The sequence below is a fragment of the Lepidochelys kempii genome, chromosome 2 (assembly GCF_965140265.1).
Source record: "Lepidochelys kempii isolate rLepKem1 chromosome 2, rLepKem1.hap2, whole genome shotgun sequence".
Taxonomy (NCBI): domain Eukaryota; kingdom Metazoa; phylum Chordata; order Testudines; family Cheloniidae; genus Lepidochelys; species Lepidochelys kempii.
In genome coordinates this window covers 53,749,075-53,810,022 of record NC_133257.1, presented here as the reverse complement: position 1 = coordinate 53,810,022, position 60,948 = coordinate 53,749,075, and the positions used below count along the sequence as shown (strand labels likewise).

At 43.6% G+C, this 60,948-nt stretch overlaps 1 protein-coding gene and 1 long non-coding RNA gene across 3 annotated transcripts; one reads left to right on the top strand and one right to left on the bottom strand.

Annotated features, from left to right (window-relative positions):
- Positions 1-2,887: 2,887 nt before the first annotated feature.
- On the bottom strand, positions 2,888-26,285 carry IL7 (interleukin 7). 2 transcript variants are annotated; one of them, XM_073330760.1, is made up of 5 exons: positions 25,664-26,279; positions 20,443-20,582; positions 17,792-17,878; positions 10,644-10,799; positions 2,888-8,212 (listed from the first exon to the last, which is right to left on the bottom strand). In XM_073330760.1, exons 1-5 carry the CDS (start codon positions 25,671-25,673, stop codon positions 8,063-8,065), a joined length of 543 nt encoding a protein of 180 aa, XP_073186861.1. In that variant the 5' UTR covers positions 25,674-26,279; the 3' UTR covers positions 2,888-8,062. The 2 variants fall into 2 exon arrangements, with proteins under 2 accessions (XP_073186861.1, XP_073186862.1); XM_073330761.1 differs by lacking the exon at positions 17,792-17,878 and having other exon boundaries at positions 25,664-26,285.
- Positions 25,244-41,761, top strand: LOC140906588 (uncharacterized). The gene is made up of 3 exons (XR_012157160.1): positions 25,244-25,522; positions 39,750-39,800; positions 41,516-41,761. It is a non-coding gene; the product is annotated as an uncharacterized lncRNA (long non-coding RNA).
- Positions 41,762-60,948: the final 19,187 nt, after the last annotated feature.

Below are 60,948 nucleotides of genomic sequence, written 5' to 3'. Positions count from 1 at the left end.
GGGAGGGGGGGAGGGGGGTCTGTGGCACTGCTCTAACCCAGAGCAGGGACAACTTGTGACAGACATTACAGGGGGCACTGAGAGAGACCCCGGTTGGACTTGTACCCTGGAAGGAGTTTTGCTTTGCTTTCCTTTCATCACACAGACAGACTGTGTGTGACTCGGCCAGAGGGCTGAGTCACCAAAGGCAGACCACAGATGGCAGGGGGGACACTCGCAAGAGGTGAATGCGCCCCATTACAGTCTGCCTCCTAGCAGAGGAGCAACGATATCATCAGCACCAGGCCTACTTACAGACACGACAGGAAAAAACCCTTCAAACCTTGTAAGAGGACAAAGAATCCCTCAGCCACCCATAGTTTGCCACAACTTGGACCTCAGATTTGACTAGTTAGTTAGGAGCTTTGAATCGGTCCTAGCAAACCAGTTTGGAGACACTGTGCAGATTTTATAATAGATGAACAGCTTTCACCTTGGTTCTAGGTTTTGGATATAATAAGAATTCTATACCGCCCAGTTCAGATAATTTCCCCCGTACACCCCCACACACACATCACTCCCTCACTCTTTGGGGACCACTCTCATGAGAGACTGTTAGGAACAGAGGTACAAGCATTTCTGAACATGGGAGCTATAGAACAAGTTCCCATGACAGCCAGAAACAGAGGCCCTAAAAGCATTTCTTCCATAGATATGCAATTCAGTTATCCAAGCGGCCATAGAAAACATGACTGCAGTTTATTATATATGAACAAACAAATGGGACTCATTTGATTCACCTATGCAGTGAAGTGATAGAGATATGGGATTTGGTGCATACATTACAACATTTACCTGATAGCTTTACACACTTCAGGAGAACACAACAAATTGGCGGATCGTCTCGGCAGACAATCATCAGATGCATGATTGGTCTCTAAAAACCATGGAAATTCAGGTATCTTCAAACATTGGGGGTTCCCTACTCTAGATCTGTTTGCCACCAGTCTAAATACAAAATGCCCTTCCTTTTGCTCATGAGCAGGAGCAGACAGTCAATCTTTGACAGATGCTTTTCTCCTAAACTGTGGAATGGCTCTAAAGTATGCATTTCCCCCATTCACTTTGATTTCCAAAATTTTAAACAAAGTAAAGCAAGATTCAATCAGGATGATCTTAGTTGCTACAGAATGGACAAGACAACAGTGGAACACCAACCTACTCCACCTACCCAAGGGCAACCACTGGACTCTACCATGATTGACTGATCCTTTAAGACAGTACCAGGGGAAAGTGCTCCACCCACACCTCAAATCTCTACAATTAACAGCTTGGGCCACAGGACTTTGATGGAAGAGTTTCAGCAAATTCTTATTAATGCTAAAAAACACTCAACTAGAAGGTGTTATGTCTGCAAATGGAAAAGATTTACTATATTGGCAGGAAATAAGAATGAAAATCCAGTCTCAGCCCTGATTCAAATGATCTTAGAATATCTATTACACTTTTAAAAAGAGGGTCTATCTGAGTCATCTATTAGAATACACTTAGTGGCTATTTCATCGGTACACATGCAGCCTAGAGACAAACCCATTTTATCATATAACATGGTAAAGAAAATTTTGAAGGGTCTATTGAATCTTTATCCACCCACTAGAGATCCTGTCCCTTTGTGGAATTTAAATTTAGTATTGACTCAGTTAATTTCTGCCCCTTATGAGTCATTATGAGATTGCTCCCTTTTTCACCTTTCAGTAAAAACAGCTTTCATTTTGGCAATCAATTCTGCTAGAAGAATATGTGAGTTGCATGCATTAATGGATGATCCTCCCTATGCTATTTTTCATAGATACAAGATGGTCCTTAGGTCATGTCCCAGATTAATTCAAAAGGTTGTTTCCAATTTTCATGTAAATCAATATATAAACCTGTATTTTTCCCAAAACCTCATATACATAAGCGAGATGCTAGATCACATTCCTTATATGAAAAAGAGTTCTCTCATATTACCTGGATATAATGAAGGTCTTCAGATGTTCTAAATTGTTTGTCTCTTTATTGGTTCTTCAAAGAGTAGGGCTCTTTCAGCTCAGTCACTATCTAGATGGGTCAGACTTGGTATTGAGGAGTGTTAAAGGTGAACTTCACTTTCCCTTCCTTCTTCTCTTAGAGCTTACAGTACTGGGGGGTGGCCATATCTACAGCATTTCGCAGACATGTTCCTATTGTGTTTTGCAAGGCCATTACATGGGCTCAATATGTACTAGATTTAGAATTTGTGTCCAGTGCTTGTTTTGGTAGGGCAGTACTTCAATGGTTGTTAAATGAGGGCTTCACCCCTCCTTCCTTATAAAGGTACTGCTCGCCAAACTTTCCCAAGAATAGGAATATTCAGACGGCACTGGAAGAAGAAATGGAGGTTACTTGTAACTGGAGTACTTGGAGATGCACTCTGCACATTCACATTCCCTGCCCACATTCCCTGCTTCTGCAGAGTCCTAATTGTATCTTTACTTGGTATTCTGCATTAGCATTTGGAAGGAACTGAGGCAGCAATGGCACCAATGCCTCTCCTGTAGCCACATCCCAGCTCTGATGCGAACTCGAGGGACAGAAAGTGAGGGGCAAGGTTTCTCTAATAGGCACTGTTACTAGAAGGTTCCACCATCCTTGCTGCACTGGATCGGCACATCCCCAAGAATATGAATATACAGAGTGCATCTTGAAGAACTCCAGTTACTAGTAACAGGTTTCAGAATGGTAGCCGTGTTAGTGTGCATCAGCAAAAAGAATGAGGAGTACTTGTGGCACCTTAGAGACTAACAAATTTATTTGGGCATAAGCTTTCATGGGCTAAAACCCACTTCTCTAAGGTGCCACAAGTTACTAGTAAGTACCTTCCATTTCCTATGACCACCCTTACGCTGGATCAGGCTGTAGATGTGATATATCTTGATTTTAATAAGGCTTTTGACACAATTCTACAACATATTCAAAAGGAAACTTGGGAAATGTGGTCTAGATTAAATTACTATGCTATATACTCAGTGCTTATCAGTGATTCATTGTCAAGATGGGAGGGTGTATCTAATGGGTCACGCACAGGTCAGTCCTGGGTCTGACACTATTCAATATTTTCATTAATGACTTGGATAATGGAGTGGAGAATATGCTTATAAAATTTACAGATGAAACCAAGTTGCGAGGAGTTGTAAGGACTTTGGAGGAGAGGATTAAAATACAAAACAATTTTAATAAATCAGACGGTCTAAAATCAACAAGATGAAATTAAATTAAGTGAAAGGAAGGAAAAATCAAAAGCATATATACAGAATGGGGAACAACTTTCTAGGCAGTAGTACTGCTGAAAAGGATCAGGGATTATAGTGGATCACAAATTGAATATGAGTCAATAATATGCTGTTGCTAAAAAGGCTAATATCATTCTGAGGTGTATTAACAGGAATGTCTTATATAGGACACAGGAGATAATTCTCCTGCACTACGTAGCTGTAAGTTTTGATTTCCAAATAGTTCTCGGTTTACAACAGCTTAATTTATAGAGCACTATGATGATTCATACTTCCTGCAATAGGCTATGAAGGCAATGTTGCCAATTATTGCCTGTATTCTGTATACATTGGCCAGATGGAAAGATTATGCTTTGGTGAAGCTGGCGCCATGGAATCCCTTCTTAGACACTCTGCAACCCTGAAAGAGTAGGAATATCTTACAAAGCAATCAGAATAGTCCAAATTTTGCAAGTCAGTGAAGGCTCATGCAGTTTTATGGAAGTACCAGCTCTTAGTCACATATTGTGGCCTGTATAATTTTTAAAGGTGAGTTTGTAGGTGACTTATTTTTATTACATAATGAACACCCAAAAAACCTACAGTAGAAGAAGGTTAAGATTCTGAAGGCAAGCACTCAAAAGTTAAGAAATTCTGGAATGTGCATCTTTAATTCCACAGGCATATGCATTATATTTGTGTTTAATGACATGATCACACACTATTTTTTCCATGGGACCCCTGCTCATCAATGAATGAGTAGTTCTTCAATATTTTATGTTTATCTGCCTATTTCAAAGTGTGCCCCCAGGCTTTATTTTACTGCCACCATCCCAATGCTGCCCTGAATACAGCATTATTCACTTCTTCAGGGACATTTCCATCGTCCTCTTGAAATAGGAACCGAGTGCTTCACATACAATAATGAATTTGTCTCCTCTGTAAGATTTGGTAAGGGTATTATATCCCCATTTTATAGCTGCATAACTGAGATAAATTAAGGCCAACTGTCCACTAATTTGGGATGCCCAATTTGTGGGAGACAGGGTCTAATTTTTCAAAGCCCTTAGCATTTGTATAGCACGTTACATGTTCAAAGCACGGCTCCAACTGACTTCAGTTGCAATAGTGTGTGTACTTCAGCACTTCTGTAAGTCAGATGCTAGGTGGACCCTTAAAATGAGAAACACAACTAATGGCCAGCTGTAAAAATGTTGGTTTACTGACTTGTCCAGCATCACACAGGAACTCTGTGGCAGAGGCAGGTGTGGTGTTCAGATTGAAAATCACTCTGAGCCAAGGAATCTGACAGTGTTTCCACTTCATTCGGTGTCTGACTTCTAACTGACCAGCATTGCACATGAGCCTTCTGCATAACACAACTTGTTCCAGTTGGCTCTTGCCAAACCCTCTTAAAGGTACACTTCCCCACAACAGGGATAGAATCCAGTTCTCCAGGGTGGCATTCAATTTCTATTACCATACGACTATCCTTTCTCTTTTTACAGTCACCTGCCTTCTTCACTACGTACCTTCCAACTTCTGCAACAAATGAGGCAGAGGCCCTACAGACAACAGCCTTTTTCATTACACAACCCTGATTTGTTCCTAAAGCACTGTTTATCCTGTGCACTGAATGAGGCAGGGGTCCTGTGGAAAAATGTGTAATCATGTAATTAAAGACTGCATCATAATGCATATGCATAAGAAGGCTGAATTAATGTGCTCAGTCCCTGCATTCCTGGGCTGGAGCGTGCTCAGTGCAGATTGATTTTCTGAGACTTTACCTGCCAAGTCTCTAATTAGAATGTGTAAACTGGAATATTTGAAGGCTTATATCTTGGATCCAATTTTCACAAGCATAGCAAAAGGCACAACTCTTGACAGCAGGGTGACCCACTTTGCCAAATTTCAAGCCCTTAAGAGCATAAGGGCTCCCATACTGGGTCAGACCAATGATCCATCCAGCTCAGTATCCTATCTCTGAGAATAGCCGCTACCAGAGCTTCAAGGGGAGTGTAAAGAACAGGGCAGCTGGAGTGATCCACCCTGTCTTCCCCTTCCAGCTTCTGGAAGTCAGAGGTTTAGGATTGCCCTGAGCATAGGGTTACACCCCTGACCATCTTGGCTAATAGCAATTGATGGACCTATCTTCCATGAATTTATTTAGTTCTTTTTTGAACCTAGTTATACTGTTAGCCATCACAACACCCAATGGCAATGAGTTCCACGGGTTAATTGTGCATTGTGTGAAAAATACTTCCTCTTGTTTGTATTAAACCTGCTGCTTATTAATTTCATTGGGTGACCCATGGTTTTTGTATTGTGGAAAAGAATAAATAATACTTTTCTCTGCACCATTCATGATTTTATAGACTTCTATCATATCTAGTTGGGTGAACAGCCCTACACTTTTTAGTCTCTCCTTAGCTGGAAGCTGTTCCATACCTTTGATCATGTTTGTTGCCTTTCTCTGAAACTTCTCCAGTTCCACTGTATCCTTTATGGGATAGGGTGACCAGAAATGGACACAGTATTCAATGTGCGGGCACACCATGAGTTGTGGCATTATGCCATATAGTAGCATATATGTGCCATATAGTGGCATTATGATATTTTGTCTTATTTTCTATCCCTTTCTTAACAGTTCCTAACATTCTTGCTCTGGCGCATGGAATGCTAGAGTTTCTCAATGGAAAAGTTGCAATAATTTTTTTGAACAAGGGCAAAACAATGTAGGCTTCCCTAATCTTGTTCCTTGAAATAACTCAAGCTTCCAATAAATAAATATTAGCCTGAGATAGACACCTTACATTGAAAATTTCAGCCTGAACAATGTGGAAAAGTTATAAGCAACTGAAAACAGGATCTTATAGTGGGAAGTGTGTGATGGGGTGTGCACCCTACATCAGTCCTGAAGAAACTGAATTAGGTGAGGGGGCCCAATCAGTCAGTTAAGCTGCAAATAGGGGAGATTTAGCTTGTAGGGAGGCCACTAATTCGAATGAAACTCACCTGTAAGGGAATAGGTGGGGCTTCTATAAAGTCAAGAAACTGACAACGGTGTGGGAGGCTGCATGGAGGAAGCCTGTAGTCTCTCTCTCTGAGGTTTAGTGAAGTGGGGAGGATAGGAACCCTCTGAGAAAGGATTTACTTAGTAGGCCTAAGAGAAAGGGGTCTGGAGAATGAAAAGCTTGGGAAAAGCACAGTAGGAAGTAGTCCGGGGTGAGAGTAGTAAGGTTGGTGTAGCCAATTAACTGCTTGCTACAGGGCCCTGGGCTGGAACCCAGCATACAGGGTGGGCCAGGGTTCCCCTCATATCTATTGGTAGAGCGGTGTTGCTTGGGGCAGTGAATGGGAAGACTGCCTGAGTCACTGCAGGATTGACATAGTCAGGGTAGTAGTGGGCATGAGGACTGCCTGATGCTGCATGTACAGAGACTTGGAAAGACTTCCTCTGAAAGGGAAATCGCAGTGTGGCTTGGCTGGAGGGCTGAGTCACAAAGCAGCCATGGTGTGACTCCATCAGTGGGAGGAGAACAGCAATGGTGGAAGAGAAGAAAAGGGGCACTGAACCAGGCGGAGCGAATTGCCGGAAGGAGGTGCCACACTACACTGAGTAGAACACATGTGACAGTCAGTTAACCTTAACTACAGGTGGCATTATCAGCTCTGTCTATGATATTCTCATATACCAAAAAACTAGAACAGAAGCAATGATACCAAAAGAGACACCATTTTGTTAGATATGTTACAAGTGGGTTTTGTTACAAAAGGAGTAGTAATATCTAAGTAAGAAATTGTGAGGTATAAGCAACTAATAAATATTTATAAATTCATCAAAAATTAAATATGGACATATAATTAGTAAAATGCCAATATATTATTCTCTGAAAATACTCATACATATCTTAAGTCATGTCTGTTTTATGTTAAATACACTATGTAAAATATATACACTAAAGTCATCACAATTAATGTAAGCTATTCTAACTATTCCTGCAGCTAACTGTGATTACCAAATCCACAAAGCTAGTATTTTCTCCAGTCAGCTGATCTTCCTCATGTTCAGGAGCTACCCTTTTCTGTATCCACAGGCCTTACTCTGTCTTGCCTCTAGCTACTTCAGCAGCATCTGTGCTAGATCCCTCCAAAAATGATACCTCTCCCTAGGCTGAGTAAAATAATTCATTCCCATACCTTTCCTGTGGCAGAGACCTGGTTTCATTTTTTTGGCCTTCTAAGCAGTTTGCAGATCCCATCAGATACCAGTACTTCAAATATTATTGCATCAGCAGAACTGGCTCAGGAGCCATTCTTAACTAGCATAACTGTTAATTTTGATCCATGATGTGGCTACATAAAACATCCTATTAATTTGACATTTTTCTTTCCTTGCAGTTTCCAAGGCAGTAGGCATCGCAGTAGGCATCTAAAAAGTTTCTTCTCACCTTAAAGTCATATAAAGGTACTCAAAAAACATGACCAAGTACTTGTAGATAGCTACAGAGTCTAAGTACTTTTCATTGTGTGAAGGTGGGGCTACAGCATTCTATTCTGTTTGTCTTTGCTTCCAATTGTGTTGTTAGCTTCCACTTCTTGTACTTCAGCAGTTCAATTTGTTGGTTTCCAATGGCTTTGTCCCCAGGAACAAGGCATAGGATCGTCTCATCAGGACTTTGGCAAAAAGTATTTACGTAAGCAGACAGATACACTTGAAGAATGCATGTAAAGTGCAAAGGTATCTAGCAATGGCACTTTGAAAAAACAGAAAGGACTGCATCTTAAGTTTTTTACCTAGCAATATCTTTTTCAAACTTATTCCAGCAGGATCTGAGACTAGATATAGTTTCCTTTAGTTCACATAATTCTTGGCAACATTTTTTCTTGGGGCCTTGTGCCCCTGTTGTGTCTTTGCTGGTTTGTGTAACCAATATGCAAACCTGTAAAAGAATAGTTTTTAAATTGTTAATCGAGATGAGCTTATGTTCCTTTCTGCAGAGAAATACTTTAAAACATAAAACAATCAATAAATATAATTAACCTAACTGAGCCAGAACACTGGGCTACTCACAATAAGGCCATAGAATCTTAGTCACTTGTGATCACAACCAGATCAAACCACTAGAGTAGGGCTGGGCAAACTTTTTTTGGCCTGAGGGCCACACTGGGGTTGTGAAACCGTATGGAGGGCCGAGTAGGGAAGGCTGTGCCTCCATATACAGCCTGGCTCCCCGCCCCCTCCCACTTCCCGCCCCCTGACTGCCCCCCTCAGAACCCCCAACCAGTCCAACCCCACCCTGCTCCTTGTCCCCTGACCACCCCCTCCCTGAACCCCCTGCCTCTAACCGTCCCCCCAGGACCCCACCCCCTATCCAACCCCTTCTCCGTGTCTGCCCCCTCCCGGGACCCTGCCACCCCTAACCGCCCCCCCCGGGACCCCACCCCTTATCCAACCCCCCCTGCTCCCTGTCCCCTGACTGCCCCAACCCCTATCCACACCCCTGCCCCTGACAGGCCCCCCGGGACTCCCATGCCTATCCAACTCCCCTGTTCCCCGTCCCCTGACCACCCTTCCCCCCCACCTCCACCCCATCCAACTGCTCCCTGTCCCCTGGCACCCCCTGCCCCTTATCCAACCGTCCGCTGCTTACCATGCCGCTCAGATAGGCAGGACTGGAAGCTGCGCCACCCAGCCGGAGCCAGCCGCGCTGCCCACACAGCGAGCGGAGGCTGCAAGGCAGGGGGGACAGTGGGGGAGGGGCGGGGCAGGACGGTCCCACAGGCTGGATGTGGCCCATGGGCCGTAGTTTGCCCACCTCTGCACTAGAGGCACAGTGGCTCTTTACACCAAACCAGAAAACTCAGTTTTGACTCCGAAGAAAGAAGCCACCTGCTGAACTACCAGCACACCTTCCTGTAGCATCCAGTGGTGCTCTGAAGGGTTCACATGCAAGTACTGAACTGGCCTAATCCTTGGTTAGTTAATGCGTATAAAAACCCCAAATCCAATTAGAGCAAAAGCTTTGTTATCCGGCATGTTGGGGGAATAGGGGGGTGCCAGTTAATCAAATATGCCGGTTAACTAAGAGTTATACATTAACAATTGTAGGGAGATGGGGTGTGGAAGGGGATATGGGCTCTGGGCTGGCAGTGTGGGGTCAGAAATTAGGGGTTCAGGGTGTGGGAGGGAGAGCCAGGCTGAGGACTGGGTGTGCGAAGGGATGAGGGCTCTGGCTGGGGGTGCAGGCTCTGGGGTGGGGCCAGGGCTGAGGGGTTTGGGCTGCAGGAGGGGGCTCCAGCTGGGGCTATGGGGTTTGGAGTGTGGGACGGGGTGTGGGTGGAAGAGGGGGTTGGGGTGGGGGGGGCATGGGCTCTGGGAGGGAGTTTGGGTGCGGGAGGGAGCTCAGGGCAGGAGGTTGGGGCACGAGAGCGGTTTCAGGGTGTCAGATCTGTCCTGCACTCACCTGGGGCGGCTCCCCATAAGAGGCGACATGATGTCCCTGCTGCTCCTAGGCAGAGGCACGGCTGGGCGGCTATGGTAAGCACTAACGCTTTTCAAAATAAGTACTGTGATAATATTTTTGAATCATAATTTTTCAGTTTCACCCTTTAATAGTACAGTAAAAGCTGAGCTATCTGGGACTTTACCCACCAGAAAGCTCTATAGATGTCTGATCGTCATTGAAAGTCTGGTTGGCATGGGGCCGTCAGGCTCCCCACCTGGCTCCGTGTAGCTCCCCGGAAGCAGCGACATGATGTCCCTGCTGCTCCTAGGTGGAGGAATGGTCACAGGGACTCCGTGCGCTGCCTCCACCCACAGGCGCCGCCCCCACAGCTCCTATTGGCCGCAGTTCCCAGCCAGTGGGAGCTGTGGAGCCAGCGAGGGGGCCAGGGGCAGTGCACGGAACCCCTGTGACCATTCCTCCACCTAGGAGCAGCAGGGATATCATGTCGCTGCTTCCAGGGAGCTACACGGAGCCAGGTAGGGAGCCTGACGGCCCCGCACCAACCGGACTTTCAATGACGATCAGACATCTATAGAGCTTTCTGGTGGGTAAAGTGCCAGATAGTACAGTAAAAGCTGAGCTATTAAAGGGTGAAACTGAAAAATTAAGGTTCAAAAATATTATCAGAGTACTTATTTTGAAAAGCGTTAGTGCTTACCACAGAATCTTTCCATAGACGTCAATGGGCTTTACATCAGAGCCTTAAACTCTGTGTCAAGGGGCATACTATATAGGATGAGTTTTAGAACATTTCATTTTGGTTGATGGTAGTAACCTTCTATTCTGAAGAGCCTTAGAGAGCAATGTACTTTCTTTTTTAGATAAAAATATGCAAGATAATTTGTAGGCTCTCCCAACAACTTACCTTTCTATTTTTGCTCCCCCTATCACATCTGCATTGTAGAATTTCTAATGTCATACATGAAACCACAGCAGTTTGCCATCTGAAATCTTTGTTGATCTTTTGTTTATTAAAGAATTTAAGCAAGTCACATGCCATATTCTGTAATGACCTTATTTCCTATGAAGAAAGAAATAAAGAAAAGAAGCCTTGAGTTTGAGTTCCCTTAGATTTTACAGTTTCAGTACGCATTAGCTTGTTTAGCTTGTTATGCTGTTCTCTTCCAATATATCATGTGACTAACCTGACTAAATTTTCAGATTCTTGTAGTGTATGAAGCATTACTAGATGTGTTGAATTCAGTCTGCAATTACAACTGACACTGGTGGGTTTTGACCTTGTCTAAAGCAAACTAATATATCAAATTTTAAAAAGTGATTCTGTGGTTATGACAATTACCTATGTGTGAATTTATAAATATTAGTATGTATAGTAATGAGATTTCCCCCCTACCCCCCATTAACAACTTTGGCTTCTACATGGGGACAATGTCTGCCACATTATTTTACAAATACTTCTTACTAGAAAGTGCAGATTATTTTGTAAAAGATGTCTTACATACATAGACTTAAAGATCAATATCTGAAGTGAAGGTTTAGTTGTATTGGTAACACCAGAAAAAATTCTGGTAGGAAAATAAAACAAAGCATTTGAAAGATTAACGTTTACTTGTAAGCTAACTGACACAAAGACGGCATCCTGTTCTTCATTCCATATTGAATGAAAATATTTTTTAAAAATCAGTATTTTGATAAGTGAATATAATCTCTGTAGTATGAGATATTGGCTTCTTTGGATACAGAATTACTATTTAAAGATTCAAATAAAAATCAAGTAATTATGTGCAGTATGCATAAATTTTAGGCCCAGAAAAGATTAAAAGGAAATTATTTTATTAGCTTTTAGGAGCCCACTATGCTTGACTCTGTACAAACATGGAAAAAAAGATGGTCTCTGACTCAAAGAGTTTATAAGCTAAATATAAGAAACTGATGGAGACAGACTGACAGGTATGGGAGGAGGAGTATAAGGAAACAATGAGACAATATTGGTCAATATGATAGGCTGTGGCCTCAGCACACCAGCAGTCTAACCATTGCAAGTTTTAAAATGAACAGTTCTATAATACAAATTCTGAATACCAGGACTTGCTGTGATTACAACATAACAGTACCCATCAACAGAATTTGTCACACAGGGATTGGATTATACAGAAAAGAAATCAACAACACACAAGGCAAGTAAACTCTGGGGGGAAAAATGTACTAACCTTTCTGGAACTGTTATTCTTCGAGATGTGTTGCACATGTCCATTCCAATGTAGATGTGTGTGCACCCCGAGCACAGCTGCCAGAAATTTTTCCCTCAGTGGTATCCATCGGGTCGGCTCTGGTGTGTTCTAGGGCCATGTGTCCTTTGGTATATAGGGCACTGCCAACCCCATACCTCCTGAGTTCCTTCTTTCCAGCCAACTCTGATAAGATGGGTAGGAGGGTGGGTCTTGGAATGGACATGTGTAACACCTCTTGAACAAGTTACAGAAAGGTTTTCTTTTTTGAGTGATTGCACATGTCCATTCCAACGTAGGAGATTCCCTAGCAGTTGTACAGGTGTCCCTAGCCTCTGTTTGCTGGAAGCTGGGAATGGGCGACAGGGAACGGATCACATGATGATTACCTATTCTGTTCATCCCTCTGGGGCACCTGGCATATGCCACTGTCAGAAGACAGGATACTGGGCTTTCTTATGCTCTTCTGTAGGTGGACGGCTCAGAGTTTACTGACATGCTGACTGCAACTCAGCTTGGCTAAATCCAGCATTGTCCCTAGCCTGCTGAGTAACGGCATAATGAGAAGCAAATGTGTGCACCAACAACCAAGTTGCTGCGCTAAAAATGTCGTGAATAAGGACCTGTCCTCAAAACGCTGCTGAAGACCCTTTGTGTCCTTGTTGAATGAGTGGTTAGGATGGGAACACCTGCTAGTTTGTTACACATGTGATCCATAATGTCATCCATACACGACATGATCCATAATGAAATTATCTGAGCTGAGATGGAGAGACCTTTCATCCCGTTTGCAACCGCTACAAACATCTAGGTGGATTTCCGAAACTGTTTGGTCCTTTCTATGTAGAAAGCTAGTGCAAACCTAACATCTAATGAGTGGAGCCTTTGCTCTTCCCTGTTTGTATGTGGCTTCGGATAGAAAACCAGTAGGAAGATAGCTTGATTGCTATGGACCCAGGAGACCACCTTTTGGAAGAAGAGCAGGGTGAGGACACAACTGCACCTTATCCTTAAAGAACACTGTGTACAGCGGCTCCAAAGTGAGGGCACAGATCTCTGAAACTCTTCTGGTTGAAGTAATGGCCACTAAGAAGGTCACCTTCCAGGAGAGGTACAGTAACAAGCAAGTTGCCAGTGGCTTGAACGGGGGACCTATAAGCTTTCATAAGACAAGGCTGAGGTCTCAGGGGAGGGGGGACTGGCTGTTGCACCTGAGGGTACAACCTCTCAAAGCCCTTAAGGAAATGGTTAGAAAGATGGATCGGTCACCCAAGGGTGAAAAGCAGAGATTGCTGCCAGGCGGACTCTAATCGATGCCACGCTTAAACTCTAATCGACTGCAGTTTCAAGTGCAGTAAGTACTCTAGAATGAACGGCAGTGACAATCACATAGGCGAGACACCCTTCTGGGAAGACCAAATAGCAAACCACTTCCATTCTGCCAGGTAAGTCACTCGGTGGAAGGCTTTCTGCTTCCTAGTACAACCTCAAGGACCTGCTTCAAGCAGGCTAGTTCTGTGGGGGTTAGCCATGGAGCATCCAGGTCATCAGGTGGAGGGACCCAAGGTTCAGGTGGAGCAGATGACCGTGGTCCTGAGAGATCAGGTCTGGATGTAGAAGTAGTGGGATTGGTGACGCCGCAGAGAGGCAAACCAATGCGGGCAGGGCCAAGCCGGAGCTATCAGAATGACCTGCACTTGGTCCCGCTTGATTTTCAACAGGACCTTGTGCACAAGTGGAATAGGAGGGAAAGCACAGAACAGGTGACCTGTCCATGGAAGAAGGAAAGCATCTGAAAGTGACTCGGGGCTGTGACGCAAAAGGGAGCAGAACTGGTGACACTTCCTGTTGTGCTTTGTAGCAAACAGATCTACCTGGGGAGTTCCCCACTGCTAGGAAATGACCCCAACATCTAGGCAAGGGATCACTCATGGTGATCAGACAAGGATCTGTTGAGGTGATCTACCAGCTCATTTTGTGCTCCTGGTAGGTAGGAGGCTTCAAGATTAATCAAGTAGGTTATACAAAAATCCCACAACTGAACTGCCTCCCAACACAGGGGGGAGGAAGGCATAGAACATGCCCACCATGTTGTCTGTTAGAACCAACGCATTTTTGCCTGTAACATGAGGCAGGAATGCCTGACAAGCCACAAGGACTGCCCTGAGCTCCCTGATGTTGATGTGTAGAAAGAGCTCTTCTGGGGACCACAGGCCTTGAGTTCTCAGGGGACCCAAGTGAGTTCCCCAGCCCAGTGCTGATGATTCTGTGGCCAGGGATAGTGATGGATGGGGCCATGAAAATGAGATGCCCTTGCAAACCACCAGTGGGTCCTGCCACCGATCGAGCGAGTTGAGAACCAGGCGAGGAATTGTAAGGATCATATCCAGATGATGGCAGTTTGGTGAGTTCACCGAGGCCAGCTATGTTGGGAGAGGTCTGAGGTGTAGTCTCGCGTATGCACTACATAACTACATGTGGCCATATGACAACTCTGACAAACACAGATCAGATAAACTCTATTCTCTGAAACGGGGTAAGGTTGGATCTCTGTGTATTTATAAGCAGACCCAGGTCCTGGAAAGTCAACTGGATGAGGTGGATGCTGGACTCCTCCTGAGCCCTGGTTTGGCCTCTGACCAGCCAGTCAATGAGCTAAAGATACACCTGCACCCCTTGGATCCTCAAGAAGGCTGCTACTACTGCCATGCACTTTGTAAAAACTTGTGGGGTAGCTGACAGGCTGAACGGGAGAACTGCAAACTAGTAGTGCACATGATCCACTACCAATCTGAGGAACCTCCTATGTCCCTGAAAAATTGGTGCGTGAAAATAGGCATCTCTCAAATCAAAGGCGATGTACCAATCCCCTAGATCCAGGGAGGGGATGGACTCCAAGGAGACCATACAGAACTTTAGCTTCTTGAGATAACTTTTAACTGGCGCACGTCCAGGATAGGTCTGAGACCCCCCCCATGTTTTTTCTGAATCCCAAAAGCCGGGAGTAGAACCCCCAACCCTTAAATTCTGTGGAACCTCTTCCATGGCTCCCACCTGTAGAAGCGACTGCACCTCTTGGGCCAGAAGTTGCTTGTGAGAGGAGTCCCTGAAGAGGGATGGGGAGAGGGGTGAGGTGGGAGGGAAGAACTGAATTGAAGAGTATATCCCACTTCTATTGTGCTCAGTACCCAATGGTCTGTAGTAATATGGGACCATTGCCTGGAGGAAGTGGGACGTTTGACAGAACGAGGAGTAATGGTCTCAAGTTGCAGTGGGGGAGGTTTAGATTGGATATTAGGAAAAACTTTTTCACTAAGAGGGTGGTGAAACACTGGAATGCGTTACCTAGGGAGGTGGTAGAATCTCCTTCCTTAGAGGTTTTTAAGGTCAGGCTTGACAAAGCCCTGGCTGGGATGATTTAACTGGGAATTGGTCCTGCTTCGAGCAGGGGGTTGGACTAGATGACCTTCTGGGGTCCCTTCCAACCCTGATATTCTATGATTCTATGATTCTAAGCAGTCCGCAAACAAAGGATAGGTTGGATCCAAAGTTTCTGTGACTGGTATGGTGTCCTTAAGTGCCACATCAAAAGGCCTACTTAGAGCCCCCTGAATATCTGGGAGGAGCGGGCACTGATGTTGAGGAGGACTGGGGTGAAGGCCTCTGCCTGAAGCCTTTACTCCTCTTTCTCTGAGAGTTCTGCAGGGCAGGCAGAGGGAAGAACCAGGAGGAATGTTGGAGCCTATTATGCTTCTCAAAGACACCAGGAGTGTAGAAGCCCAGGGACTTCAGAGTATCCCTGGAGTCCTTGAGGTCATGAAGCTTGAAGTCTGTCTGCTTTGAGAAGAGCGAAGTGCCCTCAAAGGGAAGGTCCTAGAGGGTCTACTGAACCTCATGTGGGAGGCCTGAGACTTGGAGCCAGGAACCCCTACACATGACCACTGTGGAGGCCATGGATCTGGTCTCTGAATCCTCAGCATCCAGGGCCACTTGTAAGGAAGCCCTTGCTACGAACTTCCCTTCCTCCACCAAAGAGGAGAATTCCCATTTGGTCTCTTGGGGCATCCAGTCCTTAAACTTTAACAAGGAATCCCAAGTGTTAAAGTCACATCTGCTCAGGAGTGCTTTTCATTAGTGATCCTGAGCTGCAAACCCTCAGTTGAATAGACTTTCCTCCCAAACAGGTCTAGCTTTTTTGTGTCTAGCTTTGGGGATCACCCTTTGTAACCCCTGTCACTCTTGCTCATTGGCAGCAGAGACCACCAGGTATCCTGTGGAGGTGAGGGTGGGATGAGGATGCAAAAACTCATATTCTCTAGCCAGGACAAAGTACTTCTTTTTCAGCCTTCTTGGCCATGGGAAGTAGGGACACCAGGGTTTATTGTAGGGCTTTTATTGGGTCCATGATGGCTTCATTGAGGGGAAGGGTCACAAGATGTCCACCAAAGAGTGGGAGGACTCCTGAACCCCCTCCACCTGAATGCCCAGGTTTTGGGCCACTCTCTTAAGAAACTCCTCTTGGGCCTTATAGTCATCATGAGAGGGTGATATGTCAGTTCCTGTCATGGCCTCATCAGGAGAAGAGGAGGAGGAGGCTTGCACTGGCAGGGAGCACTACAACTCTTTGCTTTTGGCACGAGCCAGGTCCCGTGATGCTGGCTCCTGGTACTTGGTACCAGAGCCTGGATCAGGCTCTGCTTGAAGAAGTGGCAGCACTCTACCCTCACAGCCACTGAGTATGAGCACCTCCATCAAGGACCCTGCATAAAGGGAAATGCCAACAGGTTCCAGAAGGACCACTGTGCAGGCACCTGACACTAGCCAGCAGGCCAAGAACTCGACGGTATGGCCTGGCCCAGGTCCATTGCAGGATAGTGCCGACTTGCCTATTGGGGCTGGCTCCTGTGGGAGATATGTGACTCCACCTCTGACTCCAAGGACGAGAAGTCTCTGTCCAGAGACCACGGAGGAGCAGTTCCCATCGGTGCCAGTGACCAGTGTCAAGGCAGGGAAGACTGGAACTGGGCCCTCATGGCCAGCTTCCCTTTATACAGTACCAAGGGCTATGGAGTGGCCCAGTGCAGGTCACACTCTGTTCTAGTCTCCATGCCTGGCCATCCTAGGGGTCGGGGAATGTCCTCTCTTGAGTGGCATTTTCTTTTGTTTTTTCCTCAGCACTGGAGATGCTGAATGGCGCTGATGTGCCCAGACAGCGGCAGGAGTGCCCCTCAGTGACACCAAGGTGCTTGGTGCTGAGTTTGAATGGCTTGGCTCCAGTCGAGGTCTGAGCACTGCTCCTATTAAGATGGACTTCAGCCTAGCATCCTGGTCATTTTTGATACAGGGCTTGAAGTCCTGCAACTCTTGCAGCACTCCCAAAAGTAAGCTTCCCCTAAGCACTTAAGGCAACTGGAATGTGGGTAGGCCAGAGGCACAGCCTTGCTGCAGGAGCCACAAGGCTTGAAGCCCAGCCACCAAAGCATGCCTCAGTACCGGAAGCAGAGGAAACTAACTCTAACAACTACAAGAGAAACTATGAACAAAACTATATGTATAGAGAGAGAGGAAACAAAGTCCACTGAGAAAGACTTGCAAGAGAAGGACAGAGCATTTCCAGCGACCGTCATAGGTGGTAAAAAGGAACTGAGAGGACGTGGTCAGCAGTGCCCTATATACCAACACTATGGATGTGTAGCACTATAGGGCACCAGAGCTGACTTGACAGATACCGATGAGGGAGTATTTTCTGGTGACAGTGCTCAGGGCGCGCACACACCTATATTGCAACGGACATATTCAATCATTCAAAGAAGTTGTCTTTTACCTGAGTATCATTGCAGAAAATTGCACTGGGGTTTTCATGTCTTTTATTCCTGCAGCACCTGTCACGATACTCTTCAGACATATTTTCCTATAATAGATCATATGTTAAATAATGTAACAGTGTTCTAATCAAGTTGCCTTGGTTTCTCTTTCAACAGTTCATGAGCTTTACTCCTTACACTGCTTTTTGGGATGGCATCAAAAGTAGCAGTGGAAATAGAGAGTGCTGAATTTTTTCTTGGCAAGTAAGCTAAGGAGGAAATAATTTAACTATAGTTTGCAAGGGTAGCTGTTTATAATTTTGAAACTACAGATTCCACTTAATTACTTGATTCTTAACAGTGTTTTTTTTTGTTTTTGTTTAAAGTTTATTCTCTTAAGAAATATACACAGGTTGAGATTTTCCAAGGCATCTAATGGGATTTTGGCATGCATCTTCTATTCACATGAAAAAAAAGTTGTGTCTAAATCCCCTAAATGTCTTCAGCTGTAAGTCTTTCCCCTTTGCTCCACCACTGTTTGTTGCCTTTGTTTCCTTCTTCATGTCACCCAGATGCTTGTAATACCTCTGGATCCCAATGGAAACACATTCTCTCTCACTCTTCTTTCTAACCCCCCTCTAAAGTCTCTCTGTACCTTGCAGAAGAAATGAGTTAATTCATATCAATAGTATGTCATCCTGTATTTTAACAAATACAAGAAAGGTTTAGTCATCTCCATCCTTTGGGTTTCCCTTTGTATTTTTGTTGTAACTTTGTCAGTGTTTCAGAAGCACACCTGAGCAAAACTGACTTCAAACTTTTGAGACAGTAGAAGTAGATTGTGTAAACAGGGAGGTACTCAACACAAAGCCCTGAAGAGTCAAATAGTCAAAGACATAAAACAATTAAGAGAGCATCAAACAGCTTTGTTTACTGAAGTGCTGAAATTCCATTCTAGACACAAGGGCCCGCCAGTCAGCAGGTCTGCCTGCCTTTTTTCAAATAGCTTCACAGTAATTGCTCTGGTTGGTAAGTAGGTAGGTAGGTCACTGGGTGGGACAAAAAGACAATGGATGAAACCCTAGCCCCACTGGAATCCATGGCAAAACTCCCCTAGACTTCAAGGGGGCCAGGATATAACCCACTAGCTGCCTGTAGTTAATGTCTCCAGCCACCAGATATGGAACAAAATCACAATGAGCATTGCCACATGTGACCTCTAATAGAAACCATAATTTACTCTTGCCATTCTTTTAAGCTCACCCATAATCTGGGGGGGAATGATCATGGGAACCTTGGTCCTTGAGAATTTAAGAAACCCATACCATAGTTTGGGCGAGAAATCAACATTATTCTCTCTGTGGGGTGACATTGCTTATTAACAGTCAAAGTTTTTATTTTATTCTTTAATATTTTTGCTCTATGAACCACTGCATTTACAGAAATCTAGATCAAAGTTAGCCTTGAGCATAACCTTGCAAATTCTGCTCCGAGTCAGACTAGACAGAGATTAGTAACTAAAAGGAAAGTAACAATATCTTACACACACTTCAGCAGCATGGTACTTATCAGAAGTATTAATTATGGTGGCTTGGTGAGGATAAGGAGGTAAAGATCCTTCTGCCTCTAGATTCCAGGTTCAAACCAGAACATAGGTTTTGTAGTAATGGAAAGTTATTTGCTATCACTCTATGATCTCAGGCAAGAGGCTAGTGGACACCTTCTACCACACAAACAGTATTACTAACAGTTATTGCTGGTAATCTAAACAGACAGACAAGCACTGATTAAACATGGAGACTGAACTAACCTCTCCAGAGCTGGGGTAACACACATTGGCTGCGAAATGAGGGAATCTGCTTAGTAGGTGCTCGTGCTACCCCTATTCTGTGAGATTTCAATATTCACAGTCCCATACCTTTCATGAGCACTAAATTCACAGCTCCTTAAATACAAGTTAAATAGCAAATACTTTCATTTTTTCCCAGTCTCCTGTGGAATTCTAACAACTAGGAATGATTCACTTGATGTAGAGAGCTGTTGACTTCAGCATTCTATTTAATGTGCTGGCACAAAGATATAAAATACTAGGTTAATAGTCTGGGTATGTCAGTCTTCTGGATTATTGTTATGATTATTATTTCCAAATGGGATCATTGTCAGCAATGAGAGGTAGAGATCAAGACTGCGGGCCAGTTTTTTAAATGTTGACTCCGGTTTGTGAATATATTCAACAGAGGGCATAAAACTTCAGGCAAAATTATAAAGAGATGGAAATTATGGGTCAGATTATGTAGCTTCTATTCATATTGAATAGCATTTACAAACACAAGTAGTCTCAGTGACTTCACCACAACTATTGCATAAGTGCTCTCCAATGGGATTAGGTGTTATACAATCTAAACCTAAATGGTTTATATCTCTAACTACCTGTGGCAAGGACACAATCATCTGAGTCATATCATTCGCACCTGCAAATAACGGCATTCACAGCTAGGTGTGAGTGCAAAATTAGAGTCTGCATCGTTATATCCCGTAAAAAGAACTGCACACCCATTTTAATGTGTGCCTTTAAATGTGACATTTAGCATGAATTAACCTTAAAATTATTCACAAAAAGAAGACTTTTACTTTTTAAAAAAATTTAAAACAAAAGAATATGACTACCTACCAGCAAATCAATATCGTGGCTTAGGATATTCTCATACTTTTCACGTATTACAGTTGTATTTTCCATCACACAAGTAGATGAATTTACTGGCAACAGAACTATGAACAGTGGCAGAATCCCAAACACAGACCTAAAAAAAACTAGATTACAACAACATCAATTAAGTATATATTTAATACTACGGAGTATGCTTGATTAACTGTTATGTAATGAAGTCTCTTATAGTAGTTTATCTGGGATTTATTGTTCATCTCTACCAAATAACTGGTACATTACAGTCCATTTTGGGTATGAAATGTGAAAATGCCTTTAAACATACCTTGTCAGAAAAGTATCTTTTAAATGCGTTTTCAGAGTATGTTGCCCTCGGGGTATTAACATAAACTTCATTAATGCTAACAAAAACAATAACTATGTTGAGCGGACAATAATATCCTTTAGTGTATTGTTAGAAATCCTGAAGTACTACAGTATACAGCAGATGAAGTATACAAGTTTGCAAGTATAATTTTACTTTTAAAATATTTGGATTTGTGGGGGCATTTTTTAAAGTAAAGTTAGTGCTCATGAAAGACACTGTCTTATTTGCCCTCGGTTGGGAAGGTTGGGCCCCTCAGAGTCATGCAGGCTGCCAGTCCTAGAAACTAAAATAGCCATGTGCCAAATTTGCTTTGCATGAAGTCAATGCAGAAATCCAACTGAATTCAATGGGAATAGAGTTACAGCCATAGTCCATGTAACAGCTATTCTGTAACATACGTTTCGCCACAGCTCCCTGCCAATGGACCTTAATGCTGTCTTGGAAGGATTACCTCTAGGAATAAGAATATAGTTCAGTCTTCACGCCCCCTCAATCCCTCTCTGCTGATATTGTCAATTGTGTAGTGTTGATTGAGGATACTATAGAGTAGACAGCTACCCTGTAGAAACTGAATTGAGAAACTCTTTTCATCGCTATTAGTCAAATTTCACAGTCTTTTCTTGGGCAAATTTCCCTTTGACTTTTAGTGAGAGTTTTGCTTGAGTAACAGGCAAATTCTTTGTCCCTGTCTTAGGTACTTCCAGGGCACCCATCACCAAAATCATAAGCCACTGAAAAGCCATCCAAGGGAAATAATTTATGGCCACTAAAAGTCAGGGCTGGATTTAAACAAGCCAAATAAAGGTGACAGGCTCAATATCTCATGACACATTCCCTGACCTAGTCAGGGCCTAAGAACGTATATACAAGAGCACATATAACACACATAGTACAGGAAGCCTGGGCACCTAATTTAGGGCTGTGGATTACACTAGCTGGCAGGGTGCGTAAAAGTTAGGCATTGCAATACTGAGTCTAAGACTCCTCAGTAGATCTAGCCCTAGGCACCTTTCTGCATCTTTAGGCTCCTAACTAACTTTGAAAATCTGGTCCAAAGAGCTTCGTAATCCCTTGAGAATAAAGACATAAATATAGTAAATATAAGGCTGTCAAAGCCTATAATTTATTAAGGCTGTATCTGCCATCTATGTATTACATAATATGTCCCTGATCCTGCACTTAAACCTCTGACTTCTACAGAGTCATAGAGTTTAAGGTCAGAGGGACCACTAGATCATCTAGTCTGACCTCCTGAATATCACAGGCCACCAACACTGCCCCACACTCTATTCTAAATTTGGTTGTGAAGTTTTATAGCCCATAGGAAATTAGATGATTAGTATGCACCATTGGCAGAAGCCTTGTAATGGCAGGGAAATGATTAAGTGAGATGTACCCAGATAACCCTGGCAAGTGACTGGCACCCATACTCTGCAGAGGAAGACAAAGGAAACACAAGGTTGCTACCAATCTGACCTGGGGAAAAATTCAGTTAGACTCCGAGCATGTGAGCAAGAACCAGTCAGGCAAGCACCCGAGAAACAGAATGCTCAGTGACACCCCAGAGCCCTGGCCCACTCCGTCCAGTGTCCAATCTCCAGCTGTGGCCATCTCTGATGCTTCAGAGGAAGGCGACCAAAACAGAATGAAAAGCCGCAGCAGGTGGCCAGCTGAAGCCCTGAAGCATGTGCTCTTAGGAACATGAGACATAAACTGGAAGTGAGCCCCAGGGCTGCTGAACCCTATCCCATCATACAATCACACTTACACATTGTCCAGCTCTCTCCTCAAACTAATTAAGTTGTTTGCTCCCACAACTCCTACTGAGAGGCTGTTCCAGAACTTCATCCCTCTGATGGTTAGAAACCTTCTCCTAATTTCCAGCCTCAATTTGTTCATGGCCAGTTTATATCCATTTGTTCTTGTGCCAACACTGTCCTAAAAAGCTCTTTACCTGCCCTAGTGTTTACCCCCCTCTCCTCCCAATGTATTTATAGAGAGCAATCATATCCCCTCTTAGCCTTCTTTTTGCTAGGCCAAATGAGTCAAGCTCTTCCAGTCTTCTCTCATATGATAAGCTCTCCATTCCTTGTTCATCCTAGTAAATCTTCTCTGCACCCATTCCAGTTTGAATTCAACTTTCTTGAACATGTATGACAAGAACTGTACACCATATTCCAAATGAGGTCTTACTAGTATCTTATATGATATTAATACTTTTCTAGCTCTACCAGAATATATCCAAAGATTGCAGTTGCCTGTTTCACAGCTGCATCACGTTGCTGGCTCATAGTCATCCTGTGATCAAGGAACACAGCCAGGTCTCTCTCCTCATCTGTCACTTCCAACTAATGAACCCTCAGCTTGTAGCAGAAATTATTATGAGACCTTAGGTACATGACCCTTGCACTTTGTATTATTGAATTCCATCCCATTTCCATTATTCTAGTCTTCAAGGTCATCCAAATCTTCCTGTATAATATTCCGATCTTCCTCTGTACTGACGTTGCCTCCCAACTTTGTATCCCCATCAAATTCCATTAGCATACCCCTACTTTCTGTGCCATGGTCAGTAATAAAAATATTGAGTAAGATTAGTCCTAAAACCAATCCTTGAGGAATGCTACTAGTAACCTTCTTCCAGTCACTTTTTGGCACAATCTGTTACATTCTCCCCCTTTAACCAGTTCCTTATCCACCTTACAATTCTTATACTAATCCCCATCTTCTCTAATATAACTAACAATTTCCCAGTTGTTTTATATTTCAAAAGACAAATAACAATGGTCTAAGTCTGTCATCTGTGCAACAAATTCCATCAGTAACCCCAAACAAGAATGGTTTCAGAGTGGTAGCCGTGTTAGTCTGTATCAGCAAAAACAATCAGGAGTCCTTGTGGCACCTCAGAGACTAACAAATTTATTTGGGCATAAGCTTTCGTGGGATAGAACCCACCCATGAAAGCTTATGCCCAAATAAATTTGTTAGTCTCTATGGTGCCACAAGGACTCCTCACCTTCTTTTATTAAACAAGGATGAATCACATCCCTTACACATATCAGTATATGGCAACAACACTGTAGCCATAGACCCACTTAATCTAGCAGTTTGTGATTAAAGATAACCTGCAAAGGAAAAAGAGTTGGGCCTATGCCATTATTATTATTATTTGCTTCTCTATGGTCTATAAAGAAGGCCTGAAAGGTTTGTCGGGGTGTATGTGTTTTTTTACATTAGTAAATTAGGTCCTAATAAACCCATAATACTGATACTATGAGAAGAGTTAAGAGAGAGCCAGACGATTGAGAAAGGAAAGGATTTTCTGTCAGATTGTTTATAATTAAAAAAAGTGAGCATCCATTTATCTGCACTGACTCATTGCTGTGTTGAAGGAAATGAAACTTTTAACAAAGTGAACATTCTGCTCTTCCAGTGAAAGTATATGAGTTCATAAATCCCAGTTCCCAAAATCCCCAGCCAGCAAGAGTTAACATTCATGGGAGTTTCAGGCAGAGGAAAAAGCTCATATTTACAAAAAGCAACCTTTAGTCCCTTCATGGTACAAGAAGGGAGCCAGGCAGGCACACTATCAATGTTCTACCACCCAGGGGCAGGAGATCACTTCTTATAATCACAATGTTATACCACCCTTGCAATATCTGTGGATTAAGCGACAGTAATGGAAAGCTACCAGGTTGTAGCATCCTTGCGGGGTTTCAATGCTTCCAAAAGCCTCCAAAGGAGGCTGTTCAGAAGCACCAGCAGGTCCAGTCTGGGCTTTCCCTGCTGTGGCTCAGACCACTGGGCAGTCAGGGTCGGCTGTGTCCCTCAGCCCCCCAAGCCATGGAAATGCCCCATTGGCCTGAAGGAGAGAAGAGCGTGTTACCTTCCTGCACCCAAAGCTTCCCAAAGCAGGAGCACGCGTGAGGGGGGGGCGCAAGCAGGGGCACAGCCCCCCTAATCAGTGGGGGCACAGTGGGGGGAGGGAAGCAGCTCCTCTGGCCGCGCAGGGCAGTGCCCTTCCAAAAGCAGCTGAATTTTTATTCCTGCGCAGGCCCCTGCCCCAGAGCAGGATTCTGCCAGAGCCTGCAAACCCAGGAGGCTTAATACATCTCCCTCCCCCTCGGCTGAGGTAGGGTGACCAGACAGCAAGTGTGAAAAATCCGGATACTTTTTCCCCCCGGGGATAGCTGCCTATATAAGACGAACCCCCTAATATTGGGACAGCTGGTCACCCTACGGCTGAGGAGCCGCTGGCCGGGCGCGTGGGGACCCTCCGAGACACCTGTTTGGTGCCTGCCTCAACTTTGAGCGGGGGTCGGTGCAGCGTGCCTGCTTGCCCCCGGCTTGGCACGGCATGCCGCGGGCAAGGCGCACGCCGCGGGGAGGGCGGCTATTCCCTGCTGGAGCCGAGAGGGGACGGGCGGCAGCGGACCCGCTCCCGGGAGGCCAGCCGCTGCCTGGGGGAGCCGGTTTCCCTGCGGGGCGTCCGCGGGCAGGGGTTTGCACCGGCCTTGCTCCCTTGCCCGCTCCCCAACTCCTGCAGTTCCCACCAACGCAATCCTGATTTCCCGACACCGGGCGGGCTGGGAACCGGGCGCTTCCACTTTCGCTCTGAAAAGCTGGGAAATTCCCGGCCGGGACACGGAGGATAAAAGCACCGTCGCGGGCGCCGCTGCTCCATTGCGGGCGGTAGCTGCCAGGGAACCAGCGGAGCCGGTGAGACGCGCGCCGCGGGGGCAGCGGGCAGCCTGGGCTGAGGTGCAAAATCCGCCGGGGCTGCGCGCCGGGAGGGCTGCAGGAGTCGCCGGCTCCGGGGAGGGAGCGAGGGTCCCCCGCGCGCGCGCGCGCGCCCCTTACCATGGAACATTGTCCGCAGGGAGAGGTGGAGAGCGCTGCGCTGGTGGCTTCTCGGTCATGGTGGTGGCAGAGGCTTGTGCATGGTGCGAGGCTGGTGCAGAGCGCGAGGGGAGGCTCTGGGAGTGCACAATCCGCCGGGCCAGGCTGCGCCACGCGCTGCTGTGCGAAGGAGCGGGAGTTCCCGGACTCACCAGCCCTCTGGCCGCATCTTCCCTGGGGGAGACCCGCTGGCTCCGCGGGGCTCTGCTTTTCCCATGGGACTTCCGCGTGCACAAGTTACTTTCACTTTCTGCTCTGCCTGTGTGGCCCCTGCTCTCCAGCCAAGGCTGCGGACTCAATGGCTGCACCGCGGCCAGGGGCCGAACGCGGGGCTGGGCAGGCGCTCCCGCCCCGGAGCAGTTAGCGCGCTTCCCCGCCCTCCGCGCAGAAAAGCGCCCCGCGCCCCGAAACCTGCCCAGTCAGGGGATCAGTCCGCGCGTCCACCCCGCTAGCTAGAGCCTGCGGCTAGCGCGCGGCTGGGGGGGGGGCGGGGGGGCGCCGAAGGGGGGAAAAGGCAGCGCGGCACTCCAAAGGCCAGAGCCCCACACAGAAGTGACAGCTGGAGGCGCTGCTTGTGGGGCTTGTCCCGGTCCGGGGAAGAGGAGGTGGGATCACACATGCCTTCCACGCCCAGTCCTTCAGGGATCCCACTGTGCGGGCAGAGGCAGAAGGATGTACCTTGGCAAGGCGCATGGAAAGAACCATTCATTAGGAATCAGAACATTGTGAAAGACTGGTTTTTGTTGTTGTTTGCTTAGGGTGGCCTTTTTATTTTCTATTTTTTGGTATGTTTGGGGTGGGCGGGCGTGCTGCCCGATCCCTGTGAGAGCCCCACACCCACCTCAGGGGCTGCCCCCACCCAGCTTGCATCCAAAAGCATGTGATTGAAATATGGAACGTGCCGCCGGGTGGAGAATATCTGGGGACTTCCTTGACTCGTTTTCAACGCTGCTGAAAGAGCGCGGGCCAATCTTTAGTTCAATTGAGTCTCCCGGGAAATTATCCACTAGCTTATCTTTGGGGGGGGGTGTAAAGTTCACATGGTAGTAATGACTGGAGAGTAATTGCAACGTGGGGAATACACTCTGATCGATGTGAAAGGGTTTGAAATGTTACATATCCATAAGCAATATCTCGGCCAGCGAGTCTGCTTTAGCAGAAAGGCCCGCCCAGGTCGTGCAAAGCGCTGTGCGTGCGTGGACTCTCACAGAGATCGTGGAGCTTTGCCCAGTTCCAAACCTCAGCGGTCTGTTCACTTGGATCTCCATGCAGGATCGGGGCCTAACTTTGGTCGCTAGTTACATGGGTCTTGAATGTGAATGAGAATTTTGCCTGACTAAAACTTCCAATATTTGGTCCTTAATTTGATCTGTTCATGAGACTGCTGAATTCATCAACAGCTTTTTATTGGTTCTACTGGGCAAGCATGCCTTCCACCCCACCTATATCGAAATCTGCCATCCCCTCTGGTCTAAAGAAGCCTGACTTGGTTGATATTCAATTTAAGGCATGCTGCAGGGCTTCTCGATGAGGGGAAGCAGCTTCTAGGGGGGGGTTTGGAGGTTTAGTACAGGGCATGATTTAGCGTGTGAGCTGGCCTGGCTGTATTTGAAGGGGGTGGGGATTACCTTGTTCATGATTTGTGATTCATTTTAAAGAACTGGGAACCCTTGGGTGGATGAAAACTTTTGCATTGTAAGGCCAGAGTCCTCCAAACACTTGCGCATGTGCTGAACTTTACTTACTGAAGTAGTCCTATTGACCTCTGGTGGTACTACTTCTATGAGTCAAGGTAGGCATCTGTGTAAGTAAGTGATTGCAAAATCACAGCGAAAAGTTATACCAAAGTCATGTATGCATATGCTAGCAAACAGTATGTAAAACTTACAGGAGTACTTTATTTAGCTGGCTTTAGATGTTCTGGATAAAAAAAACTAGAAAATCAGCATATCAAAAAGACACAGATATAAAATATAATTATTATTATTAATAAAACTTTCCGTACTGTGACTCACTAGGCTGTGTTCCTTTAATAGCCATTCCGAAACTGAGGGTTAAATCCTGAAGTCAAAGGGCATTTGGCTTATATGACTCTGTAGTCAGAGTGACAAGCAAACTAATAGCTTAATAGCTTAGATCATTTTGGCCAGGGTCTGCAATTAGATTCATGGGTATGCAAGGGTTTACCAGTGTTGAAGGCCTTCCCAAGTAAAATATGAACAAATAAATACTTGAATGCCATCATCTACGGATATTATTTCACAAATGCTGCTTAATATGAAAACATCTCTCTGTAGTAGAAAAGCATCAAAAGTGTAAAGAAGTTTGGTTCCCAATGCATGTATATTTATTCAAAGTAGACTAGACAATGTAAACTTGTTTAATGGTCGTGTAAAAAATATATGCAGTACTTCTTTCATCTCTGTAATGGCTTCTCGTTTTTTAACATGGTCAAGTCATCTGTTAAAATTACTTAAATTATCCAAAGAGAAATAAGACTATTGTGAAATTAACTACTGTTTTATGACAGATTTATTCAGCAATAAAACAATCTGAATGTTAAAAGCAGCAGGGATTGAAAATTATGGTTGCGAAGACTAAATGTAAATCAACTCCATGTATTATGGGAATATCTCAGCATTCATGAGTTCTGGATGAAAGAATCATTGGAGGATCAATGATATTAAAAAGGCTAACTGATTTGACCCTAACCTAGTTTAATTAACTGATAAAAGAAAAGGAGTACTTGTAGCACCTTAGAGACTAACAGATTTATTTGAGCATAAGCTTTCGTGAGCTACAGCTCACTCCATCGGATGCATTCAGTGGAGTGAGCTGTAGCTTACGAAAGCTTATGCTCAAATAAATTTGTTAGTCTCTAAGGTGCCACAAGTACTCCTTTTCTTTTTGCGAATACAGACTAACATGGCTACTACTCTGAAACCTCTAATTAACTGATATCATTTTTCAAATTTTAGGAAACATGTCTGATATATAGGGCCCAACAGTGCTCTGAGTGAAGTCAGTAGCAAAACTTATTCACTGGAATGGGACCAGGCTATCGTTAAACAGAAAAAATCTGAGGTCTTGATTCTGTCGTCTTTACTTGGGGGAAAACTTTAATTGACATCAGTGAAAATGTTGCCCGAGAAGTACTATAGAATTGGACACATTTATTGTATTGCCATACTAGACAGCTCCAAAAAAATCAAATATTTCAGTTTATTATTTATAATTTGACTAACTAAGCAAGAGTGGAGAGTAGGTGGCTTTCTGAAAGATTTAGGTGATTCTTTCTGTACATATAGAATTTTTTGTCTGTTCCTGTCTGTAAATGCATATGTTTCCTGTGTTCATTCACTGATATATAACCTTGATTTCTTTCAAGCTTTGAAAAATAAGCAGAAATAACTTTGAAAAACAGAGAAAGCATTGAAGTTTGTATAGCAAAGAGTTACAAGATACCAGTAACATTCTCAATTTATGCATGATCATACTCCATGAGTTTAGTATATGAATTTGTGAAGATAAGTGCTGTTCATCTAAATTACCTTCAGTAGGTATTACTAGAATGACAGACTAGATTACTTTTTTTAAAGTAGACCTGATAATGTCCTAACTTTCTGCAACGATTAAAAATAAATAGCTAATAGTCAGCAATTACTGCAACATATTAGTTGGAAAAACATTTAAGGGCCCAGTCCTTCAAGCTTTCTCTTTAGCGGGACTATTCATGTGACTAATGCTGTAGTCATGCTGAAGTTGTTTTTAGGGTTGGGACTTAAAATATAACATGTAATTGCAATAACTGCTTTTCAGTCAATGATACCGTCTTCTGTACATAAATGCATAAATTTAGATTATGGCCTATTATGTAAATCATATTTCTGCAGTATTGGTGAATGCTTACTTTAAAAAACTACGGTGTACTATCAAAATATATATGTAGCAGAAGAGCTCTTTTTAATTTTGTGGTAAAAAAGCTAAATGTTGTGATTGAGACACATACTGACAGAATCCAATAAATTGGGGTTTCTGTTATTCATATCCTTATATTTTAAGTATAAATATGTGACTGGTGATAGACTTAATTGAATTTTCTCATTCTCAGCTTGTTGCAATTTAATGTTAAATATTCTAGGGGTTTTCTATACATTACAAAAAGTCTTTGCTTACTTGGGATTCAATGTCAAATGCATGGGGCACCCAGAACTCCCATTGACATGGAGGTTTGGCCTTATTTTATAGTGCAGCTAGAACTAGGGTTCCAATCCTACAGTTACACCAAAACGTTCATTGACTTCTGTTGATGGATGATAGATACTTTTTTTTCCCTGCATACAGTGATTGTGATCTTTAGAGTTGTATGTTATAGGACAACAAGTGAAATGACTGTTTTTTAAAATGCACTACTGCTCTAATTGAACGAAATGTATATTTTTATGTAAGAACTCCAGCATAGTCTATCTTCCCCCCTCCATCCCGCACCCTTGGAACTTGATCCTATATTCCTTTTGCACCCCAAATAGATTTCATTAGGCATTTAGCATTTAAGAGAAATTCAGGGCCTTTAGAATGGCCTTTTTTCTTTCTCCCTGTCACCCACAAATGCTAGCTTTGAAAGAGTCTCTGAAGAAAATTTGTATTTTCATTATAGCCATAGTTGGACTTTAAAGCATAATTAAAAGAAAAAACAAAATAGTTGCTGTGGTGGTTTTTCATGGATCAAGCTAACTACACAGGACATAAACTATTACAAATTGCCATGCTAACATTCTGAATTGAATTAAATAGGGTTCCCTTTTAGTGGACACATTGTTTGGAACTACCTCTGCGTTTCGGAAGAGTAGGTACTTATATTATGTCTGCTGTCATTATAATCTGAAAAAAGAAAATATATGCATTTCTTGTTTTTGTTTTTAAATTGGAAGCATTTATATTTACTCAACTTGCATAGAAATATTTAAGTAAGAAAATCTGAAGGCTGTAGGATTGAGCCCTTTTGTGTTTTGGAAGGGGGAAAACAAGAATTCGTTTCTTATGAGCTTTTTTTGTTGGAATATTCTGCAACTGTGATGCATTTTATAGTATGCAAAAGAAAATATATATGTTTAAAATTTTATCAAAGTTCATTTTAAGAATATCTCAAAATGGGGTTTTGGAGACCTAATTAGGAGAAAAACTGTAAGGATAAAGAAACAAAACAATAGACGTAAACAACTTTCTTCAGGATTGTTACTGCTTTGACATTATGGAATATATTTTTTTATTAAAGCTATCTACATTTTGAAGTTTCTGTAATTCACATGTCCCTGAAGTCGTTAAAGTAATAAACTTTTTTTGAATTTTGGAACATTCCTAGATTTCTAAATCTTATGAGGAATGCCCTATATTGACCTTTTGATAAAAACTGTTGTGGCGAACAAAACATACATACTTATAGACTGTGTGTTGATATCATTTGGAGTTCACTGGACAAATCAGAACTCTTTCATAATGTCACATTTCTCATAAAAACATCAGGGTATAAGTACTATAACACTTCAAAGGCCAGAATAAACCTCACTTGTTAGTTGTACACAGCATAATTATGCGGAAAGGATTGAGTTAGGACTGAAAAAAGTAGTGACCAAGCTTTTTAAAAACACATGTTTTATTTTAAACTGGATTATGTGTGGAATATGAATTCTGACTAAAATCTTACTAATAACTTTCTGAAAAGTGTAAGGATCAAGCATGCCTTATTTGACTCTTCCTTTAGTGCATGACATAAAGGATACTGCAGCTTTATAATGAAAAGATATATTAAGTGTTTGCCCAGGTTTTTTTTTGAATATTTTTTCAGTGAGCTCTCCATTGAACTCTGAAATTCATGCTTCACTGAAATATTTTCAGATAGGTTTTCTTTCCTGATTTGTATTTATTTCCTTTCCTATTCTCTAGAAGAAGTTTCCCGGAAAAGTGTATCATAATTTGTAAGGAGAGAAACTTCCCACATATTCCGTTAGACACAGAATGTATACGTACTTGGAAGCTGGTTCACAATTAATTGATTCAGCCAACTATTTCAAGTTGTTGACAGTGAGACGCTTTATCTGATTTGTTTTGTCAACAGAACTGAAGTTTTAAAGAAGCACAAAAAGCATGTTTTTCTGTCAGATGGTGTTGGGTGCCTTACTCAAAACTGTCAGATGTGGTAGAAAATAGTATCTGAATATTCCAAAAGACACTTTCTATGAAAACTCTGCAGCATGTTAAACTACTTTTACACTTCTTTTCCTAAAGTAACTATGTAGAAAAGTGTGTGTTCTTTGAACATGACTGATCTCATCTTTTTATGTACATTTCTCTGACTTTTTATTTGATTTAATTACTGACCTTCGGTAGTATTGGCACTTCCCTTCATGCATGCACGCATGTTTCTTCTCGTTTGGTTGTTTTTATGAAAGAGTCACTGCCTTCTGGTTTGGGGTCTTTTTTGCAAATTTTAAAAATTCTAAATGCCCTTCTACAACTTGTATTTCTACACTGTTGGTTGTAAAAATACATGATAGTGGTTTTCTAGCTCTTGCGTTCCTTAATTATTTATGTTTTAAAATTGTTTGCAATCAGAGAATGATAGAATCAAGGGCTTGGCGAATAATAGCTGTAATATAGAAATGTTGGAACAACCTGTTTTGAGGGAAGATCTTGTTTTTCAAACTGGGGGTTTATTCCCCTTCCTCACGGTTGTCTACCCTAAGAAATATGGATACTTTATTTGTATTTACCTACAGTTACATTCTTTCTTAGTCCCTGATTCTGCAAAGACATGCAAGTTACTTAACTTTATACACTGGGTGAACTCCAGACTCCACTGAAATGATGGAAGTTCTGCCACGATTCCACTCTGAACAGTCTCACTGAAGTCACTGGGACAACTCAGTGTGTAAAGGTAAACATGTATGTATGCCTTTGTATGATCAGGGCCTGTAGGTCTTAAGTACTGTCAGCTCTTAAATCTTGTTGGTTTTTTGCTGTGTGGTCTCTTGCAATTCTCTGTAAACATGCACTATTACATCATTTATTGAGCATAAAAAATTTATTCAAATGCAATCTTTGTATGAAATTTCAGCAAGCTTTATAGGGGAAGATTTTGAAGTCGCTGTTATTGGGTTATTTAAAGTCATTCAGGACAAAAAGACTCCTGACAAAGGGTGTTAAATTTCTTGAGGGACCTTTTTTTAAATTAACTTTCACCTTATAAACTAAAAGATTTACCGAGTAAGTATTGTAATTTTGGGGAGGATAAGCAGTGTCTTTCATACATAACAAAGAGGGTGAATATCTGCTTTTGGTGCAAAATCAAACTCAACCTTACCTGTGCAACTACTATAATTTTGTAAATTTTAATTAGTTTAGTAAATTTGTCCTTTTTTTCCATTTTAACAATTTCTATTTGACTTGTCAAATTAATGGGCCAATCCTATATGTATCAAAAAAGAAGCAAAAAGGGTCCATAAATGCAGCATTTTACTGGAGTGTAATAAATTGTCTTGAATAAAAAAACACATTTCTTCACCTTCTGGTAGATGTGAGTAAAAGCCACTGTCACAGCAAGTCAGCCATTTTGAACTTAAAATTTAAAAATTATGGATCTGATCCTACCAACATTTAAATGCTTAACTTTACCTTTGACATGAATGGGACTACTTATGTGTTTAAAGTTAAGGACGTCCATTAGTGTTCACAGATTTGGACTGGTGGGTAACTGCACTGAAAAGATGGACCATCTCTATTGTGATGCTTTGATTTATTTTACTAAGTTTCCTAAGTGGTCCTTTTATTCTAAACCAAATATTTTATCTTCCTTTTTCTATGCAGTCTCGTTTTAAAAGTCCTGGCTGTAAATCTTCAGTGCACTGGGGTGGTATTAACATAGACAGCTTTTTCCTTTCTCTACTCTGGTTTTGTTCTCCTTTCCATGATTGTTTTAATAATCAAAACATACTATATCAATAAAACTTACTGATATAAACATGAACTCCCCAAACCACATTGTGCAGTTACCAAATAATTAGATCTTGGTATGCACTAGTGCACAAAGGCCGAAAGTTTAAATACTTGAAGGTCTAACAATAAGGGCAAGATTGCAGTTAATACCCCAAAAAGATTTGTGAAACTTAAAAATGTGTTAGAATAAATAATCAGTAGTATCTAAGGCGTTGATTCTGCAATCTGACCCCACTGAAGTTAGTGAGGCTTTGTATGGGCATGGGAGTTCAGCTGTGTGGAACTTGCTGCAGAAATGGAGCATGAATTAGCTCAATTCATGCTGTGTCTGTCTTTTTTGGCATATTGGCATCATGTAAATCTAAAAGAAGTACTCTTCTGGTGTATAGCTTAATGAGGGGGAAAAAACCCAACTCTCCTATAATACAGGTTTGGTTTTTGTTTTCGTTTGACTTTTGGCTGAGATCTGCACCCCAGCTCTGGTCCCTTTATTCTAGGTCAATAAGCTGGAACCATGTAAAGAGCCCCTAAAAGTCCTGGCTGTGACCAGGGCAAGATACCTCTGGCACTGTGGAAGATAGCCATAAGACTGCCTCCGGAGGACCCCATTACAAGCCCTTGCATATGGAGTGTGGGATGGGGTGTGTTCGAGGTAGGTCTACAGCACTGTGGACATTCTGAGCAGGGCTGGAGCCCAAAGAGACACCTTTATCTTAGGTGTATCTTAGGGTATGTCCATCCTGCAGCTGAGAGTTGTAATTCCTAGCTCCAGCAGATGTACATGCATTAGCTTTGCTGAGTTAGCTCGCTAAAAGTAGTGCTCTGGCCATGGTGGTTCAGACGAGCCACCCAAGTGTGTTCCCATGGATTTGGGCAGCTGGCCAAGGCCATCACCAGCCTAGCTGCGACTACGCTGCTACTTTTGGCATGCTAGCTCAATCAAAGCAAGCACGTGTAAGTCTACCTAGGCCAGAAACTCCACCCTCAGCGGCAGTGTAGTTTCTAAGATTGTATTGGAAAAAAGACGGGGGCAATGGAAAATCTTAACCTTTTGGGTCAAACTGTTTTTGGTAAAGTCTTCTAAAATGAGGATGAAAATACAAACTCACTGGAGTTCTTATTAAAGATAATAGTCTATTGTCTTGTAAAACAGAAACTCTGGAGAATATTGCAGCTACTAGAAAATGGTATCAGAGAGCATTCACTCAATTTTCCGTTATTCGTAGAATAGATTTTGCATCAATAATTTGAGACACTTTAATACGTTTTAATATTATGTAATTATTTTTTAGATCTTGCCCCCAAGTTGCTCATTCTGACTCTCCACAACCTGAGAATCCATATTGTCATGTTCATATTTGATGCAAAAAGGAACATAAGGGTGCTTGGAGATGTGAAGGAGATCTTAAATATATACATGCTTTATTAAGGTTTTAGTCACTCCTGCAAAATCTGCTCATCTATACAAAAAGAAACTTGACTTCATAATCACAGTGAGACACCATGATGCATTTTAGGAGGCACAGCCCAGAGCTCGCAGTGCAGTGGACATCTAAGGTTGCTTTAATCCACCCTTGTACCTTCCTGACCACGGACTGCTCTGGCTTTTGCGAAGCACCTAGCATTGCCCCTATCTTCTTTCCAATACAATCTTAGAAACTAGTGAATCAAACCTTGATTTAAAGAAGTCAGTGAGGTTTGGAAATGTTCTGCAGAAAACACTGCTTTGAGTGACATATCCAGTCATTTTTTAAAGGAAGGCTTATAAAGAGATATCTTTAATCTGAAGGAACAGCAGTGTGAGCAGCTGCACGCAACTAATGCAGTCTGGGGAATGGAAGGACAGACCACCAAATCTTCCTCCCACGCAACATTTTCCTCTCATAGAAATTTCTGAAGTAACATACTGTAGTCAATGATTTTAGTTTATTATCCATTTATTGTGTGATTTATGATTAATCATCTATTATATATATTCATTGTATGTTAATTAGAATGAATTTGTAGGATTACAAAAGTATAAGATTGATCAGTATTTAGAGGAACCAAGTATGAGGCATGAGTAAGACAAGCTGAAACAGAAGAACCTGTAGGTTGAGGCCTGCAAGACTTTAGCTTAGCTATTTTAGGCCTTGGAGACAAGAAATGATGATAGAAGTGACCAGAAAATAATCCGATACACTAAGATTATGGAAAAAGAGGCACCAACTGGTAAAATAGCAAAAAATTACCCAGAAGATTAATATTAGATCATAAAAATAATGTAAAGGCGCATCTGTCTCCAACATGTGTCTTAAACACAGGATACTGGTTATGCGTCAATGCTAATGACAATAAAGGGAACTTACATAGCCTATAGAAAATTTAGGTCCCTTAAGTTTCCAGGGGACACAGACCAATAAGAGAAAAGAGAGTTGACATTTTTATGGACATGTGCAGAATGTAGATATAGACAGAATCACATTATAAAAGGGGGATGCCCAGAAAAGGAAAATTGAGCTCCATATGGGATACTCCAGCAGGAACCATCTCTCTACTGATGATCAAGCCATGAGAGGCCGATTAGACCTTAACACTGTTGTTAAGAATGTGAATATAACTAAATTTGTTACTTGTGCATAGGTCTGTATAGAATTTCTATATGCTTGGGTAATCATAACTTTAATTGTAACTTTAATAAAACTCGTAAAACAGTCTAGACCAGTGGTTCTCAGCCTGTTTACTATTGTGGGCCGCATATGCAGCTCTCTGTGTTTTGTGGGCTGCATCCACACAATATATATACTACCTGTATGGCCCTGAGGATGTCACATGGGCCACAGCTGTGTGCTGATTGGGCTGCAAGCAGGCTGCGGGTTGAGGACCACTGGCCTAGACCTTGTACTTGTGAATGTATGTGTGGTCACTACCTTTGGTCTTTATGTGTTCCTAGAGACTCTAACTCTGAAGCAAGTAGCAGAGGTGACATTTACTCTGTTAAGCTTGAAACTGTAGCCACCAGAGCCGAACCCACTGTGGTGTAATACCACATTACAAAATTCACTTTAAATAAAATAAAAGGCTACAATACTGTTCTTCTCTGAGTCTGTCTCCTGCTTATTCTGTTGACTTCTCTTGGGAGACAACTTTTGAAAGAGGAAAAAATATTAAAGTAATAAAACATATAACATAAGTCCCTACCCAACTCACTAGAATGTTACTTAAAAAATACCATGCACACATAACAGCTGTTTATATAGTAGTAATTGCATTTTGTCCAACCCCAAAAGATTCTTAAGTGTGGTGTGCCACAGGTTTCCATGTTGCCAGACCTGTTATTCGGTTTTTATACAGGCCATGAGAAGTCATGAGGTGTGGAATTCTCAGTATGTGTGACATCCAGCATTGTCCCTTATCTCCTCCAACCCATAGGATGAAGTTGAGTGCTTTGCCAATGCCATGAGATTAGGGTGTGCTTGTGAGTAAGCTAGCTAAAGGTCAGTCCAGGCGAAACTGAGATGGTGATGATCATTGGGGAAGCAGCTGCAGAGATAGCAGAGATAAAAGATTGACCTCTTTGAGAGTAAATCCAGTATGCGCCTCCAAGTTCCTAACGTAAGGGTAATGTTAGATATTGCTTTTAGACAATCATATGGCAGTGACCAGAATAACTTCCTCCCCCAACCTATTTGCATCTGGCCAGGAGATTGTGCCCTCTTCACTGGTTGCAGATCTTGCTTCACTACTACAGTCCACTCTATTTGGGAGAGCTCAGAGGCACAATGTGAGCACATGATTGGATGCACAGAGCTTCTGACTTATTATCCTGGTTCTGAATCTGACTCCTGCTGGGCACTGGGGAAAATCACTCAACATCTTTACCTCAACTACTCCAGTTTTGAAAGTGGGATAATACTCATCTACTCAAAGGTGTTATAAGGATTATCAAATTTGTAAACAGCATTGAAGATGAACTGTACTACATAAATGCTAAGTATTTTATTAAAAAAAATCATCTTCTTGGTTAGCTACAGATGCTACTCACAAAACTATCCAGTCTTCTTCAAAAAACAAAAATTCCACATTTGCTGGTAGGTTGCTCTGGTATAATTATAAAGACCAACACAGGATAAAGCCTGACTGTAAGGGCTTATCTACAGGGTGTGACAAAGTGTACCAACGGAGTGTTATTGGTAAAGTGCTCTAATTGCTCCACAAAGACCTTGCTAGAATGCCCTAAAAGGTACATAGTTCACATGGATGCTAAATTAACTAGGTACCTTTTAGATCATGACAGCAGGAAGAACCTGCCTACCTGTGGGACAGTTAGAGTACAACATAGTAGAATACTTCACAAATTGCATCCCTCCAATGCGGTTTGCCAGCTCTATTTAGACAAGCCATAAGCCCCACCTTTCAGATCCTTCTTTCTCCAATCCATTAATGCTTCAGTTTAGCTGGTGGTTTGTTTAATGTCTGGTTTTCTTTTCCTTATGTAACCCTTCTGCCAGGCCAAGTTGATAGCAGCAAGGGCCGGGTTCAGTACACAGGGGTTCCCTCTCATTAAAGCAAATGCAAAACTGGCTCGAGCCCCCACCCAGTGACCTGGGAAAATCTTACACACCCCCCTAGGCGCCTCAAGGAGGCAATACTTCCCCTCTCGCAAGCACAGAGTCTTGGTGTAGTAGAGAATCTTTAATAACATGAGGCAAACAACATCAGCATTAAATTGGGGAAACACCACAACTAGTGTTCATTAACCAAACCATGAACACCGACCCACCCCAGAAAAATTGGGCCACATCCTTTCCCTCAGGCTCTTGAGTCCCAGAACCCAAACGTCTCTTGAGTCCAGCAATCCACAAATCACCCAAAGTCCAAAAAAAAGTCCAGCCCCGGAGTTCAAAAGTTCACCTGCAGAGTGTTACTCCCCAATCTGGCTAAAATGTGCCTGGGTGTGGGGGAAAGAGGTAAGGGGCACCTTACGTGTCCTGAAGCTGACTGCCCCACAGGGCTCTGCTCCGCTCCACCACGACCGGCTCCGCTCTGCACAGCTCGCCGTCTCACGACCGGCTCCGCTCAGCTCGCCGTCTCACGAACACACCGCTGTCTCACGACCGGCTCCGCTCAGCTCGCCGTCTCACGAACACACCGCTGTCTCACGACCGGCTCCGCTCAGCTCGCCGTCTCACGAACAAACCGCTGTCTCACGACTGGCTCCGCTCAGCTCGCCGTCTCACGAACAAACCGCTGTCTCACGACTGGCTCCGCTCAGCTCAGCTCGCCGTCTCACGAACAAACCGCTGTCTCACAAACAGCTCCGCTGCACACTAGATCTTCCGGCTCCCCACTACTTGACACAGTGCTCAGTGATTTCAGCTCATAGTAGTGGTAGCCTTAGTGCTGGTGCACCATAAGGCTGAAGTGAATTCAGCATAGTACCTGTAACAAAACTCTTAATAGACCCAAAATTAGCTCTGACATTCCACAGTGGAGAGAGACAGAGGTGCAATTGGTGCTTCAGGCCCTCACAAAGGGGCCTACACCACCAGGCATTAATACCTATCTCAAGTCTCTCTCAATTCACAGAGTTTTGGAACCCATGTCCCTTGCCTAGTGAGTGCTACTCAGTTGATGGTGAGTCCTCCATCATAACAAAAAGGCCAAGTACAGTTCCAAGCACAGTTCCCATAATCAGGGTACTAACAATTTATTCTTCCCGCCCCAATAACAGAGACACTGGGGATCCCACAGCAGCCAAAGTGACCATTTGGGCAGTTATGGCCTCATTCTAGGCGGGGTGGGTGTGCCTATGCAAATGAGATCAGCCCCTGAAGTTCTTTTCCACAACTTGCCACACCTCACCACCAGATGTCAGGGTGGAGCCCACCCTGTCTCTGCTTACACTTATAGTACCTCTTCATCCTTGCTCCTCTTCATCGGATTTTGAGACTCACCTCTCTAGATCAGATACATCTTTTGGTTAACTTTATTGTTCATTCAAGATCAAATTGATGTTGATGTGGTGGCTTTCTCTTTACAGTTAGTAGCTTTTCCTTTTTTATTCCCTTTTTAGGTCATCTAATCCCTTTTTATTGGCTACAAGACCAAAGGATTTCCAGTTGAGGTATGGAATTGGTAACCTGTACTCTGTACTTGCAGCATATATTGCAACTAATTAACTCAGGCATATTTCAGAATTCTAAATTGTATGTGCTTGTTTTGTATTTAACAAACTGAAGTGTGTCTTAAAAATAGAGCAGTGAAATAATCAATATAAAAGCAATACTTAACTGCAACATTTACATGGAGAGAACATAGAAATGAAGTTAAGCAAACCATACGTGTCCTGTCCCGGAGATTCCTAATCACATAGCACATGTGCACTCAAAGGCTCTCTCCACACCAGGAGCATAATTGTGGTACCTGCAAAGTTGACTAAATCTGTTTATTGGTAGGATGCTAGCCTGGTTTTCCTGAGGATCACCTTGGGGCATTACTACCTAGCGGCTAAAGGAATAGTGATAGAAACCTGCCAGCAATTATTCTGTTTTGCCACAGTTGTAACTAACTGTATTCTGATTCTAGTGTGGACCAAGCCTAACGCACTCATCTTAAGAACTTATTGTTCGTTAATACAGCAATAGTGCTAAGACCTACATAAGCTGAAGAATGTACAAAGGGTAGGAGAAAGGAAGAGTCATCCCCATTTTATAGTTGGGGTACAGAGTTATTAAATGACTTGGCCAAGCTCTCACAGGTAGTGTATAGAAGAGCTAGGAATTGAACATAGGTCTTGAAATCCCTATGCAGTGCCATTACTACAAGACCGTCTTTCCTCTGATCTGTTATTCCTGTGATATTTTACTCCAAACACTGGCATGACAACCACTTCTGTATTTTAAATATTCCCTTGTTTATTTTTTTAAAAAGCTTATAGAACAACTTTATCTAATTTCTGAATCCTGCATTGAATGACCCAAGCTGTAATGTTACTGTAAAATACTGTAGGATGTTTTGAAAAATCTATCTAGGATTCACAGTATGTAGTAACTCTGTTGGAGACAACTATAACTTCATAATTTAATTCTTCTCTTAGCCATTACTTTATGTAAACTCGTAAATAAAATCCTTTTATTATACTTATAACAGTTTTTGTCTTTGATACAAACTATTGTATTATATCTATAGAAATTCCATGAACACTTCCATTTTCCTCACATTTTGGACCCCCAGTGAGCAAGGGCACCCCAATTTCTTGGTGGAATCCAAGATATCCTAGGTTCTTTTGTGTACTCCCATTCCCAAATACATTCATATAAATGCAGATTTGTAGTAAGGCAAGAATGCAGTAGCATTGGTAAAACTAGTAATTTCTAACAGTATTTCAGTCAGGAGTGATATGGGATACAAGATAGCTTTGGAGAAAAGGCATTTTTCTCTTCCTTTTTGTGCCATATGAAGTTCATTTTGCTTAGCCTGACTTTCTGGTTGCTTTTAACTTCTTAGATCTTCATTTTCATGCTGAAATTTGGCATATTTGTTCTCAGTCTGGAAATAAATTTGTAAAGTTTGAATAAATACAGTCATGTAATTTTTTTGAGAATTAAAACAATCAAAGGCTGCAGGGAGAGGAATACTTGTCTTATTACATTTAAATGTAACTTGTGAATAGCTGTAGTGCACGCGTGGTAGCAGTTTGGCAGGCGCATAGCCCCTAAATCAGAGATATGTATTAATGTTCTGGTGAAAACTGGGTGTGATCTGTCAATGTTAGTAAATATATTTAGTAAATTAACACTTGTTTTTGTAAATCAACTCACATTGGCTCTGTACATGCAGACCGACTGGCTAAGCAGCAGTTCTGCAGAAAAGGACCTGGGGATTACAGTGGACGAGAAGCTGGATATGAGTCAGCAGTGTGCCCTCGTTGCGAAGAAGGCCAACAGCATATTGGGCTGTATTAGAAGGAGCATTGCCAGCAGATCGAAGGAAGTGATTATTCCCCTCTATTTGACACTGGTGAGGGCACACCTGGAGTATTGCATCCAGTTTTGATCCCCTCACTACAGAAGGGATGTGGACACATTGGAGAGAGTCCAGCGGAGAGCAACAAAAATGATTAGGGGGCTGGGGCACATGACTTACAAGGAGAGGCTGAGGGAACTGGGGTTATTTAGTCTGCAGAAGAGAAGAGTGAGGGGGGATTTGATAGCAGCCTTCAACTAGCTGAAGGGGGGTTCCAAAGAGGATGGAGCTCGGCTGTTCTCAGTGGTGGCAGATGACAGAACAAGAAGCAATGGTCTCAAGTTGCAGTGGGGGAGGTCTAGGTTGGATATTAGGAAACACTATTTCACTAGGAGGGTGGTGAAGAACTGGAATGGGTTACCTAGGGAGGTAGTGGAATCTCCATCCTTAGAGGTTTTTAAGGCCTAGCTTGACAAAGCCTTGGCTGGGGTGATTTAGTTGGTGTTGGTCTTGCTTTGAGCAGGGGATTGGACTAGATGGCCTCCTGAGGTCTCTTCCAACCCTAATCTTCTATGATTCTATGCATGCAAATGTTAAGAAGGTCTGTAGAGTCCTGTGTCCTTCCATATGACACTTGAAGCTGTGTAGGGAAAGGAAGTGCAGAAGGACCCCTGCCTGCATCCACACAATGAGAGGAGGTGGGTAGGAAATGAGATAGCTTTGAGCATCGGCCTGCTAAACCCAGGGTTATGAGCTCAATCCTTGAGGGGGCTGTTTAGGGATCTAGGACAAAAAGTGGGGATTGGTTCTGCTTTGAGCAGGGGGTTGGACTAGATGACCTCCTGAGGTCCCTCGCAACCTTTGGATTCTATGATTTTCTTGCCATGCTGTATTAGGAGGAGAACATCACCCGACAGACATTTAAATTTTTTATTTAACTAAAACAACAATGTTATGTATTCTGGATTTTTTTCTTCAACAGCAAACATATAATATTTTAACAAAAACAAGCATATCAATTTTTGAATTTAGTTAAACATTCAAGTTTTTTAGAATCAGGTTTGTTTTTGTTAAAATTGTTTTTAACTAAAATAGTTAAATGAAATACTTTAAAAAAAAAACAAAAATTAAATCGACTATGTCAGCTAGGTCAACATGAGAAACTTAAAATATTGGCTTCAGTCGTCTTCGCCTTCATTTTCCTGTTTGTTCATAATCTGGAAAAGAAAAATAAGCTTTCCTGCTTTTTCAGGTCCCAAATGATTTCTGTAGAAACCAACGTGGCAAGAGCTAGAAAACCAGGCCCATGGAGTAGATGGGGTTACTGCGTGGACTCAGCTCTGCACTCTCCATTGTGTGCTGTGACTTTTTAAGCCCTGCCACTTGGTGCTAGGGACTCGCTCATGGGGAAACCAAGGTCAGTGGCTGGTTCCCAGAGGCAGTTTTAATGGGGCATGGCTGTTCCTTCATGTGATCCAGAGGCTGATCTGATCTGTCCTCTGGCAGGTGATCTCCGTCATTCCCAATGATGAATACATCGGATTTAAGCCTCTCAGGCCACAGAGACAGGGCTTTTTACGAACTCATGTCAACGCTGTACGGGCTTCAAAATGGATTCCTTGAGGACCTGCTCCATGATTTTGCCAGGGACTGAAGTGAGACTTCAAAAACAGACTCCAACGAGAGACTGCTGAATTGGAATTAATTTGCAAACTGGATACAATTAACTTAGGCTTGAAAAAAGACTGGGAGTGGATGGGTCATTACACAAAGTAAAACTATTTCCCCATGTTTATTTCCCCGCTCGCCCCCTCCCCCACTGTTCCTCAGATGTTCTTGTCAACTGCTAGAAATGGCCCACCTTGATTATCACTACAAAAGATTCCCCCCCCGCCCCCCGCTGTCCTGCTGGTAATAGCTCACCTTACCTGATCACTCTCATTACAGTGTGTATGGTAACACCCATTGTTTCATGTTCTCTGTGTATATAAATCTCCCCACTGTATTTTCCACTGAATGCATCCGATGAAGTGAGCTGTAGCTCACGAAAGCTTATGCTCAAATAAATTTGTTAGTCTCTAAGGTGCCACAAGTACTCCTTTTATATTTTGTTTGTGACCTCAAATTGTACAGCTATCTTCAGCGTTGCTGACTCTTTTGATATTTTGGGTTTTCCTTAAAGCTCCAGTTTTTGAAGTCAGATATAATTATGTGAGAATATCGGCCTTAATTATTTTTTAAAAAGTTTCTAGTTTCCTTATGGCTGTGGAGAAAAGCTGAAAATGTGAATCCTAAAGGTTCACAGAGCCAATAAATAGAAACCAAAATTCATTATTGTTTCTTCTTCAGCTCTGTGTAAGCTCAAAAGTTTCTCTCTCTCACCAACAGAAGCTGGTCCAGTAAAAGATATTACCTCACCCACCTTGTCTCTCTAATATCCTGGGACTGACACAGCTACACCTACACTGCATATAACAACAACTACATCAGGGTCTCTGTCTGTACAGTGTTGTTGTAGCTGTGTAGATCCCAGGATATTACAGAGTCAAGGTGGGTGAGGTAGTATCTTTTATTGGACCAACTTCTCTTGGTGAGAGAGAGACAAGCTTCTCTCTTACCAATAGAAGTTGGTTCAATAAAAGATATTACCTCACCCATAATTGTTGTTGTCAGTTAAAATGGACTACATTTGTCACTGAAGACTACTCCTGTTGAAATATTTGATTTCCTTGGCAGTCTGTTGGTTGCTCTGTAGGCTTCAGTGTTAGTGTCAAGGTTCCTCCCCGACTCTGAACTCTAGGGTACAGATGTGGGGACCTGCATGAAAAACCTCCTAAGCTTATCTTTACCAGCTTAGGTCAAAACTTCCCCAAGGTACAAAATATTCCACCCTTTGTCCTTGGATTGGCCGCTACCACCAAACTAATACTGGTTACTGGGGAAGAGCTGTTTGGACACGTCTTTCCCCCCTAAATACTTCCCAAAACCTTGCACCCCACTTCCTGGACAAGGTTTGGTAAAAAGCCTCACCAATTTGCCTAGGTGACTACAGACCCAGACTCTTGGATCTTAAGAACAATGAACAATCCTCCCAACACTTGCACCCCCCCTTTCCTGGGAAATATTGGATAAAAAGCCTCACCAATTTGCATAGGTGACCACAGACCCAAACCCTTGGATCTGAGAACAATGAAAAAGCATTCAGTTTTCTTACAAGAAGACTTTTAATAAAAATAGAAGTAAATAGAAATAAAGAAATCCCCCCTGTAAATCAGGATGGTAGATACCTTACAGGGTAATTAGATTCAAAACATAGAGAACCCCTCTAGGCAAAACCTTAAGTTACAAAAAAGATACACAGACAGAAATAGTTATTCTATTCAGCACAGTTCTTTTCTCAGCCATTTAAAGAAATCATAATCTAACACGTACCTAGCTAGATTACTTACTAAAAGTTCTAAGACTCCATTCCTGGTCTATCCCCAGCAAAGACAGAATATAGACAGACACACAGACCCTTTGTTTCTCTCCCTCCTCCCAGCTTTTGAAAGTATCTTGTCTCCTCATTGGTCATTTTGGTCAGGTGCCAGCGAGGTTACCTTTAGCTTCTTAACCCTTTACAGGTGAGAGGAGCTTTCCCCTGGCCAGGAGGGATTTCAAAGGGGTTTACTCTTCCCTTTATATTTATGACAGTTAGTTTAAAAATTTTATGTTTGTTAAGAAAATATGTACACTGTAGATGCAAATAGTCTAAATATTTATTAATTAGATGACTGGCTCCCAAACTTCACAGCCACGGATTTAAGGTGCATTTGCTGATCGTCTGCAAAAAGCTGGTTGGTAACATATTGGCAGCCCTCCACCTTGTTTCCAGCTATTACATAACATTTGAGACAGCTAAACATTACATGAAGTGCTGTCCTACTATTGCATTTCCATATAAGCAATTCTGTAGTTGCCACAGAGATGCCCTGTGACTGTCTCACCAGCTACCTCCCCTCCCATTTGCAGTCTCTCTGTGGAGATACAATCCATGTGATAAAAATGTTTTTGAGAACTCCTGAAATACAGTTAGGCATTGGATAGAAGGTTGAGTTTTAAAATCAATCAACTGACATGTTCAGTATGTCTGTAGTATGAAACTATTTTTGAATGGAAATTTGACCCAATAACTAGTGTGGCAAGGCACCTCCTTTGCCTCATCTGCCTCAGTGATTCTCAGTGGTGGGGGGCCTAGAGTAAATCAGTCCTACTCTGGAGGTTTTTAATTCTTCGCGGCTGTTTATTTTTCAGTATTTACAAGATGGGTCTCAGTGTAGGCCCAAGTAGTTCTCTTAAGCAAAACAAAATTCCCTAAACAAGAAATACCTTTCCCTGCCCCCTCTCCGGCACGTTGCATTAGGATGCTGGTTTCTGATCACCAGTCCTTCCCCACACATCTATTAACTTGGTTGTTTCCCCTATAGGGAGGAGAGGAGCCTTCCACCCAGGCAAAGACTTTTTTCTCTGCTGCAGCTTGTGTCTCATCTCTCTTCCCGCTCTCTCACCGGAAGAGGAGTTTTTAAAGGTCACTCGCCATTAATGCTGGAACTAGGGGCGTTGGGGGTGCTGCTGCACTCCCTGGCTTGAAGTGGTTTTCATCATATACAGGGTTTACAGTGTGGTTCAATGGTTCTCAGCACCCGCGCCATACAAATTGTTCCAGCACCCTGTCACCAGCAGCCCTTAATTGGACTCAGGTGTCTCTAGTTAACCTGAGGAAACCTCTTTAACTCATAGGGAGAAGGGCTTTTACCATTCTAGGGCTGATATACCTGCCTTCCACCTGTCAGCTGTCAGGCCTCTCTTTGTCACATATTTCCCCCATCTCCCTCCACTCAACATGGTGGTGTTGGGCTAAGAAATGGTGTACCCTTAACAGGTCACCAGCGCTGACATATGTTGCACCCTGAAGTGGAATGGCTGTAGTGACAGGAACCATCTTGTTATCTTTGCATTTTTTTCTTTGTTCCAGTGCATCAACAACCACGGGCGCCATGGTCTGTAATGAGGGTAAAGCGCCATCTGAGCAGGTAATACCAGTGGGTTTCCTTGGCCCATTTTACTGCAAGGCATTCCTTCTCCACTATGGTGTACTTTTGTTCTCTGGGAAGGCATTTCCTACTGAGGTGCAAGACTGGGTGTTCGTCTCCTATCATTTGAGAAAGTAGAGCTCCCAACCCTGCTTTGGAGGCATCTGTTTGTAATATGAACTTTCACAAAGTCTGGGGCTACTAACACTGGATTACTGCAAAGGGCTGTCCTCAGATCTGCAAAAGCTTCTTCAGCTGCATCTGTACATTTTACTATGTTTGGGCCTCTGGCCTCAGATTCATCAAACGGTATGCTCAGGTGGCGAATGAACACAGCAGAAAGCAAGCTCTTGGCCAGATGGGGAATGAACTGCCTGTAATACCCCACTATCCCCAGAAATGCTCTGACCTGTTTCTTCCTGATTAATGAAGGCCAACTTGGTATCACCCTCTATCTTGTTCAGTTGGGGTTTCACTACACCTCTCCCCATGATGTACCAGAGATTTTTGGCTTCCACTAGCCCTATTGCATCTTTGGATGGATTAGTGGTGAGGCCTGCTTTCTCATATTCCACCTTTTCTAGGTGTGTCTCCCAGTCTTGGCTGTGTATGACCACATCATACAAGTAAGTGGCTGCATACTTGGCATGTGGGGGTAATAGCTTATTGATGAGTTGTTAGAAGGTTGCTGGAGCCCCATGTAATCCAAAAGAGAGGATGGTATAATAGTGCAAGCCTTTTGGTGTAGAAAAAGCAGTCTTCTTTTTGGCCTCCTTTGCCAATACCCTTTGGTCAGGTCAAGAATATACAAGAATCTTACTTTTACAAAATGGCCAGTCAGTTTGTCTATCCAAGGTTTGGGATATGCATTGAATTGTGACACCTTGTTTAGTTTTCGGAAGTCACTGCAGAACCTCGTGGTACTATCTGGTTTAGATACCAGAATGATTGGGTTGGATCATTGATTAATGGAATTCTTCAATGACTCCCAGCTTCAGAATTGTCTTAACTTCTGATCTCCTTCTTTTTAACCTACAGGATCCAACATGGTTTAACCTTCACCTGTACTCTGGGATTTATGATGATGGGGTGATGAGCTTCTGTGGTTCAGCTTGGCTTCTCTGAGAACACATCATGGTTCCATTCAATCATTTTGATGACCTCTCTAAATTGTTCAGGGGTCAATTCGGGAAATATTTTTACTTCTCCCTGAGGTCTATTTTCTTTGGGTGCTGTCTTTTGGGTGACTGTTGCTCCAGCTTTTGGCTATAAAATTGTGGAATTCATAGAATCATAGAGTATCAGGGTTGGAAGGGACCTCAGGAGGTCATCTAGTCCAACCCCCTGCTCAAAGCAGGACCAATCCCCAACTAAATCATCCCAGCCAGGGCTCTGTCAAGCCTGACCTTAAAAACTTCTAAGGAAGGAGATTCCTCCACCTCCCTAAGTAACGCATTCCAGTGTTTCACCACCCTCCTAGTGAAAAAGTTTTTCCTAATATCCAACTAAACCTCCCCCACTGCAACTTGAGACCATTACTCCTCGTTCTGTCATCTGCTACCACTGAGAACAGTCTAGATCCATCCTCTTTGGAACCCCCTTTCAGGTAGTTGAAAGCAGCTATCAAATCCCCCCTCATTCTTCTCTTCCACAGACTAAACAATCCCAGTTCCCTCAGCCTCTCCTCCTAAGTCATGTGTTCCAGTCCCCTAATCATTTTTGTTGCCCTCCGCTGGACGTTTTCCAATTTTTCCACATCCTTCTTGTAGTGTGGGGCCCAAAACTGGACACAGTACTCCAGATGAGGCCTCACCAATGTCGAATAGAGGGGAACGATCATGTCCCTCGATCTGCTGGCAATGCCCCTACTTACACATCCCAAAATGCCATTGGCCTTCTTGGCAACAATGGCACACTGTTGACTCATATCCAGCTTCTCGTCCACTGTAACCCCTAGGTGCTTTTCTGCAGAACTGCTGCTGAGCCATTTGGTCCCTAGTCTGTAGCGGTGCATGGGATTCTTCCGTCCTAAGTGCAGGACTCTGCACTTGTCCTTGTTGAACCTCATCAGATTTCTTTTGGCCCAATCTTCCAATTTCTCTAGGTCCCTCTGTATCCTATCCCTACCCTCTAGCGTATCTACCTCTCCTCCCAGTTTAGTGTCATCTGCAAACTTGCTGAGGGTGCAATCCACACCATCCTCCCAGATCATTTGTGAAGATATTGAACAAAACCAGCCCCAGGACCGACCCTTGGGGCACTCCACTTGATACCAGTTGCCAACTAGACATGGAGCCATTGATCACTACCTGTTGAGCCCGACAATCTAGCCAACTTTCTATCCACCTTATAGTACATTCATCCAGTCCATTCTTCTTTAACTTGCTGGCAAGAATACTGTGGGAGACCGTGTCAAAAGCTTTGCTAAAGTCAAGGAACAACACATTCACTGCTTTCCCCTCATCCACAGAGCCAGTTATCTCGTCACAGAAGGCAATTAGATTAGTCAGGCGTGACTTGCCCTTGGTGAATCCATGCTGACTGTTCCTGATCACTTTCCTCTCCTCTAAGTGCTTCAGAATTGATTCCTTGAGGACCTGCTCCATGATTTTTCCAGGGACTGAGGTGAGGCTGACTGGCCTGAAGTTCCCAGGATCCTCCTTCTTCCCTTTTTTAAAAATGGGCACTACATTAGCCTTTTTCCAGTCGTTTGGGACTTCCCCCGATCGCCGTGAGTTTTCAAAGATAATGGCCAATGGCTCTGCAATCGCATCCGCCAACTCCTTTAGCACTCTAGGATGCAGCGCATCCGGCCCCATGGACTTGTGCTCGTCCAGCTTTTCTAAATAGTCCCAAACCACTTCTTTCTCCACAGAGGGCTGGTCACCTCCTCCCCATGCTGTGCTGCCCAGTGCAGTAGTCTGGGAGCTGACCTTGTTCGTGAAGACAGAGACAAAAAAAGCATTGAGTACATTAGCTTTTTCCACATCCTCTGTCACTAGGTTGCCTCCCTCATTCAGTAAGGGGCCCACACTTTCCTTGACTTTCTTCTTGTTGCTAACATACCTGAAGAAACCCTTCTGGTTACTCTTAACATCTCTTGCTAGCTGCAACTCCAGGTGTGATTTGGCCTTCCTGATTTCACTCCTGCATGCCCGAGCAATATTTTTATACTCTTCCCTGGTCATTTATCCAATCTTCCACTTCTTGTAAGCTTCTTTTTTGTGTTTAAGATCAGCAAGGATTTCACTGTTAAGCCAAGCTGGTCGCCTGCCATATTTACTATTCTTTCTACGCATCAGGATGGTTTGTCCCTGTAACTTCAATAAGGATTCTTTAAAATACAGCCAGCTTTCCTGGTCTCCTTTCCCCCTCATGACAGGTTTCAGAGGAACAGCCGTGTTAGTCTGTATTCGCAAAAAGAAAAGGAGTACTTGTGGCACCTTAGAGACTAACCAATTTATTTGAGCATGAGCTTTCGTGAGCTACAGCTCACTTCATCAGATGTTTCCCCCTCATGTTATTCTCCCAGGGGATCCTGCCCATCAGTTCCCTGAGGGAGTCAAAGTCTGCTTTTCTGAAGTCCAGGGCCCGTATTCTGCTGCTCTCCTTTCTTCCTTGTGTCAGGATCCTGAACTCGACCATCTCATGGTCACTGCCTCCCAGGTTCCCCTCCACTTTTGCTTCCCCTACTAATTCTTCCCGGTTTGTGAGCAGCAGGTCAAGAAGAGCTCTGCCCCTAGTTGGTTCCTGCAGCACTTGCACCAGGAAATTGTCCCCTACACTTTCCAAAAACTTCCTGGATTGTCTGTGCACCGCTGTATTGCTCTCCCAGCAGATATCAGGGTGATTGAAGTCTCCCATGAGAACCAGGGCCTGCGATCTAGTAACTTCCGTGAGTTGCCGGAAGAAAGCCTCGTCCACCTCATCCCCCTGGTCTGGTGGTCTATAGCAGACTCCCACCACGACATCACCCTTGTTGCTCACACTTCTAAACTTAATCCAGAGACTCTCAGGTTTTTCTGCAGTTTCATACTTGAGCTCTGAGCAGTCATACTGCTCCCTTACATACAGTGCAACTCCCCCACCTTTTCTGCCCTGCCTGTCCTTCCTGAACAGTTTATATCCATCCATGACAGTACTCCAGTCATGTGAGTTATCCCACCAAGTCTCTGTTATTCCAATCACATCATAATTCCTTGACTGTGCCAGGACTTCCAGTTCTCCCTGCTTGTTTCCCAGGCTTCTTGCATATAGGCACTTGAAATAACTCGCTGATCGTCCCTCTTTCTCAGTATGAGGCAGGAGCCCTCCCCTTTCGCATGCTCCTGCTCGTGCTTCCTCCTGGTATCCCACTTCCCCACTTACCTCCGGGCTTTGGTCTCCTTCCCTCGGTGAACCTAGTTTAAAGCCCTCCTCACTAGCTGCTCTAACAGCTTCTAATACTTCATATAGCCCCTGCCATCTGGCCAAGAGCTTGCTTTCTGCTGTGGGCATCAGCACCATTACCCAGTCCCCTGTCTGGAATTGCCAAACCTTTGCTTGAGGATTGTAATAGTTCTTGTACTCTTTCCATGTATTCCCATACTATGGGGGTGACTTGAGCTATTCTGTTCCACATCTGTATCACATATTCAATGACATTCCTTCCCTGGTTAGGCTGTTTTTCCTAACCCTCCTTGTATGGGCAGCGGGTGAACCCCCACTTTGGGGAGGCTAGCCCGCTGGCCCCTCCACTTCTGCCTGAAGCCCCACCCCCCTGCACACCAGAGCCTCACCGCATGCCGAAGCCCCAGAACCTGCCCCCTCATAACAGAAGGAGCCCTGAGGGCCCCCTACCCATGACCAGAGGAGCCGCGGCTCACCCACACTAGCCTCCCTGGGCCAGCCCCTGCAGTGCTGGGTTGAGCGCTGTGCCAGGCCGCTCCAAGCGCCGGACCAAGCGCCACGCCTGGCCGCTCCCCGGCCTGAGTGCCATGCCTGGCCTCAGTGCCTGGCTGATCTGCCTCACTCCCTCTCCCCCCAACTTTGATCACTCCCCCACCCCTGAGGAGAAGCGACGTGGTGAACAGCGGGGACCAGATGGGGAGGTAGGGGGCAGGTAGGCAGGCAGCAGCAGCAGCAGCAGGTGGTGGTGGGGGCCTTGGGGAAGGGGCAGGGTCACCACAACACAACCTCGGAGATGGCTGCACCAGGTAAGACTTTGCCTTTCCTGGCCTATTATACCCGCCCCCCATGCCTCCTTGGCAATGTACAACATGCTGCCGGGGGAGGGGCGGAGAGGAGGCAAACATCAGGTAGGATAGAAAATAGGTATCCCAATTTTTCCCTTCTTGACTCACTACTTTCCATATCATGCTCTTCAGCATTCTGTTAAAGCATTCGACCCATCTGTGGATGGTAGACTGAGGTTCATAAGGCCCATATTAGAAGCACTGCACACAGGTCCTTCCATCAGTTTTGGAATCTGATGATTCCGTCCGTTGATCTGTTAATCTCCTTAGGTATTCCTACCATAGAGAAAATTTGGATTAACTCCTTTGCTGTCATCTTCAGCATTGTGTTTGCAGGGGTATGGCCTCCAGGTATGGCGTAGAGTAGTCCAGAACCATGAGCATATATTTATGATCCTGCACTGACTTCACTAGTGGGCTTGTCAGGTCCATCGCTATCCTCTGAAACAGGACTTCAGCAATTGGTAGGGGTACTAAAGGGGCCTTTATGTGAGGTTGTGGGTCGTGCAATTGGCATTCAGGGTAGGACGTTCAACAGCAACAGACCTCCATATAGCCCCTTGGCCAAAAGAACCTTTGTAGGATTCTATGTAAGTTTTAACTACCCTCTAAATGTCCCCAAACAAAGGATTGTGGGTGAGGTCTAATACTGCCCTTTGGTGTCCTCAAGGTACTAAAAGCTGCTCCAGTTCTCGCTCCTGTAGTCAGACTATTCTATGTAATAGGTCTTTTATTATCATGAAGTACAGCCTTTGGTTTTCCCCGCTACTGGGACCCCATTCATCTCAACTTCTTCTTTTCTAATACTGTGGTATAGAGGATCATTGGCTTGGTCCTGCCCAATAATCTAATACAAGGGGTTGATATGTCCAAACTCAAGGGGCTCTATTTCTGTTTCACCCCCAGGATCGGTCTCAGTGGAACTGGGCCCAGCCTCAGGTTCGCTAACTATCTGAGTTGCCTCCTTGCCTGTTGGACAAGATCGCTTACCTCACAAACATCCACCTTTTGATTCTGGGCCAAAATTTTGGTCCCCAGTATTTTGTGTCCTCTTTTCTTGTTTAGTCTTCAGGTACTTCCCAATTGGTGACAATAAGTCCTGGGCTAATTCAGAGAAACTGAGAAGAGGACTATTTTCTGGGGCCACAATATTGGCCCTTGGGTTACTGTTTTCCTCCCAGTAGAGTTCCAAACCTGCAAAGTTTCATCCTATGAGCACAGGATACAGAAGTTTAGGGATTACTCCCACAGACACCATTGTATTTCCCTGAACTTCAATTTGTATGGTGATGGCCGGGTAGTAATTAACTGCCCCATCTATGTGGGTCATTCCTATGCATTTGGCTGGAGACAGCTGGTTCCCCTCCACCAGTTTCCCAGAGACCAGCATGACTGCTCTTCGTGAGTCTACTAAAGCAATGGTTTCTATACCATTCAGTCTAACTGCCTGTGTATATCTATATGGGGTCATAGCAACTCCTACAAGGTTGATTAGATCACATAATGAAGATCTATTACCCAGACTGCACTGCATGGGCTCCTCAATGTTGGGACATTGCCCTAGTTCCCAACAAGCATAACATCTATACACTGTCCAGGATATCCCCCTATTCTTTGGGCTATTATGTCTCATTCTATGGCCTTTTCTCCCCAGTTCCGTAAGTCACTTCACAGCCACAGGGCACTCTTTGGTGTCCCTCCTACCCAACACAGTCCTCCCTGAAGTTTTGGAGGTCCAGGCCTTTGGGACTGGGATTGGCCTCTTGGTCTAGCGCATCTCTTCTCCAGTTGTCTGAAAAAGCATTCTGGTCATTAAATGAGTCTATGAAGGACCAAAGCATCATAAGAGGAAAAGTCATTTTGGCCAACCCACCCTTGTAAGTCAGAGGTAGTCCTCTCATTAATCTGTCCCAAACCATGAATTCTATGATCTTTTCTGTTCTGTGGGTCTTGGGATGAAGCCACTTCCATGTTAGATGGATCAGGTTGAACAGTTGTGACCTTGGCACTGTGCTCTCCCAGTACCTCCACTTGTGGAATTCCTGGTCCCTTATGGCTGTAGTCACTCCTTATCTTGCCTGAATCTCATCTTTCAGCTGGGACTAGTCTTTAGCATCTTCTGTTGCCATGTCATAGTAGGCCTTCTGGGCCCTCCCATACAGGAAATGAGTGAGGATACTGGCCCACTGGTCTTGGGGCCAGGCCTCACATAGTGTTGTTTTTTGAAATATGAGGTGATATGCCTGAACACCTTCTTCTGTCGTCAACTTTTGCAGATAGGACCTGATCCCTGAGGGCCAGCAGTTATCATGGCCATCTCCCAGAGCAGTCAGGGCTTTCAGTTGTCTTCTGCCTCCTATGAGTTGCCTGGGTCTTGGGCCTTCTGGTTCAGCAGCAGTTGATTTGTCTGCCTCAGTGTTTCTCCCTCTGGCAGTGTTGGGGGGGCTGGAGTAAGTCAGTCGTACTCTGGAGGTTTTTAATTCTTCACCCTGGATTATTTTTTTACCTAGTAGAAACCTTGCTCCCTGCTGCTACTAACTATGATGAAGCTTGTTTCTCCTCCCTCCTCCCTCTCTCTCACCAGAAAAGGTTTTTTTAAAGGTCACCAGCAACCTTAATTGCACTCAGATGTCTCTAGTTAACTCAGATTGCTTGATTTGCTCCATTATCTTTCCAGGAACTGAAGTTAAGATGACTGGTCTGTAAGGCTATGTACACACTACAGGTTAAATTGGCATAAATTATGTCACTCAGAAGTGTAAATAATACACATCCCTGAGTGACATAAGTTACCATGACCCAAGTGCCAGTGTGGATAGTGCTATGTTGGCAGGAGAGGCATAGGTACCACCACTCACGGCGGCTGGAGTAATTAAGTTGATGGGAGAGTTTTCTCCAGTTGGCTTAGGGTTTCTGCACTATAGCTGCACTGGGGCAGTTGCGCCGCTATAAGCTCTACAGGGTAGCCATAGACTCACTCCCCAAGTTATCCTTATTCCCCTTTGTATAGATTAGCACTATATTTGTCCTCTTCTAGTCCTCGGGAATTTCACTCATTTTCCATGAGTTTTCAAAGATAATTAATAATGGCTCAGCTATATGATGGGTCCTGCAAGAGCAAGAAATTAAGGAACTTCTAGAGAAGACATATGGACTCTCTCACACAGTAACAGTAAATTGGTGCCAGAGACCTTTGTTCTTATCTAAGACATCAGAGCTCTGATAGATGCAACTGGAGATGAATTGCATTGTGCCTTGTCATCACTGGTTTCTAAATCCTGCCCTTCAAAATAAAGAAATTCCTATGGAGGTTGATATCTCTGAGGACTTCTTAGGTGGATCAAAGAGTGCCAAGACCTGTAGTAGAGTCTCTAGAGCTACAAGGCCTTAAAAAACACCTAAGGATGTCACCAAAGCACCTGTCATCTGGGACACTTAGTGATAACTATTACCTACTTTAGTCTGGGCATTGGTTTGTCAAGGCCTCAGACACAGCTTATGTTGTGGTTGTGACCATAATAGCTCATTGCTCTTAATCTCAACCTGTTCTAGGGGATGGGGATGAAAAGAATCTCCCATGGCAGCTGCTGTTAATGTGCTCTCTCTCCTCATTGAAATCTCTTCATAAAACCCCGAATACTCTGACTTTAGTAATTATACCACAGTATCTGAGCTCTTCACCCTTTCTGAAGTAGATTCATAGGTTCCTCGGCCAGAAGGAACCATTGTGGTAATCTAGCCTGACTTCTTGTAGAACACAGGGCATAGAATTTACTAAAAATAATCCCTAGAGAATAGCTATGAGAAAAAAAATCCAATCTTGATTTAAAAATTGTCAGTGATAGAAAATTCACCACAATCCTTGGTACATTGTTCCAATAGTTAATTACCCGCTGTGATGGGGCAAGGCCAGATGGCTATAGGAAAATAGTGGGAGTCAGATATATTAGCCCCAGGCTAAACAAATCCCTGTTACAAGGGTAAGCAAATGGCAGTTGCTCCAGGTCAATTAAGACACCTGGGGCCTATGAAGATCCTTCCAGAAAGCAGTGAAGACAGCTAGGTTGATTGGGACACCTGAAGTCAATCAGGGGCTGGCTGAAACTAGTTCAAAGCCTCCCAGTTAGTCAGGTGGGACCGTGTGTCAGGAGCTGTAGGAGGAAGCCGTGCTGCTGGAGAAACTGAGCAGTACAAACCCTATCAGGCACAAGGAAGGAGGCCCTGATGTAAAGGTGAAGTAGATATTGAGGAAGTGGGGGCTGCTGTGGGGAAGTGGCCCAGGGAATTGTACCCGTCCTGTTTCCAAAAAGTCAGCTACCAATAGCTGCTACTATTAGGGTCCCTGGGCTGGAGCCCGGAGTAGAGGGTGGCCCTGCGCTCCCTCCCCACCCCTGCTGATTAATCACTGAGACTGTGAGACAACAGAGACTCTGCGAGGGAGCATTGCTTCTCTTCACCTCCCGTGCTGGCTTATGATGAAAATGGCTCAGTAGGCTCTGACCCTTGCCTCTAGAGAGAGAAGGGCTACATGGAGGGTCACAGTGAGCCTCTGAGGCTACCGTAATCTGCCAGGAAGCGTGGGACCCACTGAGACAAGGTCAGAACTTTGTCACACCTCATTATTAAAAATGTATACCTTACTTCCAGTCTGAATTTATCTGGCTTAAACTTCCAGCCATTGGATTGTGTTATACCTTTGACTTGCTAGATTGAAATGCCATTATCAAATATTTGTTCCCTTGTAGGTACTTATAGACAAATCAAGTCACCCCTTAAGCGTCTCTTTGTTAAGCTAAATCAATTGAGTTTCTTATAAGGCATGTTTCTAATCCTTTAATCATTAGTATAGCTCTTCCTTGAACCTTGTCCAATTTATCAACATCCTTCTTGAATTGTTGATGCCAGAACTGGACACACTATTCCAGCAGTGGAAGACTAGTCCAGTGTTCCAGCAGTCACACTAGGCATGCTGACCAAACAGACAACCCTGCTACAGGAGCTCATTCTGGGAACAAGTTTGTCCAAGGCTCATAGAATAGCAGACCTTCAACACAGTGTCACTTGTCTTAGGCTTGGAGGGATTAGCTAGGCCTGAAGAGCTATAACTCCAGTTCTGATCAGCAAGATATACTGGTGATATCATACACTTTGGCACTGACTTTCTTAGGCTGACATCTGCTCCTTGTCTGAAGACTTCAGTGGTGCACAGGCCCTTTGCCCAGGGGTGAATTTCCTTTAGATTTCAGTGGACTACAAGCCTTAACTAGATGTGCTTGTTAGGGCTGCTCTATGCACAAACTTGCCCCAACTGTGTCACTTTTATTCAAACCTCTGGTTAATTGGGTGCAAGTCTGATTTTGGACACTTTTGGTTTGGAAGAAAAGTCTGGGACAAAGAAAATCAAATTAGAATACTTATTCCCAAATAAGAGATTTGCACTGAATCGGTGTGAATTAAAACTGATTTAGTTACTTTGGTGCAAGTTTGTGTGTAGAGCAGCCCTTAGGTGTTTAAAAGTGTTAGACTTTTGGAAAAGTCTCTTTCTAGACTGACTTTGTAAGTTCTATGAGGCAGGCTACCCTGGTTGGTGGTTGCATGGGCTGTAAGGCCTCTCTTCGGCCTCTGATTTTAGTGGAGATACTCGGTGGGTTTTTTGGATGTGGGTTGACTGATGGGGATGCAGTATTTTAAAGAGGGGTGTTTGTGATTACCTTCATTCAGAAAACTGAGATGGGGGTAGGGAAAACAAAAGCAAGTGCCACAGAAGCATACTGATAAAATGGTTATTTTCTTCTATGAACTGTTAGTGTAAGCCTTATGTCATAATGTGCAATGTTCCTGTACCATGTTTCTCTTTTTGTTCCATGTTTCTTTTCACAGTCTCCATTATTGTATTAAAGGCTTGTGTGTACAGTGAGTGGATCAAGAGACGCAGTATTACTCATTAGTTAAAAATGTATTTGTTAATTTTGGCTACATGCCTTTGGCTGACCTGTAGTGCAAACGTAACAAACTTCTGCAGTCTATAACATTCAGGTATTCTTCCCTACAAAGTCAAGATCCATTTAGACTTAATAGCAAAGTCCCCTGTGCTTTCAGAGCCTCCATGCTGAAGACTATGGTAGTTTACTACAAAACATACCTTCAGATTCTGAAAACACAAACTAGAACCACTAGCCAAGTTTGGCTTCCATAACAAGTTACCATGCAAAATCATCTACATTCAGCTGGTCTGCTTTTTAAAAAAAGGGCAGGGGAGAATGGTTTTAAGAATCATGGTAGGAATCTGAATGACAACAAGATCTATTTCTATATACGCTCATTCCCTGGACTCAACAACAACAGTGGTACAAACAAGCCTACACCAAACTGAAAAATACCCAAGATTTTAGATCAGCACTTAGAACTTCAATGCATGAAGCACTGTGAAGAACAAAGCAAAGACATAAGCAAGTTAGAATCCTGCAGATCCCTGCACAGAACTATTGTATTAGGAGACTCCCTTACTATGGCAAACATGTCCTGTAGTAGGGACCAATTTGAGAGATTTAACATGGGTAGCAGAAGTTGGGGCAGTCCATAATGGCAAATGTGTTAATAGGCTTTTCCAGACCAAAGTGCAGAGGCCCATTCCTCACCTCTCTCCAAATCTAGCATCTTTTCCTCTAGCACTTTGAGTCTTTAAATTCATGGGGGATTTAAATGGAAGATTACCAAAACCTGTACCAGATAATGGATCAAAATGTGAGTGAAAGAGGACAATAAAAAGGTGCTCTCTTGTCTTCTTACCATCCAAATGCCTTTTTAGCTTTTATTCAAAGGGTCCAGGAACCCTTGAGAAGTTCTCAGTTTACTTTGCTTTCATTTCTTTTTTTAAAAACACCTGTGTGGGGGAAAGAGTTCCTTCCTGGGGCTGGGCTATTTGGGATCCCTGAATGAGGACCAGACTTTGCCGGGGCGCTGATTTGGGGCAGATTCTTTGCTGCACTGTACGGAGCTGGAGGAAACTGCATTGTGCTGAGCCTCCTGTTCGTCTCCTCCCCTTTTCAGAGGACAGATGGGCCTCTCAGGGAGAGTACAGAACAGCGGACGAATCCATGGTTGATTTTGAAGAAGCGAGTGTGTCACTGGAGCCAGTATAATTTTCATGAGAGGGAGGGGAACAGTAGTGGGCCCTGAACTAGTGTGCTCTTTAGTCTGTGGTTTTGTCTTCTTTCCCTTCACTGGTTCCTTCTCACTCTCTCTCTCTTCCTCCTCCCCTCCTTCCCTTGCCATTTATGTCATCCTCTTTTCAGACATCTGGAATATTTCTCCAGTCCTGACCCCACCCCCACATGTCTCCTCTAGATTGTGCTCTTACATAAAGGGCAGTATCTCCCTCCCTCCAATTGGGTTCCTACTGTCCCCTTCCCAGGTCAAGCTCTCTCTGTCCTCTTCATTTCTTGACTTCACTCCCACTCAGTGATAAATTAAGGGCTCCAAGAGACAGGCTGAACTGCTACTGCTATGGGCTTGCAGCCTCATTAAGACACTGTTCCTTCTTTCCCTGTCCTCTCCTTCCAGCTCCTCTGCTCACATTTTCTAGTAGTGACAATCTACAGTCATTGTTCAGAGGGAGTGAGGGGAAGAGATCCTGACCCAGTGATCAACAGCACTAGCTGATGCCATTAGTGCAGTGAGAAAGAAAGCTGGGTAAAGAAGAAGGCCACAGTAGCTGAGGGATTACTGGAATCAAGGTATCTAAGCGCCCCTCCCCGTGGCTCCTTTGTATTGTCTCACCATTCCTAGCACTGCGGATGTGGGACTTCAGCCCCTGCTGTCAGTGAACAAGTCAATTAATTCCCCCACCCACGTGCACACGCGCCCATGAGTGCAATAGAAATGTCTGTAAGCAAAAAACTGTTTTTAAAAGTGTATGTGTCCTGACACCCTTCTCATTTACTCTAATCTGAGAAGTGTTTCATAAAGTTCTCTGATCTGGAGAAAAGATGTAAGGATCTGTAATAATAGGTGACTCCTAATTTAAGATCTTGACATGGACTATTCTCTAACAAGTTGAAAATTCTAATAAAACTTGCCAAAAATAGTGACTAATTGATCACAAATTTCAAGGTATAAAATTAATGTTAGTTCACAGTAGACCCACCCACTTCAAGTCATTTTATTGTGCTACTTTGTCACCTCTCGTATATCTGCAACCACAGATCTATAAAATACCTCTGAGGCCACTATTAAATTTCATGTAGAAGAATACGTATCTAATAATCTCTTTGTTTCTAATCCTTTAATCATTCGTATAGCTCTTCCCTGAACCTTGTCCAATTTATCAACATCCTTCTTGAATTGTTGATGCCAGAACTGGACACACTATTCCAGCAGTGGAAGACTAGTCCAGTGTTCCAGCAGTCACACTAGGCATGCTGACCAAACAGACAACCCTGCTACAGGAGCTCATTCTGGGAACAAGTTTGTCCAAGGCTAATAGAAGAGCAGACCTTCAACACAGTGTCACTTGTCTTAGGCTTGGAGGGATTAGCTAGGCCTGAAGAGCTATAACTCCAGTTCTGATCAGCAAGATATACTGGTGATATCATACACTTTGGCACTGACTTTCTTAGGCTGACATCTGCTCCTTGTCTGAAGACTTCAGTGGTGCACAGGCCCTTTGCCTGTATTCTGAGAATCTGAGAATCTAAGTTCTTTACAAACACAACTAACCCTCTTTAAACCCTTTGAGGTAGGTGGTGTTATGCCCATTTTATAGACACGTAAACTGAAAAGATTACGTGCCTTGTCACATAGTGAGGCAACTGCAGAGTTAGGAATAGAAGCCGGGAGACCTAAGGCACAGTCCCTTGTTCTAACTAGATATCACTGTATCTCAAACTATTATAATGTAAATGTGATTGAATGCTTGTCTTCATAAATCCATAATGAGTGGGAGCAACTGAAAGTTTATTTTTCAAAGGTGCTGAGCACTAGTTTTATTTCAACGTGAGTT

Excerpts from the sequence above, each read along its gene's own strand:
- IL7 (XM_073330760.1), bottom strand. Across the intron at positions 17,879-20,442 it reads GCCACGATATTGATTTGCTG|GAAAATATGTCTGAAGAGTA; the intron begins GTAGGTAGTCAT and ends GATCTATTATAG. Across the intron at positions 8,213-10,643 it reads GGGGGAGCAAAAATAGAAAG|GTTTGCATATTGGTTACACA; the intron begins GTAAGTTGTTGG and ends ATTCTTTTACAG.